A 71,802-nucleotide genomic window follows, 5' to 3' on the forward strand; every position below is an offset into this window, starting at 1 on the left:
ACTTCACAGACTGAGCCACCCATGTGCCCCAAATTCACCAATTTTAAATGTACAGTTTAACTTTGGTAATTGCATATAAGATGTAACCACCGCCACCATCAAGATCTGGAACGATCACACCACCTTAAAAAGTTTTTCCATCCCCCTTTGTCCAAGTGCAGTTTTGAGACACTTAATTCAGTATTATGGCATTCTCTAACATTGACTCTGGGTGATTTGGGGAAAGTCACTTTCCTTCTCTGGATGAGTTTCGGCTCTTGTAACATGACGAATGTAGGAGACTTATTTCTAGGGGCTCTTCCATTACTTTCAGGAAATGAGGGGGGGTGAGGGCGGGTATCTCAGCCTGCGTCCCCGTTCTTGATACAGCACACATAGGTGGCCGACCCTAGTGAGTAAAAGCTTGTGGTCGCATCAAACAAAATTTCCCATCCTCTCTTGTTAGTGTGTAAGGTTTTCCTTTTTTCTTTCTTTTCTTTTTCCTTTTCTTTTTTAATGTGCAATGTTTTCTAAGCATCAGTTTCCTGCTCTGCAATATTGCGCATATGAACAGGACCTCTTTGTGTGTGCACTGCTGTGACAATGAAGTGAGATGCGCTGGTACCCTTAAATATTGGTTGGTATTTTTATTATAGCACAACATAAACTCAGGGCATTCAACCAACTCCGCTACCACCCGTTTAAGGGGAGGATTCCCACAGACCCAAAAGGAAGCACAAAGTAAGCCCACCCATCTAAGCACCCGGGCAGCCCCAAGCCTGCCCGCCCACGTTCTCGACCTCAGAGAACCAAAAGGCACGCGTGCATGCGCTTCCAAAGAGCTTCACTAGAGGGGCACCTGGGTGGCTCAGTCAGTTAAGGTCTGCCTTCGGCTCAGGTCATGATCCCAGGTTTCTGGGATCTGAGCCCCCGTTGGGCTTCCCCGCTCAGCGGGGAGCCTGCTTCTCCCTCTCCCTCTGCTGCTCCCCCTGCTTGTGTTTTCTCCGTGTGTCTCTCTCTGTCGAATAAATAAATTTAAAAATCTTAAAAAAAAAAAAAAGAGCTTCACTAGAGGGCAGAATCGAGACCAGGAAGTTCTAACGCCTGTGGTACAGCTATGACGTAAAACGGCTCTGCTTTCTGGCAACCTGCTTCCGCCGTAAAGCGCCGTGGGCGACCCCGCTTGTGGGAGCTGACGAGACAGCTGCTTGGTGGGAAACGCGTCTTTTGAAGGTGGGCGACTTTGACGTTTTTGCTATGGGCAAACGCAGGAGCCGCAGCCAGAGCCAGCTGCTCACCACCCTGACTAAGAAGCAGAAGAAGCATCTTCGGGATTTCGGCGAGGAGCATCCCTTCTATGACAAGTATGGAGGGGCAGTGCCGGGGCCAGCGGTGCCCGTGGCTTTTCCCAACTTGGGCCCGCCGGTCTCCCTGGGCATCGGGGCAGGGCTGCTCCCCACTCTTCCCGCGCTCGGCTTGGGGGGGGGGTGCCGGTGGCATCCCGCCCGAGATGGGGTTTTTCGTGGGTCCTCTAGCTTTTGTTGAGCCCTTAGCTTTAAGTTAGACCGCACGCCCCCTGTGGGGGTGGGGTGCTGGTTTTTGCACCGTCAGAGGTTTTCTAAGATTGTTTTTGGTTTTTTGTGTGTTTTTAAAGAATTGGCTCGGCCCTCAGACATCGCTGTTCTAGCCAGTTACAATGAGGAAACCAGTGTATCGGTAATTGCGGGCTCCTCTCGAAGTGTCCAAACTCTCAGTTAGGGTCTTAGTGCTCACCCGCCACTCCACTTTGGGCCGCTTCATCAGCAATTAGGGGCATTATAATTAAGAAATGTGCTAGAAAAGGTCTTTTATTTGCTAAAGTGATACTTCTTTCCGATGAGAGCCAGTTAAGTCTGTCATGTGACCTTGTTAAACTTTTAATTTGTCAGTTATTATCAGTTTGTTAGGTTCTTAAAATCCCTGTCCAGGTGCATAATGTGGCTTTTACATGACTATACTTATGATGTATTTATAATAGTATACTGTGCTTTTTTCCTTTAAAGTTATCATTAGACTTTTTACTAATTGCTACATGCTAGTAGAGTTTAACATTACCTGTTTCTTCTCAGGGTTTCTGGAAAGGAGGCAAAACCACAGATTTATCAACTGGTAATGCTTTATGCCTTTTTTTTATAGTAGTTGGTTCTTGGTTGTTTAAGATTATATATAATGATAATAAAGCCTGGCTACATTTCCACTCCTTTTGATTTTAGATGTAAGCTATTATTTTAGTAATATTGCTTAGTGTTGAATGCAGATGTCTGTTATAATGCCATTGTGATAACTAGTATGGTAGCCAGAGTTTGAAACTCTCCTGAGAGACTAGCCTATTAGAACCTGTCAAGGAGGCTTACCAGAGGGCTCCTGGTGAATCCTAAAGGAGTATCTTGTTTACTTAACATAAAAGGAGCCGCAAACTGAACAAAGGTCCTAACTCATTACAACAAACTGAAAAAACCAATACATTCTTTTGTTGTATTGCAATTTTCTATTGCTCCTTTCAGCATGCCAAATATCTGACACATAGATTAGATCTCCTTATAATCTAAAGCTCTGTTTTTAGTCCACTTTCTTCCCATATAGAACATAAGCAGTTCAAAGAAGATGAAAAGATTCTAAAATCATAGCTAGACTAGCTTTTTTGGGTTTTGGGTTTTGTTTTGTTTTGTTTTTTTGAGAGAGAGAAAGAGCACATGCATGCATGGGGTAGGGAGGGGGAGAGAGAATTTTAAGCAGGCTCAACACCGAGCACAGAGCCCAAAGTGGGGCTGGATCCCATGACACTGAGATCATGACCTGAGCCAAGATCAAAAGTCAGACACTTAACTGACTGAGCCACTCAAGCATCCCACTATACTAGCTTTTTAAAATAACTTGGTTGCTGTGCATCATTGAATAGATAAGATTGCATATTTACAGAAAAGCTAATTTTTATTTATGCAAGTCGGAACCAGTTATATTTTTGGCCTAATGATAATCATAAGGTAGAAATAAGAATAATATGTTTGTTTTAAAATTTCCCTTTTTCCAGGGCGCCTGGGTGGCTCAGTCGGCTAAGTGTCTGTCTTTGGCTCAGGTCAGGATCCCGGGGTCCTGGAATCAAGCCCCATGTAGGGCTCCCTGCCCAGTGGGGAGTCTGCTTCTCCCTCTCCCCCTCCCACCACACATGCTCTCTCTTTCTCTCTCAAATAAATAAAATCTTTAAAAAGAAATAAAATAAAATTTCCCATTTTCCTTTTAGTCAGAGAGTTCAGATACTTCAGGTTCTGAAAGTGAAGCAGAGAGTGAACCAGAACAAGTTTCTGGGTACCACAAACTACTTGCCACATTAAGGAATGCTCCAGAAGAAGATGAGGAGGAGGAAGATGAAGAAGAGGAAGAAGACAGTGCCGTAGATGAGGCGGAAATAAACAGTGAAGATGGTGATAGTGACGTCAGTGTGGAGAAAGAGACAACAGGGGAGTTTACCAAAGTGCAGGAGAGTAAGTGTCTTTGGTGTGTGGGCTCATCATCTTCGTCAGGACAGATTGCCCCATGAGCACAGTGCCTTGTACTGTGTGAGTTGGATGAAAGCACATGGATCCAAAGCAGAGACTCTTAACCTTGTTGATTCAGTGATATCTTTGAGAATCTGTGAAAACACAGGACCCTATGGCCAGAAAAATGCAGAAGTAATATTTTTGCTTATGATTTCCAGGACTTCATCAGTCCTAGGTAAAGATCCCTTGATTCAGAGGAAAGAGAACATAATGCTGTTTTTGACAGTCTCAAAGAGATCACTGGCCTATCCTTAGAGAAACCAAGTTTAATGGAAGACAGACAAAATATACAAAAATTTTCAACAGCAGATTTGTATGGAATAGCTAGCTATAAGGCTTGAAGAGATTCCAGCTGGTTGCACATTGTCAGAGTAAATGAGGGGGCTTCAGAGAACAGATGAGATTGAAAGTTTAAAGGAACTATATCTCAGACTTCTAGGTGAATTTTTTCTTTTAACTTTAAAACTAACTTTATGGAGGTATGATTTACATGCAATAAAGTGTACCCGTTTTAAGTATACAATTAAATGAGTTTGACACATACATCTATGTTATTATCACTGAAATCAAGATTGAGAACATTTCCAATACTGCCAGAACGTGTCTTCCTGTCCTTCTGTAGTCAGTTTCCCTTCTCTGGCATGAGGCAACCACTGACCTGCTTTCTTTCACTAAAGATTAGTTTTGTCTGTTCTAGAAATTCATATAAATGGAAGCATACAGTATGTATCCTTTTGTGTCTGGCTCCTTTGGCTCCTCACGTTTTTTGTGACTGATCCATGTTGTTCATGTATTAGTAATTCATGACTTTGTATTGCTGGATTTGTATATCTCATTGTCAATATGTCTGAGTAACTTTTTATATCATACTGTAATGCCTGTTTTCCTTGCAGCTGTTTTTTCTCTATAAGGTGTCATACATCATTCTCAGTATTTTAATTCATCAGTTTTACAGGGATAAAAGTTCATTGCCTCAGACTTAGGGTTTGTTTTGTTTTGTTTGTTTTTTATTTCCTGTTTTGGATTTTTAGAAGTGAAAAGTTTGTGCTTTTTTTTATTATAAAAGTAGTATATACTTACCATAAAAATTTAAGAGGGTAGTGTAGTTAACCTGTATCTCCACCACCTTGGGATGAACACCTTTAACATTTTATATAACCTTCCATTACTTTTTATGGATATATGTGTGAGTAAAAGTGTGTGTGTGTATATGTGTATGTGCATAATGGGCTCATACACTTCTGTAACTTACTTTTTTCTTTGATCTTTTCCATGTGAGTAATCATGGATTCATATTAGCTTCTTTTTTTTTTCTTTTTTTAAAGATTTTATTTGTTTATTTGACAGAGAGAGACATAGCGAGAGAGGGAACACAAGGAGGGGGAGTGGGAGGGGGAGAAGCAGGCTTCCCACGGAGCAGGGAGCCTGATGTGGGGCTTGATCCAAGGACCCTGGGATCATGACCTGAGCCAAAGGCAGACGTTTAATGACTGAGCCACCCAGGCGCCCTCAAATTAGCTTCTTAATTACATGGTATTTCATTGTACATGATATGTGGTAATTTAATTAGTACTCCATTGATAGAAAAGGATGAAATCAATTTTTCCAGTTATTTCTTGTCATAATCATTAGTGCTGCTTTGAACATCCTTACATGTACATCTTAGTGTACTTTGTCTAGTTATCATCTTAAAATAAGTTTCTAGAAGTGGAAGTGGGTCAACCATCAGGCTTAATTTTGAAACTTGTCTTCCACCTGAATTTGCTTAAAAGTAAATAATAGCAATAAACTTCAGTGTTGATTTAGGCTAAGGAATTAAATTTTATTTGTCCATAGAAGTATAATTACATTTATGCATAAATAATTTTACAAAATGTTTCTCAAAATCACAGGTACGGTTTTACCAGCTGACCCTGAAGGAAAAGGTGGGGATGGGCTGCTTGGCACATCACAAGAATCCCTTGAGGAGTTTACAGATGCAAAACACGAGTCACTCTTCAGCCTGGAAACCAATTTTCTTGAAGAGGAAAGTGGAAGCACATGTTCTCTGAAAGTATCACAAGGTCAGAGCAGTGTGTGTTTGCATTCACCAGGTGCTTAGTATGGGGGCTTGTGCACTAATACGTGTTAAATCTCATTACTGGAATGAGCAGCAATAGAAACAGTTTAGAACGTATATCTAGAACTGGGCAGAAATACTTCTCAGAACTATTTTGTGGTTTTCAGTGGTTAGGCTGTGCTGGGAGTCAGGAGGCTATTTAGTAAGACAGACGGCCTAAGAGTGATAGTAGGGAAGGCCAGTTCCGCAAACTTCGTATTTCCACAGTTGGGGTTAGGGGAAGATTTCTGATTTTCTCCCAAAAAAGGGAAGGAAGAGAAAGGAGAAAAATATTTTGTATTTTTCTTTCTACCCTTCACTTGCTCTTTGTTATTGGAGTAGGAATTTCCAGATTTGTAAGACTCAGGATTGGCTAATTTCATTGGTCCTCATTACCACGGAGCACCTTTGAAGCCAAAAAGCGCCATTCTGTCTCCAATCTCTCTCAGCCTCTTGGTCATGCCTCTGTCCCAGTGGCAGTGACTTGGACAAGGCCTGCCTCTGTATGGTAGGTGTAGGCAGGTCTCTGCTCTCTCAGATCCACTTTCTCAGCCTGTACCTAGAGGCCAAGTCAGGTTGGTCTCATTCTGTATTCTGACTGCCATTTTTGGCCTCATTGCCCTTCTTCAACCCAGCTCTACCATTTTTTTTATTTTTTTTAAGATTTTATTTACTTATTTGACAGAGAGAGACAGCGAGAGAGGGAACACAAGCAGGGGGAGTGGGAGAGGGAGAAGCAGGCCTCCTGCTGAGCAGGGAGCCTGATGCGGGGCTCGATCCCAGGATCCTGGGACCATGACCTGAGCCGAAGGCAGATGCTTAACAACTGAGCCACTCAGGCGCCCCCACCCAGCTCTACTATTAATGAAGCTGAAATTTTAATTCTTACTTGACTCATTTGGTTCTGTTGGCTATTGTGCTGGAGAAAGAGAAGTAGCAGGTAGAATTTGGGCACTAACTCCATTCCAAACCATAAAAACTTTAATAACCTTGGAGGAGGGGCGCCTGGGCGGCTCAGTTGGTTAAGCGTCTGATTGTTGATTTCTGCTTAGGTCATGATCGCAGGTTGTGTGAGCCTGTTGCGGGCTCTGCTGCTGGGCGTGGAGCCTGCTTAAGATTCTCTCCTTCTTCCTCTGCCCCTCCCCACCACTCAACGCGCACTCTCTCCCTCCCTCCCCCTCTAAAAAATAAAAACCATGGAGGAGACATTACTTGATTATCCTAAAATTCCTCTGGTGGTTTTGCCTGTACAGATTTATCAGCACCTAGAATTCTTATGTCCATTGTTCACTCTTAGGTGTTTAGTACAAAGTGCACTGCATTTGAAGTTTTACCATTTGGATCGTTGCATAGGCCATTTAACTTTTCTCTGCTTCTTAATGATGGGACTGGAAGGGAGGGTTGGGTGGCCAGCTCAGAGGACTGAAAATAACCCCGAGTATAGGTACTACCATTTGGTTCATTAGTTCACCCCAGTTGAGTATTGAGCATTTCTGTGTGTCCTGCAGTACAAGAGAAATCAGGCATGGAACCTGCTCTCAGGGATGTTACAGTGTTGCGGTGGGTGGGTGGGGGCAGGTTGGGGTACTGTCTGGAGGATCCGAGGATAGCCTCTTAGTGGAACCAGCACTGCGCCTGGCAGAGTAGGCTGTAGGGAAATATTTATTGTGAGTCAGGAGATAACGCTAATCTGGTAGTATTTGGACATACAAAAATGAGGTGAAGGGAAGGATAGAATTTTTAATTGAAGGAAGGAAATCCACAGAGGCAGAAGAATTTGAGGGCCATATAATTCAAAAATTATATTGGAGATGTAGATTGGAGGTGTACATCCTAGAGTGCCCCAAATTTCAGACTGAGAAGTTTCTTCAAGGGTTTTGAGCTGAGAAGTAATGTGATTAGAGAAATGCTTTAGGAAAAAGAACCTGTTAGAAACTTTTGAGCTGGGAGATAGGATGGGGAAAGTAGATGGGAAAAAGGATGAGTTAACATTGTGAAAAGAGTGTGCCATTTAGAGGGAAGACCAAAAAATGCCTGCTGTTTCCTCCCAAGTTATCTGACATTCTTGATTTCTGAATTAGATCCATTTCTACAACATGTGAACAAAGAACTGAAGGAAAAAGAAATTCAGGCTGTTGCCACAAATCTCAAAACTATTCATCAGCTAAAAGTAAGTATTGCTTGGTCATCCCCGTCACAAACGAAGTGAAGCTCCAAGTAAAGCAAGGGTCTTGGGTTTCGGCAGTCTCCTTGAATGTATGATAGGCACCAGTGGTAGTTGAGTTGATAGGGGAGATAGCACATAGGAAGGCTGGAAGAGCCTCGTGGGGCACAGGTGTAGCCAGGAGAGGCCCTGGGAAACTGGAGTGTGGGAGCCAGGGAAGAATGGCTTCAAAGACAGGCACACCAGGGTTTAGACCAGCATCTGAGAGGTGCTGTTACAGGACCCAAGGCAAGTTAATCTACCTTTTTTTTTTTTATCTTGTTCTCATCTCTTAGAGGGGGGCAGTAATGCTTACCTCAAAATGAAGTAATTTAGTTTACTGACTGATACATAGAAAGTATTGAGTAAAACAGTAGCTACTGCTGCTGTTGGTTTGTTTGAAATACCTGAGATAGGTTCACAACTAAGTTACTCAGATGTGGAACAGTTTTTGCTTCTTTGTGTTTTTTGTTTTTTACCAGTGGATGCTGTTTTTAAGAGTTGGTCATCCTTTTTTAATTGAAATTTTTATTAAAATAATAATTATAGCTGCATTTTAAAGAAATAACACAAAGACATCCCTTATGCCCTTTGCCCAGTTTCCCCCAGTGGTAGCATCTTGGTGAAACCATGCTACAGTATCGGGGCCAGGAAATTGACATTGACACACCCTTCTGTCTTACTCAGCTTTCATCAGTTTTGCTCCTTCTCTTTTGTGTGTGTGTTTAGTTCTGTACTGTTTTATCAGGTGGAGGTTCCCCTTATTCACCCCAAAGTCATAATTCCCTGGAGATCCACCCCCAGTTCTTGGGGGCATATCAATAATCCATTTCTTTTTATTGCTGAGATCATCCTTTTTTTTTACCCCTTTGAGATCAGCAGTTTTGTTACAATGCAAAAATTCCCAAATTGGTATTTCACAAAAATATAGTGTATGATTTTAATAGCTATATCTTAAAAAAAATGTATTCCATGCCCAAGTAAATTTGGAAAACTTGAGGTTAAATACGGGAGAATAGAGCTCTTGTCATAGGACTCATCAGAACCTTTTGTATCTAATATACATTGTGACTCTCCCTGAGGGGGATTAGCTTTTGTGATGTTTACCAAAGTTATTTGACCATGGAGCCCTTTTTTTTCCTAGAATAAATTTTGATTTCCTAGAACATATTCCACAGAATAATTTGGGACACACTGACATAGTGAAGAGCTCAGGTTGTAGTCAGAAACCTTGGGCTCAAGCTCTCAGCTCTGTTCTCTCCTGGATCAAGTTTGTCTGAATCCTATAATCTCTCTGAACCTCTGCTTTCCTAAACTGTAAGATGAGCATTATAGTGTCCACCTTGCAGGTTGTTGGTGAGAATTAAATGAGGTGATCTGGCAAATCAGAGAGAGTTTGGTAAATTAGAAATTACTGTGTGAACACAATGTATTATAATGAATTTCTAACTTATGTCTTGATCTGTCTTTTCCCTAGTGGCCCATATTGGGCCAACTTGTCTTTTCATCCAAGTTTCAGAAGTTGGAGACATTTAAACCCTCAAAGGACATTGATTTAAAGTCGCTTCATCTCCAGAAGCCTCTGGAATCCACCTGGACCAAGACCAACAGCCAGTTCCTTTCTGGTCTCCCAAAATCAAGTGGCCCCTTCACATCCCTCCAGAAAGAGCTCTTCTTAATTATGAATTCTTACCGGGACCTCTTCTACCCAGAAAGGACTGCCCTGAAGAATGGGGAGGAGATCCGCCATGTGTACTGCCTACATGTAATAAATCATGTCCTCAAAGCCAATGCCCAGGTGCTTGGTAACAATAGCAGATGCCGCAGCCAGAAACTTGGGGTGGGTGACGATGATGACTTCAGAGACCAAGGGCTAACAAGGCCCAAGGTAAGTGGCAGCAGGAGAGCTTTGTCCTCCAGAAGGAGGCTGCAAGTCACTGCCATATAGGTGCCTGGCACTTGGCCGTACTCAGGTATTTTAATGATACGAATACTGGAATAATGAATGAGTCCAAGAGCGAGCATGTTAGATGGGCCAGGTAGTGCCAGAACAGTGCCGCAGACAACTCAGTGGACTGTTTCTAACCGTGGACTTAAGTGGAAATTCATGAGTCAGAGGTACCTCTGTGATAATTCTCTTTAAAGATAACCCTGAACATACATAAATGATAACTCCATTATAAATCTCTTTTTTTTGATTCTCAGAAATGAATGGAACCTTAGGAAGCCTTTTATCCAATCCCTAAATAATACAGCTATGGACAGACACCCAGATTCGTAGAGGGCCTTGCTAAAGAGCCCCCCGGGAAGGAGTAGCAGAGATGGAATTAGAGCCAAGGATTCTCTTTACTGAGCCACACCCATAAGTAAACCTTGGAAAACAGAAATTCCTATTTTTCCATTGTATAGTTACTATTGCTTAAAGTGATGATTACATTTATTTGGGCTTGTAAGCCTAAGTTCCAGTGGGTTTAGAGCTTTGGTAGAAAATGTCTTTTAATTGGGCCCACGTTATTCATGTTATGTGGCTTCATCTTGTGTCGTCCATTCCCCATTCCCCCTAAGCCTGTATCCCTCCATATTGAAGAATTCTTATCTTTTTAGATTGTTTCACTGAGTTTCATAGGATTCTAGGGTTTTGTACTCATGTGGCTCTTAGACATTTCTTGGTCCAGCCCCCTATGTGATAGCTGGGGAACCCGAAGCCTAGATACTTCGTGTTGTAGCTGGGACAGTAACTTGGCCCTCTTCAGTCATGGGCACTCAGTGCTACACTGTACTAGGCTGACTCACTGCACCCCTCCAGCTGTGCTGGTTCCCTTTCTGGAAAACTGTCTCAGCGTCTTGAACGTAATTTTAGAGTTATAGAAAAGAATGAGTCAGATTACCCATGAAGCACATTTAGAATTTGATGAATTGTGGGATCTGACAGAGGTTTTTTACATTGTTGATATTTACAGAAGGGTAGTTAGAAATTTATCATTGTTAAGCATATTCTATTTTCATTTTCACTAGTTGTAACTTTAAGCATTTTTGGAAATGTTTGGAAAACTGAGTCCTGCATTTCCCATTGAGATATGATCTTATTTCAGAAATGTTTTCTCATCATTTCTGAAAAGTGTACTAGGGAACATAATAGAAAAGTAGTGACGCACTAATCCTTTCTTTTCCTTACCAGCTTTATTTGTTCTCTACTTATTATATACCTAATTCATTTATTTTATTTTTAAAATTTTTTTCCTAATTCATTAATTTTTTCAGCATATATTTATTCCTTGGGGCTTATGCATAAAAATACTGTACTAAGTTCTGTGGGAGACAGAAATGAGAGTAACATTCCTATGTTTATATTGGATTTTTGCTAGTGGACACCTGTTAAAGGCATTGACCTAATCCTGAAAGATATTTCCACATTCTGGTTGAGAATTGCCTCCCGTAGGGCCATGAGATTAAAGTTCATAGGACACGGTGCTGTTGAGTACAGAAATTGCTATACGGTAGATATGAGAGGTGCTCAGCTTCTAGTACCGAGCCAGGTCCTTTGCAAAGGGGGTGACCGAGATACGAGCCCTTCCAGGGCCTGCCGCTCTACAGAGGGTTCTTAAGCTCCATGTCCTCAGCAGGCTGCCCTGCAATGGCTGGTCCTTCCCCCTGTGCCACCAAGGTTGCCATGGCTTTCTCCACAGGTGCTGATAGTGGTGCCCTTCCGGGAAGCTGCTCTGCGAGTGGTACAGCTCTTCATCAGCCTCCTTGAGGGTGACAGTAAGAAGAAAATAATTGTGAGCAACAAAAAGAGGTTTAAGGGAGAGTATGGCTCAGATCCTGAGGAAAGACCACCCAACCTGAAGAGGCCTGAGGATTACGAAGCTGTGTTTGTCGGTAACATCGATGACCACTTTCGGATCGGTAATTCCCTCTTGTCAGAACTCAAACCCTGAGGGACCTATGGTGTGAGGTTCACATGGCCGGAGGCTAAGAAGCCTGGAATTAGGCATTCTCTCAGTGGGGTGAAATGTCCTCCTACCAGGACCGGGGTGCATTTGAGACATGTCTGCCAGGGGAGAGAGTCTTCCTTGGGTAACGGGGTGGAGCACCTCTGAAGCTGTATGTAAAGATACATGCACATTTATGGCCGAAGTGTCTCGGCACACCCATAGCTAGTACTTGCTGCTACAGGGGGAGTTGGAAGTGACAGGGGCTGAGTGGGTCACTCTGGGGAGGCTGAATAAGCTGAGTGTCTATGCGTAATGGTAGACCTCCCTCCCACTGGCCATGTAGAGTGCCTACCCCAGAAGTACCTCCACTCACAACTTACTGACTGCCACTGAACTTGTGTCACATCTTTGCTTGTCTCTCATTCAACTCCCGTATACTTGGTTGGTTGTATATTGATAGAGTAAAATTCTTGGGAAAATGTCTTTTAGTCACATAAGCTCATTTGAAAAACATTTACTAAGCATCTTTTGTGTGCCAGCTACTGCTAAGAAGCTGAAGATATAGAAATAAAAGTTATGCTTCCTGCTGTTAAGGAAATCTGGCCTAATGGGAAAATAGTACAGAATGATAAGTGCTGATCAGAGGATGCAGTGGATATTCCGGGAGCGTTTAAAGCAATTTCTGTACTCAAAACAGGGATAGGGTAGTTAGGGAATGCATCCTAGTGGAGTTGCCATTTATAGAAAGTTGAGACCTGATTAAGATTTAGTCTGTTACAAAGAGCAGTGGTCAGAGTGGAGGAAAAGTGTTCACATAGGGAACTGCACATGCAGAGGCATCAGGGTGAATACGTCGAGCATGACCTAAGGTGTACATAGGCTTCAGCGTGGCTGGAGTGTCAGGTGTGGGGACGAGAGAGTAGATGTTTAGTTTTAAACATTGTGCAGGTGTCCTGCAAGCTGCTGATATATGTCAGTTTTAGGCTCAGGAAAGAGATGTGGACTGGAAATACAGATCTTTGTGGAGGTGGTGTTACAGCCGTGGTTAGTGAATAAATTTACTGATTTATTACCCATAAACTTATATAGGGTGTGAGTAGAACTTAGAGCCGAACCAGGGACTTGTGGAAGAGCTGTTTGGATCTGGAAAGGTAGGTATGGGCCGGCCAGGTCAGGGATAGAAGCAGAAATGAATGTTAAAGAAATGGAAACCACCAGTGAGGAAAAGAACATTTTGAGGAGGATGTGCTCAATATACTGCTTTATGTGTTTGTGAGTGTCCTTGAATTGGTGACCTTGGCAAGAGTCCTTTCAGTGGAGTCCTGAGATTCAGGCCAGATTGCAGTGCACTGAGGAGTGAGTGGGGAGACCACTCTGGAAAAGTTTGAGCCAAAAGGAAGAGAATGAGAGCTAGACAGGACCATAGAGGCAAGGGGAGGATGATTATTTTAGGAAGGAAAACAACTGGAGCACGGTCACGTGCTAAGGGGAAAGATGTGAAGGTACAGCATGCACGGTGAGCGGTTGGAAGCTAATGGCTTGGTGGGAACTAATGAATGGCTGTGTACTTGGCTGTTTTGTGTAGGAGTGGCAATACTTCAGAGAAGCATCCGACTCTATGCCCCCTTTTACTCCTCCGACATCCTCATTGCCTCCCCATTGGGCTTGAGGACCATCATTGGTGCAGAAGGAGAGAAGAAGAGAGATTTTGACTTTTTGTCTTCCATTGAGCTTCTCATCATTGATCAAGCTGACATCTACCTGATGCAGAACTGGGAGCATGTCCTGGTAATGGCCGTCATTCACATTTAGAATGACAACATTCACATTTAGAGAGAGAAGAAGCTCAGTAGTTTAAGTCTTAAAGGGTTATTAAGTCCAAATGAGTACTCAGTTTGGGAATGGAAATATTTCACATTTTCCAATTTGAAAAAGCCTTTTATCTCCTCTTCTACCCATAGGTTGGCAATAATTATGCAGAGAAGTAAAAATTTTTACCAGTATTTTCAAATCTCCAGAAAAGATTTCTTCCCCTTTAAGGTCACCTCTGCTAATAGACCACTTTAGTGTGGCTGGTTGGTAGATTGGTTCCTCCTGACCAGGAATGTCTTTACCTAATATAATTCCTCCTACAGTTTATGCTCATTTTCTTTTGTTTGGCCTTCAGTGGAAATGGGAAAACATTGCTCAAGATTTCTTAATGTATGATCTTGTCTTACAGAGAAAGGTAGGATGTCCTTATCCTCCTACTATAGCTTGTGGCTGTAATTTTTTCCTCCTTCCCCACACACTCTGCAGTGTTGTCCATTTTAGGATTGGACAAAATTGCTTTGGAACAGTCCTTATCACAGAACCATAGGTTTGTTTTTTTAAGGCATTTGAGAACTCATTTCTACAGTCCCAGGGCTTGTAGGGACCCAGGAAGATTGGGGCAAATAAAGGGGATACTTTAATTTATAAAGTATGGAATACATTTATAGTACTCATTATCCTTTAATATATATTTCAAAGTGAAAATATAATTAAAATAGAAAAGGCATGTTGATGGTTGAGTCATATTCTGTAATTTGAGGGAAAGGCATGTATAGTGGCTCTGGGGATATCCTGTTTTGAGAACCAGGTCACTGAAGAACAACAGCTCTATTTTCTTTTTTTTTTTTTAATTTTTTATTGTTATGTTAATCACCATATATTACATAATTTGTTTTGGTGTAGTGTTCCATGATTCATTGTTTGTTCATAACACCCAGTGCTCCATGCAGAATGTGCCCTCCTCAATACCCATCACCAGGCTAACCCATCCCCCCACCCTCCTCCCCTCCAGAAACCTCAGTTTGTTTTTCAGAGTCCATCATCTCTCCTGGTTCGTCTCCCCCTCTGACTTACTCCCCTTCATTCTTCCTCTCCTGCTATCTTCTTCTTTTTCTTTTTTCTTAAAATACGTTGCATTATTTGTTTCAGAAGTACAGATCTGTGATTCAACAGTCTTACACAATTCACAGTGCTCATGGTAGCACATATCTTCCCCAATGTCCATCACCCAGCCACCCCATCCCTCCCACCCCCGACCACTCCAGCAACCCTCAGTTTGTTCCTGAGATTAAGAATTCCTCATATCAGTGAGGTCATATGATACATGTCTTTCTCTGATTGACTTATTTCACTCAGCATAACACCCTCCAGTTCCATCCACGTCGCTGCAAATGGCAAGGTCTCATTCCTTTTGATGGCTGCATAATATTCCATTGTGTATATATACCACATCTTCTTTATCCATTCATCTGTCGATGGACATCTTGGCTCTTTCCACAGTTTGGCTATTGTGGACATTGCTGCTATAAACATTGGGGTGCACGTACCCCTTCGGGTCCCTACATTTGTATCTTTGGGGTAAATACCCAGTAGTAACAGCTCTATTTTCCATGTCATTTCCTTTCTTATCCAAGTCTGGGACTGAGGAACCGCTAGAGTGACCGGGGTGGCATTTCAGAAGTTCCTTTCAAAGGAATATTCTTGGAGGTACTATTTTGATTCTTTTTGAAAGGTCCAAGAGGTAGCCAGTTTTAGGTTACCTTCCTGTTGGGGGTGTTCACCTAAGTGGGCAATTCACACCCATCTGAGCCTTGATTTTCTGGTGGAATTTGGAATTTGGCTGTACATACTCCATGGGGTTAGTAAGATGACAGACTTGTAAAATGCTTAGCAATGCCCAACAGGTACATCCTCAATAAAAATTAATACTAGTGTTATTTCTGCTCAAAGCATTTGATGAACCATATGAACCTACTGCCTTTGGATTCTCATGGGGTGGACTTCTCTCGAGTAAGGATGTGGAACCTCAATAATTGGTCCAAGTACTATCGCCAGACCCTGCTTTTTGGGGCCCTACAGGATGCCCAGATCAACTCCGTGTTCAACAAGTACTGCGTCAATCTGCAAGGCCAGGTGGGCTCCTCCTCGTTTCTGTGGATCTTCATGAAGCATTGTGTACTGTTTGGGTCATGAGGCTTAAGGCGAGGATGGCTCACTTCCTAATGTTCTCATTGACTCCTGGCAGGTGGCTGTGAGGAACGTCCCAATGACAGGCTCCATCAGCCATGTCCTGGTGCAGCTTCCACATGTCTTCCAGAGGATGGAAGCTGAAAACCTAGCTTCGGTGATTGATGCCAGGTACCTATCCCTCCCTAGTCTCTAGTCCCTGGGGATCACAGAGAGGGATTTAGCTTCAGGATATGGATTTAGAATTGGATTCTGTGTTGATTTTGCTGATTACTGTTTACCAAATGATAGGAGATCATTGAACCCGGTCGTCACTGACAGAGGAGGAAACTGAGGCCCAGAGAGGTCCTAGTTCTCCTAGCTAGTTAGTGGCAGCATTGGTACTGTAAATCAGGGATTCTTCCCATGAGATTGTGGCATTTCTTAATTACATTACACTGCTTAATGCTGCTAAGTGTTCCATGCCAACAACTTAATTATAAGCCCTTCAGGGCAAGAACTAATGCCCAGAAGCAAACACTGCAACCTTTAAATAATCAACTATAAGCTCTTCACCTTTTGCCTCCTGCAAATACAAGGGTTCCAGTATTTCTAATTCTCTCTGCATTTTCCCTGTCTCTTCATTGTGTTTCATCGGGAGACCCATGGTAGGAGAAAGATGCTTTGCGTATGAGAGGTGTTCAGTAATTATTTGTTGGTTAATTGACCACAGAATGAATGAATGAATGAATGAATGGTGTGCTTATCTACTTCTAGAATAATTCTCTGGGATACACTGACATCACATCTGGTTTTTTACAGTGAATTGAGTTAGCACTTTTTTTTTTTTTATCCTTACATAATCTCTTTGTGATGATGTAAACCAGATTGGCCTCTTTGAGGGAGGTAGAAAGAGACTGTGACTTGCCCAGGGTAACCCAGTTAGTGGTGACATTGTGGGCCAATCTCTAAATCATTGACTTTGCCCTTTGCTTTTTCAAATCAGGTTTAACTTTTTTGTGAACAAGATTTTGCCTCAGTATCGTGATGCCGTCATGTCTCACACGCTCATCTATGTCCCCTCCTACTTTGACTTTGTGCGCCTCCGGAATTACTTCAAGAAGGAAGAACTGAATTTCACCCACATCTGCGAGTACACCCAGAAGTCTGGTATCTCCAGGGCCAGACATTTCTTCCTTCAAGGAGAGAAACAGTTCTTGCTCCTCACAGAGCGCTTCCATTTCTACAAAAGGTAAAGTAGTGCTGGGTTTAGAGTGTCCTCTCAGGAGGGGAAGATGCAGTGCAAATTATGGCCTGCTTCTGAGTGTGTGGCAGTCTTTGCAGTGCTATAAGGTCCTGTTTCACTTTACTTTCTGTGGAGAAGCCAGAGGGTTTTGGAACTCTTCTTGGTTGGTTGGTCTCTTCCCAAAATGGGTATTGTTGGAAAAGGTAGAGACAAGTGAGTGACTGTAGTGTAATCTGTGTGCAGATCTGGAGTGGGTCCACACTTGGAATACTTCCTGTAGTTGTGGTTGTACACCTCAAGAAAGACATTACTCAGTTGAACGCTTTGAGGTAGCACAACTGAAGTGAATCTCGGAAGGAGAGGGAACTGTCATGGAAGCACAGACAAAATAGCAGAGGCTATGTGGTCTGTGGAATTGGAGGCTGAGCACACGGTCAGTGTTCAGAGAGTTAAGGTGTGTTTTGAGGAGGTGCACACACACTTCCTCACAAGGAGACCAGGACTGAGGGGCCCCTTGTTTGTGGGAGGCAAAAGGGGAGGGGCTTAGAGTTGATTATTTAGTGATTTCAGTATTTGCTTAGCTTCCCCATTATGTGATTTTTGACAAATTGTATTTGCTTTTTAGAAAAAATTCTAATTAGAGCATTAGTAATATTGAGCCTTCTGTTACTATTTGCAGCCACTTGTGCCCCCAGAAGTGTCAGGTATTTTATTGTTTTGCCAAGTCTGTCTCTGCTGTCAAATGAAAAAGCCCTTTTTAAACCCTTATCTATAGAGAGATGGAAATTGCATCCTATTATCTTTTCCTTCCTGATGTGCAATAATGTTCAGTGAATTGATGTTTTTGCCTTTACTGTTTAACTCTCAGTCATATATACTACTGAGGGGCACGTTTTCTCAGAGAACCCCAAACACAGAAGCCAGAATCTTTCAGGCTTTGGAGCATATTCGATGATGCATGTTGGCATTGCTTTGCCTTTTAGTTTATGCTTATGTTAGGATGTGCTCCATAGACATGCTTTTGTTACCAAGATGGGGAGGGAGGAATCCAGCAGCCTGCCATAGCAGAGGAGGCTGACATGACATGACCTCTTTGGGTATTCTGCTGACTGGGTGATCTGAGAATGGAGAGATGAGAAATGGCTGCACTTGTGTTCCCTGGGCTCCCTTTTTGGCCATCTACACAGGGCTGCTTGGCCAAAGAGTATTAATGCCTGCTTGTTGGCATCATTATTTGCTTTGTTCCAGTAAGTTGTTGTTTTCATTCATATTGGAAAGTGATATTTTGGGGGAGTTTGCACTCAGCAGATCTTAAGAGCCCTTCGTTTTCCATTATCTTGACACATGAAAGCAAGCCTTTTAAGTGAAGTGGATGGATTGGAAAACGTCCCAGTGTGATTGTTTATAGCAAGTATGAATTAGGCTGGGATGAAGACTGTTCTCAAAGAGCAGCTTTTCAAGGAGAGGGCATGATGTCTCAAGTAGGCATGACAGTCCCCTGTCTTACACCACTGTATTTACCAAACTCTTTTGCCCCCAAATCACAATAAAGACAAACCTAGCATGTATCACTTACTTTATACCCTGGGCCAGGTTAATTGGTATATTCTGTGTTTAAGATGAATAGAAATAATGTGCTTCAGTGTTCTGCGACTGCTAATTATCTCAAGGTTTCCAACTATAGATTTTTTTGCTTGAGAGGTCACCAAGGTGATGAGAGGTGCTTTTATCTGCAATGCTTTTGTGATTTGATTTGACCTTGGGAGAGGTACATGTATGTTAAACTTTAGTATCCAACTCTGAAATTCGTTATTTATATTCTCTGTGGAAGTCGGCAGTGTTAGAAATACCACTGCTCATTTGCAAGCTGGCAAAATATTTTCAACCTGAAGATTAGTCGTGTTTTGTGGGTTTGGGGGATGAAACCAGTAGAATTAGGATTGGACAGGCCTTTGGTCATGATGGCCTGCCTGAGGATGGGATGCTTCACAGCTCTTTCCCTGAGCATGTCGCTGGGTTGCTACAGCAGGAGGATTCTCAACCAGGGTGCAAGTCAGAAACTCTGGAGGTGGGATTTATGGGGTTGGGAAAGGCTGCTGGTGTGTTCCTGAGTACCCCCGGCCCTACATGAGAATCCCAGTTCTGAAAGTAGCAGACCATCTTTATAGACAGTGTGGAGGAGCTAGCCTTTCACATCAGCTGTAGGTGCCTCCTTTATCTTTCACAGTTGGCAGGTGAGCTAGACCTCTGGCATGTCCTTTGTCCTTAGTTTAAGGACATCCAGTACACACATATACACACACACACACAGACTTTTTTTTTTTTAAAGATACTAAATTGGGATCACACTGTACTTACGGGATTTTTTTTCTTTTATATGTTTTAAGTGCTTATTGAAAAACAATTTTAATATGTTAACACTTTGGCATACATATGTGTATATCATAGGTCCATTTTTAAGTTGGTATATATAGCTCTGTCACATCCTCCCTTCCCCCAACTTTTTATTTGGAAAGATTTCATTTCAAAGGAAATTGTAAGACTAATAGTGAACATCTATAACTCCTTGGACTTCACCAGCTTTTAGCATTTTGCCACATTTGCATTCACCCCTGTTCTCTTTCTTTCCTTCTCTCTGTCCATTCACATGTTATTTTTCCTCCTGTGAAGCATTTGTAAATAAACTGCAGGAGGCTTAATGATGCTAAACCCCTAACTCTTTCAGCGTGTAGTTCCTAACTTTTATCTAACCACAATACCATTATCATACCACTTGTTATTACTACAGTAATATCATCTGATATGTAGTCTGTATTCAGATTTTCCTAGTTGTCCCTACATTGACCATTATAGCTGTTTCATCCCCTAATCCAGGATTCAGTTAAGAATCATACATTACGTTTGGTTAATGTTTCTTTAGTCTATCTTAGTAGTTCTCAGCTGGGGGCAGTTTTCCTGGAGACATTTTTGGTTGTCAAGACTAGAGGGTTATTCTAGTGATCTAGTGGTTTTAATGGGTTGAGGTGAGGATGCTTCTAGATATCCTGGAGTGCACAGGATAGCCCCACAACAGAGAATTATCTGGCTCAATATGTCATTAATGCCAAGGTTAAGAAACCTTGACCTAGAATAATTCTCTTGCTTTTTTTTCTTTGACTTTTTTTTTTTTTTAATGAATTCAATCCAGTTTCCTTTAGAATGTTCCAGGGTCTGGATTGTCTAATTATTTTTTTTTTTATTATTTAGATTAGTGGTTCCCAAACTTTGCCGTACATTAGAATCCCCTTGGGGAGCTTTTAAAGATCCAAATACCCAGGTCATATCCCAATGCCAATTAAATCCCTGTGTCTGGGGCTGGGGACGAAGCATGGATACTTCATACATGCAAACAGGTGATTCAAAGTACAGCCAAGTTGGGAATCACTGACTTAAATATCTTTGGTAAGAACTCTACATAGAGGATATTATATACTTTCCACTGCATCTTGTCACATAATGTCAGTTTATATCATATTTGGAGATGCTAAATGTAATCATTTGGTCAAGGTGGTCTGCTAGGGCGCCTGGGTGGCTCAGGTCACTAAGCGTCTGCCTTCAGCTCAGGTCATGATCCCAGGGTCCTGGGGTTGAGCCCCACATTGGGCTCCCTGCTTGGCGGCAAGCCTGCTTCTCCCTCTCCCACTCTCCCTGCTTGTGTTCCCTCTCTCGCTGTGTCTCTCTGTGTCAAATAAATAACTAAAATCTTAAAAAAAAAAAAAGTGGGTCTTCTAGATCTCTCCATTGTAAAGGTACCTTTTCTATTTAATTAAGTAATCTATGAGGTGTGTATTGCATCCTTTTTTAATGGCTACATAGTGTCATGTTGTATGGATATATAATTAGCCCAGTTTCCTTTTAATGGTATATAGATTTTTTAAAAAATTGTTCTATTATATGCAACAGGGCCAAGAACATCCATATGCATAGTTGATGGCATAGTTGCTTACTTATTTCATTAGGATAAATATGGAGAGGAAAACCTCTTAGCTCAAAATCTGTACACAATGAAAAATTTATTATACATTGTTCCTTATTTGCTCTCTACTATCTTCCCTATATCTTGTCTCCCCCTCCCCAAAATACACACACCTGATAATTTGTACTCCATTGGCCTATTTCTGCAAAACCCCACTTGTTGCCAGTGACTTGATAGCCAAAATGGTACATCAGTGTTTTAATGTCTTGTTCTTGCATTTTTGTTTTTTTATAACTGTCTGTTGAATGTAGAGGGTGAGATGAGTAGTACTTACACCCAGGCACACCTCTTACTCTGTCAGGCCACTAGTGTTGGAGTTGTGAATCTAGTCAGGATTTGGTTATTTTTGTGGCTAACCTTCCACTCTTCACAGACTTCAAATTCTCTAGCACACAGTGGCTTAGTGTGGGGCCTGGGGTGCCAGAGGGTCTTTTCTGTGTCCTGATTGTCTCTCTGCTTTCACCAAGCCCTGTTCTCCTGTGCCGGGGTAGGGGGTCTCTCCCCACTCTAGCCCCTCCCCCAGTAGCAGGCTGTTCTTGCTTGTTACTCCCTGTGAGGCTTGAGGTAGGGTTGGGGTTCTCTTGGTGCAGGTTGGTTTTAGGCAAGCCCTGTTCGTTCTGGGCTGTGGAGGTGGGGCCTTCTCAGCATTCCTGTAGCACACTCCATGGCAGCCGAACCCTACCTGGTATCTGTAAGGGGTCTTGGCAGGAAAGAGTTTCCTGCTTCTCCCACGGTGGTGGCAGACCTCTGCTTATGTCAGTGCAGGATCTTGGGCTGAGTGGATTTCGTGCTCTTTCCCCAGGGACAGTCTGCTGTTGCTTTCTACTCGGTATAAGTCTTGTGATGGGGAAGGGTGGGGTGGAGTTTTACTGCTCCCAGATGACTTGCTTTATTTACCCCCCCCGCAACAGTTGACCTTTGCCCCTCTCTCATCAATTTCAGGGTTTTGCTTCATATAGATAGGGGTCTGGGAAGTGAGTGGTTTCACCAAAGGGGTCCCTCTCAGGTCTTCTGCCTTGCCTCCCATCTTTCTCCAGGACTCCTAAAGGAGGCCTGTGGAAAAGAATTCGTGAGTGAGTGTGAGCTAAAGGAGCACCCACAAATCTCAGGGATTCTGAACTGTCACATAGGCCCACACTTGCCCTTTAAGAATTTGTTAAAAGTGTAGCTGTTTTCTTGCTACCCACTTTCTTGGCAGCTGCCGTCTTCCTCCTGTGCTCCTTCAAGAGTGAAGTAGTTCTTGTTTCCTGTCTCTCTACAAAGGGCTTTGTCACTTCAGAGTTCAGTCAGTGGTGGGCTGGCTCTTGAGATCTGGTTGTGTGTCTCTTCCCAACTCCTGAGCTCAGTAACATGACATTGGTAGCTTGAAATTGTCCATGGTGGGAATATTTACACCACAGAAATTGGCAGTTGCTTCAAATCAGCACCCACTCTTCCTCAGTGAGAAGCAGTTATTAAGCATACACCAGCGCACCATTGAATCACCTCACTTGGTTGCCTTGTGACATCAGCTGTCTAGGCCCAAGAAAAGGAATGCTTTTGTTAGTTATCTGGCTTTTTCTTGGTATTGTGGAAGCAGTATTCTCTTGAGTTTACTGTATACTAAGCAGAAGAAGAACTCTATGTTTATGTTTGTTTATTTTGATAACTAGTGAGGTAGAACAGTTTCTTCAAGTCATTAGCCGTTAGAATGTCTTCTTTATGATAAGGTTAAGGGTGAACCAAGTAGTAGATTGCAGTTATAGTTTGGAAGACGAGGATTGTTACAGAGGTCAGGATGATCCATGAGATAAGAAGACAAGGAAAGCTTATTCTCTGTGAATAAAATAAAATTCCCAAGGGAGTCTAACATCAGTATAGGAGAGAGCTTTAATAGGAAAAATCAGAACCTTGTCAACTGTAAAATCTTTTGTTATGGGGCCCCAGAGGGAATAATTGACCTCGACCCGAACCATACGGTGAGTCCCTAGGGTCTCCACCCCCCACCACCAACCACTGTGTCGCACAGCAGCAGGGAAAGAAGTGCATACGCTGTTGAAATTAATTGCTTTTCCATAATGCTTAATGGGTCCTCAGGCAGGATTTTGTAAATGGATGAACTTGGGACATCTGCCATGGAGGTAGCATGTCTACAGAGTGACAAGAAAAGATTGATGGGAACACATTTACAGTTTTTGCAGTTTATCTCATACACTGGGTCTGACCTCCTCTCCATTGTAGAACATTCTGTTTTGCCTGATTATATTAAGGGTAATGTTAAGTTGTTAAGTGTTTGCTTTTTAAGTTTTCTGTGACAGATCTTCAGTCCTAGTCTACCTCAGTCTACCCAGAGTAGACTCAAGAAATGATAAAATTTATTTTATCATGATCTTAAGCCAAACATTAGGAATTCCAACGTGTTGTCACAAAATAAGTCCTTCCAACCCAAGTTAAAATAACCTTTCGTCTGTTGGTTGTGTGTGTGTTACCCTCCTCCTTGGGCGTGCAGCGGCAGGAGTGAGCTCTGCCCCTGTCAAACTTTTAGGTAGCTTTTCCATACATTTTCTCAAGTAGATATAGCCTCTCTTTCCCCTTCTAATAGGTATACCATTAAAGGGATCAGGAACCTGATTTTCTATGAACTGCCAACGTACCCACACTTCTACAGTGAAGTCTGTAACATGCTGAGCGCCACCAGCAGAGGAGAGGAAGCCACCTGGACTTGCACTGTCCTCTACTCTAAGTATGATGCCCAGAGGCTGGCTGCTGTGGTTGGTGTGGAGTGTGCTGCACAGATGCTACAGTCCAAGAAGAATGTCCACCTCTTCATCACTGGAGAGAGATGAGAATTTGTTGGGCAGGGAATGGTGTTGGCGGGATGCATAATGCTTGCTTCTGTGCCCTTGGACCCAGGTCTGATCACTTATATGAGAGAAGGACTGCTACAAGGAAGGAGCACCAGGCAGCATCATACTGGATAATTCTTTTCAGGTCATGTGTCCCCGAAAAGTTAAATGTAAACCAGATTTGGTCACGTCTTTCAGAGGTTAGGAGGGAGCTGATAGAATTCCGAGAGGTTAACGTGTCTACAGAGGGAAAAACTTCTACTTGAAACTCTTTGTAAGCCATAAATTCTTTTGTTATTTTATTCTCTAATTTATTACACTTGGTAAATTCTTTCAGATTTGCCTATTTCTGTTTGATGCTTTCTTAAAGTAAGGCATATGTGTCATTGCTTGAGAACTGGTTATGAGAAATTGGAATACTTCTTGCTACTGAATATCATAATTTTGGATCACAGGTTTTGCAAAAACTATTACTTTTCTTCAGCCAAACTTTTTTTAAACCTTAAACATTCTATTTTTATTCAACCTAGAAGAGTACATTCACTGATCTTTCTTTAATTCATAATAGTAAATGTTTTATTTAAAATTTACACTTAAAATCACATTATTTAAAATAACAATCTCTACTCTGTTTCAAGAATTTTGTGAAACTCTTGGTGTTGAAATAGCCATCTTTAATATCACTGTCTTCATTATTACTGTAGTCATTTTGTAAGTCGTATAACAGCTAAAATGACAGGAAAGTTGCACTTTTAAAAACATTTTTATCTTAAAATATTCCCATAAAAATTACAAGTACCGAACCTAAACCATTTGAGAATAAGTTGCTAACGTGATGGGCCTTATCACTCATAGAAGTTACCCCTGAATTTAGTGTGTATTGCCTATAAACAAGGACCTGTTTCTGTGTAACCAAAAAAACAAATATCAAATCTAGACATTGCCATTCATACCTATTGCCATCTAATCCTCGTACCCTATTTGCCAGATGTCCCGGTAATGTCCCCTATAGCAAAAGGATACAGTTTAGAATTACATACTGCCTTTAATTGTCACATCTCTGTAGTGTCCTTTATTCTGGAAGAGTACCCCAGCTTTTCACTGGCCTTCTTGACTTTGACACTTTTGCAGATATCAGGTTGTTTATTTTTGGATAATGTTTCCCTTTGATAGGTTTAGTTTATGCATCGTTGGCGGGAACACTGATGTACTGCTGTGTCCTCCTCACTGCATCTCCTCAGGTGGCACATACTCTCCCCTGCCCCAACACTGATGATGTTAACTGACCACTGGTTTTTCTTTTGTTTTTGCTTAATTTTTTTTTTTTAAGATTTTATTTATTTATTTGAGAGAGAATGAGAGATAGAGAGCACGAGAGGGAAGAGGGTCAGAGGGTCAGAGGGAGAAGCAGACTCCCTGCCGGGCAGGGAGCCCGATGTGGGACTCGATCCCGGGACTCCAGGATCATGACCTGAGCCGAAGGCAGTCGCTTAACCAACTGAGCCACCCAGGCGCCCTTAATTTTTTTTTTTTAAGGTTTTATTTTTAAGTAATCTCTACATCCAGTGTGGGACTCGAACTCACAGCCCCAATATCAAGAGGCGCACATTCTACTGACCGAGCCAGTCACTTGTTTAAGGCAGTGTTTTGCCAGGCTTTTCCAGTACGGAGTTCCTCTTTTCCTCTTTATTAATTTATGTCAGTATGGACTTGTAGTTTCACCTTCTATTCAGTGGATTATAATCCATTACAATTGGTGTGGACATGTATACACACACAGCATCTAAATTTTATTTCTGGATCCATGTACTGAAAACCATGAATTCACACCACACCTCTGATTCCAGTCTGACATCAAGGATACCTTCTAGTTTTCTCCCTCTCTGTAGTTGTAACTCCTGAGATAGTGAGACATGTGGCTCCCATTATCCTCAATGGAACAACCCATAATTGGTACAGATTTTCTTTTACTTGGACACACTTAAAATTGCTTATCAAAAAAAAGTAAAATCATTTTTGGGGTAGTCTTTCTGCTGAATATTTAAATAGGCATTTTTATTCCTCTCTTTACTCAGCATGGAACTATTCATTCCATATACAGCTGGGTTCCTAAAGTTCTGAAAATTGAGGTGACAGTCAAGTTGGCCGAACCTGTGCTACAAAGAACTCTTCATATTCATAGAGTATCCTGTGGTTATTGGCCTACTTGTGCTCTTGTTTACCATAGAGCCTGTAGATGATGAGAAAAATGAGTTCACTTGCCTAGTTCAGAGATAGGAGGAAGAAGGGGACCCCCTCTTCTGTTTCCATGTTCATTACCCTGTGCATCGTAGCTGATTTCATCACTTGCATTATCACTGTTCACAAGACTCCCAGATCTCCAACTTCTCTGGATCTCTACACATATGTGAACCTGGATTTCAAGTCCATGATGGAATCTACATTGTTATTTAGCATCCCTAGTGATTTCAGTGCTGGCATGTAGCCAGCCAACTGCTTCTCGCCTGTAAGAACACTGAGGATTTCAAGTGTGTGAACAAAGTACTGCTTTTGTTCCTGGCTCAGCACCTGCAAAAGAAGGTAAGTCTCAGCAGTTGGCCCTGGCTCCTGAGTTGATTGCAAAAAGTTGATTCTCCGAATGGTTTCATTAAAAGGATGCCTTAACATCAGGTCTCTCACATAAAATAAGGGAGAGAAGAGAGTCTATTGGACTATGGATAATAATGCCTGAGCTGGAATTACATACTATCTTGATTATTTTTTTAAAGATTTTATTTATTTATTTGTCAGAGAGAGAGAGCAAGCAAACACAAACAGGGGCAGCAGGCAGAGGGAGAAGCAGGCTTCCTGCTGAGCAAGGAGCCCGATGGTGGGACTCGATCCCAGGACCCTGGGATCATGTCCTGAGCCGAAGGCTTAACTGACTGAGCCACCCAGGTGTCCCTATCTTGATGTTTCTTAGCAAGGCTCATTTGCAGCAAGCAAGTGCCTATCTGGTGCCTATAGCAAATTGATAAAAGAGGGGCACCTGGGTGGCTCTGTCGGTTAAGTGGCTGCCTTTGGCTTGGGTCATGATCTTGGGGTCCTGGGATCGAGCCCCACTTAGGGCTAACTCCTCCGTGGGGAGTCTACTTCTCCGTCTGTCCCTTCCCTGTCCCCCACTTGTGCTCTCTCTCTCTCTCAAATAAGTAAATAAAAATCTTTTAAAAAATTGATAAAAGAATGGTCTTAATCCTGGGAAGAGGTGGACTTACAAGGTCGGGAAAGGAACTTACCCAGAAAATAAGACTTAAAGTTTTCCTTCCCCATAGTAATAAGAACTAGCTTAGCACTTTTTTTTTTTTTTGAGGGGAAAAAAAGCTATGAATCATGAATGCTTCATACAGCTGGCTGCACCATGTGCAATATTCAAAAAACAAGAACTAGCTAATCATAGAGAACCAGCAGCTAAACAGCCCTCTGCTGGCTCCCAAAGGGCTTATAATTGGTGCAGATGGCCCCGGCGGGATGGGGAGTGTGTCCCTGCTGACTCCTTGTACTCCAGAGGGCCAGAAGGGGCTCATGAAGGCTCTTGGCCCTGATTGTGCCCTCGTGGGAACAAGGAGCCAGGCTGCTGAGGGTGGAGGGGGAAGGCAGGTGGTGTGGGAGCCTGCTGGCTGCCTTCTGCCCAGCCTTCCCAAGGCCACATCAGCAGATCTGGGTCGCAGAGTTTAGATTTGATGAGTCGAGGGCCTCAAGATGAGAGAAGGCCTGGGGTGAGAGAACCGGAGTTGGAAGTTCTTTATAATCATCTGAAGAGCTTCACTGTGGAACCTGCAGGTGGCTGTGAGGTGCCAGCCCCTTGCCGAAGAGGAGAGGGATGGCAATGCATCGACTTCATCTTTCAGGGAGCATCCTCCGAGGGGGCGCGGCCTTCACAGCTAGCCTGCCCCTCCTTCCACCCCCGTCCTTCCAGTCTCTTCCCCAATTTCTCTGTCTTCAAAGACTTACGGTAGTGATCTTTATTATCAGTTTTCTACTCCAAACTTCTCATTTAAAACTTTTCTGGAAGCCTAGCTAAATAGAATTCTAAACAAATTGCAGTCAGCTTTTCATTAGCGTCAGTAAATTGGGAGTACATACACAGATAATCCAAAATTGATGTAATCTGTGGAAGGCGGAAGAGAGGAGAGCTCTCTCCTTCCCTCTGGACCCGTCCACTCCCACCCTCGTGAACCTCACCACATTCGGCTGACAGAGGAAAGTGTGTTTCTGTCTAAAAGCTTAACAGTTCTTCCTCCTGTACCATTTGCTCTAGTCAGAGTTGCAATAAAATTCTCGGCATTCTCTGTCCTGTTTCTGAAACTGAACACGTGGTTCTGTCTCCTCATCAAGTTTGCTTTGTTTCTGTTTCCCTTCTGTGAGGACTCTGCTTTCTTCAGATGTGGGAAGGAGTCGCCTCTGCTCACCTCTCTGGCCACAACGCCATTATTTCTGTGGGAGGCAAGGGCATGAGAACAGAGCCCCAGGCTGGCCCTCTCAAAAGCGAGGGTCCTGTGCTCCACAAAGGAGTCAGGGCTTGTTGGCCCCACAAAGAGAAACCCGCCCGCTGCTGGGACAGACAGCTGCACTTGCTTGTCCTCATGACAGCCCCTCGCATCAGGCGAGGGATGACACATTCCAGGGCTGCTCCTGGCCACGCGGGCGTGGTTTTCAGTCTTGGGCCCCTGCAGCTGGCTGTGACCAGGTGGGACCGAGCTGCGGCTGACAGGGAAGGAAGGCAGTTTGCCGCTTGGCTGACTTGGAAGCTGCCCTGAATTCCTGCCCATCTGTTCTCCCAACTGAGCCAGGGCCAACGCTGTCTACCTCTTGCCAGCCCAGGGAGTGACATGTAGACCAGTGTCCTGCAGTCCTCGTCCTGCCTGCCCTCTGCAGTCTCCAGTGGGGCTCCCTGCAGAGCGATGGCCCTGGGCCCACAGCTGGTGTTTGCCCGCAGATGCTTCTGCTTTTTGCGTTCTCCGTCATTTTTCAAAGCCGGTCCTGAGTGGCATGCTGAGACTGATGTCACCACTGACCTACCGGGGCTCAGCATGGGTCCCCCTGCCCCTTTTCAGCCTTCTCCTCTTTATAAAATAGGGAAGAATCCCGCTGTGCCGACAGAGGGGCATGAGGGGAAGTGGAAGAGGCTGCTGTTTGCTCTGTAGTCCCCTTCTCCTTCCTAGTAACAGGACTCTGAATTTTACTGGGGTGACAGAGTGCCCAGCTAAAACCATTTCCCAGTCCCCCTTGCAGGTGTGGCCAGGGAGACGAGCACTCACCATTGCTCATTTGAGGAAAGCTCTTTTTTTTTTTTAAGATTTTTATTTATTTGGGGCACCTGGGTGGCTCATTCGTTAAGCGTCTGCCTTCGGCTCCGGTTGTGGTCCCGGGGTCCTGGGATCGAGCCCTGCGTCGGGCTCCCTGCTCAGCGGGAAGCCTGCTTCTCCCTCTCCCATTCCCTGCTTGTGTTCCCTCTCTCGCTGTGTCTCTGTCAAATAAATAAATAAAATCTTTAAAAAAATGTTTATTTATTAGAGCATGAGCAGGGGGAGGGGCAGAGGGAGAGGGAGAAGCAGGCTCCCTGCTAAGCAGGAAAGCCCACGGGGTGGGGGGGAGGGGGGAGGCTCAATGCCAAGACCCTGGGATCATGACCTGAGCCAAAAGCAGATGCTTAACCGACTGAGCCACCCAGGCCCCCCGTGAGGAGAGCTCTTTGAGAGTGAGAGGAACGCCCCTTTGCCTCTTACTCTTCCCTTTTTCCTACCTGGAACACAGAAGTGATGGCTGAAGCTCTTGAGGGTGGCATTTTGCCCCGAAGATGGTGGAGCAGAAAGAGAGTGGCCTAGTTCTCTGGTCACATTCTGGAGGTGCCATACCAGTCCTACGTGGCCTCTCTTTGCTCTTTTAGGTGAAAACCTAAATCCCTAATTTGTTTAAGCCTCTGAGGCCAGGCCTCTATTATTAGCAATTCCTAACTGATACAGAGGACAAAAATGGGATCACAGAGTCCTGAAGTCCAGAGACTTTGCCCCTTCTTTTTTCTGTTCTCTGCAGGATCCAGCGTAGGGGCTGTACTTCAGGGTCAATGCCTGGCCATTGATGACAGTGGGGAGCGAGCACTGATGTACCGTCCCCTGCAGTCCACACTGGATCCATAAGAAGGAGGGAGGACAAGGGTCTTTTCATACCATTTAATGGAAACTGTAGCAGAAAAATAATTGGCAAGAAAACAGACTTTAACTCTCTGAAAGCTGGTGACCACCTGCCTTTTATCTGTTCTGCTGTGTTTCAAGGTACAATTAGGTAACGAATCCAGATCCCCAGTTGGTTGGGAACTCAGAGGTCTTGTGATCCAGACTGCCACTTGACCAGTGTGTCATCTCTCGATCTCTGAGAGGCAGTCTCCAGCCTCTATGTGAATGCTTTCAAGGAAGAGGTACTTCTCACTGTAGTTTTTCTAATCACCTCCAGTGAAAAAACACAAGAGTTTGTGAAGCTTCCATCTATCAGTCCTAGTTCAGTTTCCGCGTTACACAGTACAAGCCTTTCTTCCACTTGTTAATCCTCTATTTGAAGACATCTACCATGTCCTCTCCGAGACTTCGTAGTTCCAAATCATTCTTTGTTCCTTCGATAATTTTTCTTTTCTTTTTTTCCTGAAAAGTGTAGTACTTTTGGTCTTACTAAAAAACAACCCCTGTGCATTCAGCAAAAATAGGTAAAACAGTGTAAAACAATACAAAATCAAAACTATACCTACTTGGTGATAACTTATTAATACCTTGGTATGTTTCCTCCTAGATTGTTTTCTGCATGAATAATCATAACCAGCAGTTTCTATAAAGGGACATTTGCATTAAAAGGGGGTTTTGTTTGTAATCTGCTTAGCACGGTGCCTGGCACATTATACTACAAGGTCACATTTTTTTTGGAGCACTTACTATGTGCCAAAACTCTTCTAAGCTCTTTTTGTGTATTAAATCAGTTAATTCTCATACACCTGTTTGAAGTATAGGCACCATTATTTTCCCTGTTGTTGTTTTTTAAAGATTTTATTTATTTGACAGCGAGAGAGAGAGAGAGTGCAAGCGGGGGGAGCGGCAGGCAGAGGGAGAGGGAGAAGCAGTCTCCCACTGAGCAGAGAGATGACGTTGGACTCGATCCCAGAACCCTGGGATCATGACCCGAGCCAAAGGCAGGCGCTTAACCTACTGAGCCACCCAGGCGTCCCTTCCCTTTTGTTTTGTGAAGGAATTTGGAGTTTGGAGATGTGAAGTGACTTGCTTAGTCAGTAACACAGCTAGGATCTGAACCCAGGTAGTGTGATCCCAAAACTTACATTGTTTTTCACTACAGATCTTCCCTGACTTAGAATGGGGTTGTATCCAGGTAAACCCATCATAAGTTGAAAATACTGTAAATTGAAAATGCATTTAGTACACCTAACCTACCATAGCCTAGCCTATCTTAAATATGCTCAGAACACTTATATTAGCCTACAGTTGGCAAAATCACCTGACAGAAAGCCTATTTTATAATAAAGTGCTGGATGTCTCATGTAACTGAATACTGTACCGAAGAGCAGCATGGTTGTGTGGGTACAGAATGGTCCATAAGTGTATGGGCTGTTTACCCTTCTGATCGTGTGGCTGCCACCACCCAGTGTCATGACTAGGTATCCTACCATCAATCAGTAGTTCAGGAAAAGATCAAAATTCAAAATTAGAAGTATGGTTTTTACTGAACATGTATGGCTTTCACACCCATAGTAACTGAAAAATTGTAAGTCAGACCACTGTATGTCAGGGACTGTCCGTAGATAATTACTTCTCTAAAATGAAAAGCAAGCAACAAATAGTAGCCATAATTATTACTCTTCTTAAAGGGAGATCTGGTGAATTGTTGAGTTCTTAAAAGGACTGAGAGGATTATAATATTTTCTTGGGGGGAGGTTATTATAAACAAACACTAATTGTTTTGTATGCCATCCTTCTGGATCGCATGACATTCTAAAAGGGAGTTTATGCTTCTGGAAAGCTTAATGTCTCATATAGCAGAGGATTATTGAAGGCGTATTTTTAACTTCTTTGCTGCTCTCTTTCTTCTTGGTCCACCAAGCTTTACACAGAGAAATTAAATTTTTAATATCAGGCCAAATAAAAATTAAGATATATTTTCTTGAAACACACACCTATATGGAAAAGTGGCCTAACAGTGGTTAAAATCATGGGCATGGTAGCAAAGCTGCCTGGGTTTAAATCTTTGCTTTGCTACTTTTTTTTTTTTAAGTAGGCTCCACACTCGGCATGGAGTCCAATATGGGGCTTGAACTCACAACCCTGAGATCAAGACCTGAGCTGAGATCAAGAGTTGGACGCTTAACTGACTGAGCCACCCAGGCACCCCTGTTTTGCTACTTTATAGCTGTGTGATATTTGGGCAGATTCTTTCAATTCTTTGTGCCTCAGTTGCCAGTCTATAAAATGGGCGTGATAATAGTAATACCTTTCTCTAGAGTTGTTAAAATAGCTAAGTTACTTAATCCATGCTGGACACTTAGAACACTGGCACATGATACTCAGTCTTGTATTAAAGACCTTCCCTTCCACATTACAAAGCTAAACAAAAACAAAGGAAAATCGTGGGGCATCAACTGTTATTTTAGATTATTCTTGCTTATAAGACTCATTCTTTTCAAGTAAATGAAGAAGAGATTTTGAGAGAGAATGCTTCAGAAGATAGCTGTGGGGATTTTACTCTAATTTTCAGCTCCTAAGGATGAAGCAGCTTGAATTTTTAGGAGTTCTGAACACCAGAGGGCGCTGTAAACAAGGGCAGTAGCAGCTCTTCCTCATCCCTCTGGCTGCCTCTACGCTGCTGCGGTCCTGCACTGTGAGCTGGAGACCCAGGGACCCAGGTCTGTCTGTCGGTCTGTCTTTCTTTCTTTCTTTCTTTCTTCTTCTTCTTCTTCTTCTTCTTCTTCTCCTTCTTCTTCTCCTTCTCCTTCTCCTTCTCCTCCTCCTCCTCCTCCTCCTCCTCCTTCTCCTTCTTCTTCAAGATTTTATTTATTTATTTGACAGAGAGAGGGAGAGAGAGAGCACAAGCAGGGGGATTGGCGGGCAGAGGGAGAGGGAGAAGTGGGCTCTGGGCTGAGCAGGGAGCCCAATGCGGGGCTCGATCCCAGGACCCTGGCTCCCCTTTACCACGCTCTGGCAACACCTTTTCAGCAGTGAAAAGACTGGCCATAGATTCAGAATTCTGGGTGCCTGTCTGAACCCTCATCTAAGAGGGGCCAGAGTGTGCGTCACAGAGAGGGAAGTTTTCCCTGCTGCGTACCTCCCTGGCCTGTTGTCCATCCACCTCTCCCAGGCCCAACTTGTCCCTCACTTCCTTCCTGACACTGTCCATTACAGCACCTGTGCCAGGGCAGATGTCTTCTTAACACTTCCTCCTCTTTCTTTGGTCTTCTCAGGAACAGTATTGCCCAGGTCAAATGACATCAGGAGGCCCTGGGAAAAGCTAAGTGAATTTATATTGACTGAACACCTACTATGGGCCAAGAACTGTCCTGGGTGCCTTACCTACACCATCTCATGACAAACTTAAAGCTAGTATTTATCACCGTTTTGAGGGGGCGAACAGATGCTCAGACAGTTTAGGTAGTTCTCCCAAAGTTAAACAGTAATTTAAACAGCCAAAGCCACGTGTGTTTTTTCTGTCATCCCCATGTGATTGGCTCCAGGCAGGAGAGAAGTCAGGACCAACTGCTGGAATGGAGAGGAATCTGCACAGGGATTTCTCCCTTTCCGTCTGGCCAGGTCTGGTCTGGTTTATCAGTGCAGTGCCTCCTGAGCATGAGTTCTCCCCTCCACTTCCCTTCCCACAGTTTTACTTCATTTATTACCCTTTTCCTGGTATAGTACAGACTTTGGAACCTGATGGCCTAGGCTTTAATCCAAGCCTTGCTTTTTTCTGGGTGTAGGATCTTTGGAAAGATGCTTACATTTGTCTCACCTCAGTTTCCTTATTTGCAAAGTGCAGATAATGATGTCTTTTTGGGGGAGTGATATTGTTAAGGATGAAATGAAACCACATACATATTTGTGGAGCTTGTAGAATTCCTCTTCTCCCTTTCATTTGGACTGCCCATGGATTCGTTCGTTCTACAAATATGCACGCATGCCCACAATGTGCCAGGAATGCTTCCGGGCACTTAGGACACAGCAACAAGTGGGACAGACATGCTGCCTGCACTCAGAGAGTTAGATTCATGGGGGAGGCAGGAAGTAAACAATTAGAAGCTACATAAGAATATAACTGCAGATGGTACTTAATGCTGGAAGAAAATAAAGCAAGAGTAGAGATCTTTGACCAACCTGTTTCCTTTGCCTGGAATGCCCAATCCCCACTTCTACCCCTGTTGAACTCTTACTCATCTTTCAAGGCCCCCTTTAAATGATCATCTTTGTGAAATCACAGTTTGCTATCACACTTAATCATGGCTTCCTGTAGACTTTCCCACCGGTTGTCTAAATCTATCTGTGAGGCTGAGGACAACCACTTTCTCTTGCTCGTTGTTGCATTTTCCAAACCATTGTCCATCAGGAAAGCTGCTTGGTTACTCTGAAGAGGAAAACTGACACCATCACCCCAAGCAACTACCTGATATGCCAGTTCCCAAGTGGCAAATCCTCAGGGTGAGCACTGAGAGAGTGAGGGGACAGGGGGCAGGCATCCTGGAACCTCTGCAGGGGGCCAAAGGAGCAAGCTTCCAAACAACAGAATGAAACATCACACCGTGTGTGTGTGTGTGTGTGTGTGTGTGTGTGTGTGTGTGTGTGTGTGTGTGTGTGTGTGTGTCTTACAGGTAGCAATGAAGGCAGGTAGGAGGGGAAAAGCTACATTTTCTAGCAGGCCCAGAAGGCTTCCTGCAGGAGGCTGGATTTCTAGCAGCCACTGGAATGAAGGCATTGTCCATCAAAGGCACACGGGGGCTGAGCGAGTCCGCAGGCCCTCCCTGCTCCTGGTGCGCCCCACTGCCACCTGCATCACTCCCTGCTCCGGCACCACGATGGCAGGCTCACACTTTTTATTTAGATACTCAGAGTCTGAATGCGGCTTCTCTCTGGGATCCTAATCATTTCTCAGAAAGTAGCCACTCTGCACCTGGAACTGGAGTTTCTGACTTTTCCCGCTATCCATCTCCACACAGGGTGCAGAGGTGTTGGCAGGAGGGGGGATGGATGTGTAGAAGCTGTCACAGGGTTGTTCCCAGTCACTGTGGGCGGGCAGGGAGAGTTCTCAGTTTTGCTCTGTTATGAAACCTGAGGCAAAGACTAAATCTAATTGTGCTGACTTAGCTCCCCTGGTGGGCGGAGGGGGAAGCTTGAGGCTCTTGGGTGTGGAAAGGAATGTCACCCAGCAGCCGTCCTTCATAGCTGCCTTTTGTCCCCCACAGGAATCTGAACTTAGAGGAAATGCCGGCTGAATCCTATGCTAGCTCCTTCCATGACAGAATTCCTGCTGTACCATGATTAAAATATGGCTCTGTGAGTGAAAGGAGTGTGGTAGTTTCCTTATGCTCATCAAAACAAAGCCGGGCGATGCTAATTTATGTTCTGTTTTTATTGCTATAGATGTTCCTGCAAATTCCCACCAAGTTAACCAGTCCTTTATGTTCCCCTTCCTTGGGGATCTTTTGAGGGAGGGTGAAGCAACCTTTTCCAGGAAGAGAACGTTGATGACTATTGCTGGAGGTGGAGGGTTATTGAGGCCAGGGTTGGAGGAGAAGAGGCAGAGGCAGCCAAAGGGGAAGAATTCTGAGGGCTTGTTTCTTCCAGACTGGAAAGGGTATTGCAAAGACACCCCCACCACTCCCCACCCCCCACAACCACCACCATGCCAAGCCTAGTATGAAAGCAATGCAACTGCCCCCTTTAAGAGTTCACACAAGTCTGGGAAATGAGAAGGTCAACAGACCAGAGTAACTGAAGACCAGATCAGAAGGCCTTCCCCTAAATATTGTAGACTATAAGACCCCCAGGATCTTTGCACAAATCTGGAAAGGGGTGCCCTACCTGTGACTGAGATTGAGTTTCTAGTCAACTAAGGAGGGATGAGGTTCAGGGCAGATTAAATCTGTTGTAGAGAAATAAAATGAAATATTATGTTGCTTATACTCCTAAATTTTATGGAACAGGATGTATATTGGAATTAGAATATTGGTACAGCGCCCCACACACTCATCCTAGGAGTAAACAATAGGGCAGAACTGGGAAGCAAAACCCCAAGCAGGACTCGAGTAGCTTTATTCTCAGCTTTCTAAAGGGAAGGAGGGCCTGAGTTGGAGGAGAAAGTGGGACAACATTCTGGAATGGGGAGCGTATTAGTTCGCTAGGGCTGCCATAACAAAGCATCATGGACTAGGTCACTTAAACAGAAATTTATTTTCAATTCCGGAACCTGAAAGTCCAAGATGGTGTCAGCAGAGTTGGTTTCTTCTGAGGCCTCTCTCCTTGGCTTGCAGATGGCATCCTTCCCTCTGTGTCCTCACATGGTCTTTCCTCTGTGTCTGTCTGTGTTCTTATCTCTTCTCACAAAGACATAAATCATAATGGGTTAGGGCCTGCCCTAATGACCTCATTTTACTTTAATTACTTCTTTAAAGGCCCTATCTCCGAATTAATTACATTCTGAAGTACTGGGGGTTAGGACTTCACCATATGGATTTGGGGGTGGGGAAGCTACAATTCAGCCCATAGCAGGTAGCCATACTCCCTTTCTGCTCAGACCTTAATCCAAATATGGATTCACCAGTTTATTAGGAGGGAGCCACACCTCCAGGAGGAACTAACTTCTGGAGGAATAAATACTGGCTGCTGCAGATATGCTTACTAGAAAGGAAACTGAGAATCCATCTCTTTTCAACATTCACTGTTGTTACTTCCGGCACTGGGCTGTAAGACGAGGGTGCCACCCCATAAGTCAGCCCTGTTGGTCTCTACCCACCCATTCCCACTGGCTGTGGAGAGCTTGGGAGAAACATTCTGATGTTTTAGTTTTCCTAAATGTTTGTGGGGCATCTTTGCCAAAGGCTGCAAATATTTTGCTACATAAAAACACCCAAATCTCAGCAAGCAAATAGTCTTTAAAAAATACGTTAGACCATTAAGTAGGAAAAGCTGGCCCTAGAAGATTGGCCATAGGGTGGGGTTGCTGGTCCACATAATAATAATGGTCTCTGCCCAGGGGGCTCAAATGTATGGACGACATCTATGGCTCCTCAGCGGGCGGCTCAGGCTTCCCCTTGGGTTCTGATGATGGGGAGTCCCAGTAGATAAGGAGTGATTACCAGGAAGCATTCATTCTCCTGATTTCTCCCTACTCCAGGTGGGTAGGCAGTGGCTGCTTTCTCTCGTGCACCCTCTCCTATTGTACCCCACTCTCTGGATTCCCTTCCCTTGCCCATGGGGCATTCCGCCCTGTTAGTTTCCCCTAACCCTGCCTACACCTTTGTGAATAGACACCTTTAATTAATCTCTCCTTAACAACTCATTTAAACGTGCCATCTGTTCCTCTCTGGACCTTGAACTTTCCTACATGCTAGGCATGGTTATAAATCTTCTGGTTTTTGTTTTTGTTTTTGTTTTTTAAACACAGCTTTACTAAGATATAATGTATCTATCATACAATTCAGTCACTTAAAGTATACAATTCAATTTTTTTTAAGATTTTGTTTATTTACTTGATGAGAGAGAGAGAGGACAAGCGGGGGGAGTGGCAGAGGGAGAGGGAGAGGGAGAAGCGGGCTCCCCGCTGAGCAGGGAGCCCAATGCAGGGACTGGATCCCAGGACCCTGGAATCATGACCTTGATCATCAAGGCAAATGCTTAACCAACTGAGCCACCCAGGTGCCCCAATTCAATTGTTTTTAGAATATTCACAGATATGTGCAAATGTCACCACCGTCAATTTTAGAACATTTTCATCACTTCAAAAAGAAACCCCATTTCCTTTGGCTATCCACACCCTACCCTCACCGTGACCCTCAGCCCTAACCACCACTAATGTGTTTCCTATAGATTGCTTTATTCTGGGCATTGCACATGGACAAATTCATGTAGCACGTGGTCTTTTGCGACTGGCAATTATCAGTACTTCATTCCTTTTTGTGGCTAAATAATATTCTATGACATGGGTATATAGCCTTTTATTTATCCATTCGTCAATTGATCCATTCTACCTTTTGGCTGTTAGAATAGTGCTGCTGTGAATATTTAGGTACAAGTTTTTGTGTGGACATACGTTTTCCTTTCTCCTGGAGTGGAACTGCTGAGTCATCGGGAAACTATATTTAGGCATTCAAGAACTGCCAAAACAGCTGCACCATTTGGCATTTCTGCTGTAATGTAAGTGGAGGGTTCTGATTTCTTTACATCCTCCCCAACACTTGTTATTATCTGAATTTTTCATGCTAGCCATCCTAGCGGGCGTGAAGGGGTATCTCATCGTGGTTCAGATTTGCATTTCCTTCATGACTAATGGTGGCAAACATCTTTCAATGCACCGCTTGGCTTGTATATTTTCTTTTATGCTCACAGCTACTCCATGACCTGGGGGGTTGTTACCTCCATTTTACAGATGAGAAGACTAAGACACAGAGAGATGAAGTGGCTTACCTAAGGTTTACAGCCGAGGAGGGTTAGGCGAGAACATGAACTCTAGAGTTGGCTTCCATGCTCCTAAGTGCTATACCACCTGCCTTTGCACAAAACAAGAGGATTTGGGGGCTAGCAGAGCAATGAAGCAGAGTGGTCAAAGGACTTTTGAGAGAAGGAATATCTTCTACTCACTTTTATTTTATTATTTTTTAAATTTTAGGTTCTTATTTTAATTCCAGTTAGTTAACATACAGGGTCACATTAGTTTCAGGTGTACAATATAGTAACTCACTTCCATATATTACCTGCTACTCATCACAAGGAGTGTGCTCCTTAATCTCTGTCACCCAGTTTGCCCATCCCCCCGCCCACCTCCCCTCTGGTAACCATCAGTGTGTTCTCTGTAGTTAAGAGTCTGGGGGCGCCTGGGTGGCTCAGTTGTTAAGCACCTGCCTTCAACTCGGGTCATGACCCCAGAGTCCTGGGATCGAGCCCCGCATCGGGCTCCCTGCTCAGCGGGAAGCCTGCTTCTCCCTCTCCGTCTGCCGCTCCCCCCGCTTATGTTCCCTCTTTCGCTGTGTCTCTCTCTGTCAAATAAATAGATAAAATCTTTTTTTAAAAAATAGTCTGTTTCTTGGTTTGTCTCTCTCTGTCTTATTTTTTCCCCATTGCTTGTTTGTTTTGTCTCTTAAATTCCACATATGGATAAAATCATATGGTATTTGTCTTTCTCTGACTGACTTATTTTGCTTAACTTTATACCCTCCAGGTACATCCATGTTGTGGCAAATGGCAAGAGTCATTCTTTTTTATGGCTGAATAATATATATATATATACACACATACCACATCTTCTTTATCCATTCATCAGTGATGGACGCTTGGGCTGCTTCCGTATCTTGGCTATTGTAAATAATGCTGCTATAAACATTGGGGTGCATGTATCTCTTCGAATTAGAATTCTTGTATTCTTTGGTCAAATACCCAGTAGCGCAATTGCTAGATCATAAGGTAGTTCTATTTTTGACCTTTTGAAGAACCTCTGTAATGTTTTCCACAGTGGCTGCATCTGTTTGCATTCCTACCAACAGTGAATGAGGGTTCCTTTTTCTCCACATCCTCGTCAACACCTGGTGTTTCTTGTGTTGTTGGTTTTAACCGTTCTGACAGGTGTGAAGTGATATCTCATTGTAGTTTTGATTTGCATTTCCCTGATGGTAAGTGATGCTGAGCATCTTTTCATGTGTCTGTTGGCCATCTGTATGTCTTCTTTGGAGAAATGTCTATTCATGTCTTCTGCCTATTTTTTAGTTGGATTATTTGTTTTTTGGGTGTTGAGTTTTAAAAGTTATTTATATATTTTGGATACTAACCCGTTATTGGATATGTCATTTGCAAATATCTTCTCCCATTCTGTCGGTTGTCTTTTAGTTTTGTTGACTGTTTCCTTTGCTGTGCAGTTTTTTATTTTGATGTAGTCCCAGTAGTTCATTTTTGCTTTTGTTTCTCTGGCCTCAGGAGACCTATCTAGAAAGAAGTTGCTACGGCTGATGTCAAAGAAGTTACTGCCTGTGCTCTCCTCTAGGAGTTTTATGATTTCAGGTCTCACATTTAGGTCTTTAATCCATTTTGAGTTTATTTTTGTATATGGTGTAAGATAGTGGTCCAGTTTCATTCTTTTGCATGTAGCTGTCCAGTTTTCCCAACACCGTTTCTACTATTCAATTTTAAGTTGTTTATGTTGCTGCATATAAATCTCTTTCATCTCCATGTTTGAATGGTCATTTTGTGGAAAGGGTTCAAGTTCTTCCATGCTTGGGTTAAAGCCAGGATGAAAAGAAAGGAACAGACATAAGATATAGGGCAGCGAACAAGAACTCAGGGGCAAAACGTTGGTGCCAGGGCAGAACAAGATCATGTCGATCCCCTAATAATTCACAGAAATTTGGAAGAGGGATCTAGCTTTTGAATAATCCAGACAGTTCAAACAAACCTTATCTGGATCTGAAGGGGCTGGGAGACCCCAGCTGGGTTTCATCTGTGAAGTAGTTTCACAGAAGTGTGGCCAGACTTCTCTGCCCCTCCTCTCTGCTCTACCCAACTCAGTTCTTAGCCTCTTATCCAAACAAGCACGTGGGTGCCAAAGCCCTGTCGGTCCCCCTTCTCTCTTTCTATTAACACTGTATCCCCTTGGCCTTTTTCCTCTGACCTTGAAGAGGCTGTAAAATCGGCATCATTCTCCCAAATATTCCTCAAAGATGGGCCTGTTTAGGAGCTTTCGCCCCTCAAACTCATCCCAGGAATCTTCTTCCTTTTACTCTGGGTGCTCCCCCCACGCACACATGCGCGCACATAACACACGTGCACGTGCACAAACACCCATGTACCCCCATGCACACACACTCCTGGTTCATGGTCATACTGCCTGATGCTTCACTCTGATGTGAGAAAACAAGGTAACAAGAAGGAAGGAATGAGTCTGTGTATCAAGTATATTTTCTGAATTTCCATTCTGCATCCCCAACATCTGTCTGCTCATTTATCAAGAGGAGCGGTGAGAGTTTAGGAATGATGGACAGTCCTCTGAGGAAGCAATGCCAGAAGCATGAGCAGAAATGCTGAACAAGATGCTGGCTGGAGGGGGAATCAATCTCCCAGGCCGATTAGTTTGGGTGAGCGCCAAGAGAGGCAGAAACTTGTTATAGCCACAGTCATCTTTTTTGCTACCTTTCCTTCTAGATCCTAGAATAAAACCAGGTAAGCTAACTGGTCTGACCATACCATGGCAATGTCTCAACACAGATGACTATTATTAAAAAATGCATGTGATTCATCTCCCCAGGTGACCTGGAAGATATGTTAGGATGGGGGCTGTGACCTTTCTTCTGTCATTCACGGACTAACCAGTACAACGCTGGGCCCAAAAGGTCACCAAGCAACTTGCTCAAGTGAGCTGGCTTCGAAGTAGAAATGAAAGGAACTTTCATTTTTTAAAACAGAAACTCTAATCTGTCAGCCGAGAAATGAAAGCCAGATGAGTCCAGTTTGTTATGGTGCATGGAAAATAAGATGGCTAACTGCAGACAGGGAATCCCACAGCGAATTTTAGAAGAGGGGTTTCTGTAAAATGTTAGAAACATGATTCTCACACAGACGTAGAGTCAAAGATTTATTCAATTCATTAGTGAGGGAACCAGCAGGATGCCGAAGCCAAATCAAGGGAGAATACAAGAGACTGTTTTCTATGATCGCTGAGAGAAAGGATGTGAAAGGAGGTTCGTGAAGTTAGATAACACTGGTTAACATCCTCCACAGTGATAAGATCAGACCCTTTGGGGGTTATGTTTGCTATTGGTTGGAATTCATTTGCATTTCTACTGAATAAACGTCATCTGCAACTTTGGGTGTTCTCAAGTTAACATCTAAGTTCCCAGAGGCCTGGCTCTCAGCATTAGTAATTAGTAAATCCCAGTTCCTCCCCTGGAGCGTTGGGTGATCCTCAGGTGGGCTCGTCAGACAGTGGGATGGCAAGACATCAAACGGCACACACAATAATTTTGGTCTTATTTCCAAGTTTTGGATGATTTTTTTTTAAGATTTCATTTATTTACTTGACAGCACAAGCAGGGGGAGCGGCAGGGAGAGGGAGAAGCAGGCTCCCCGCTGAGCAGGGAGCCCAACGGGGGCTCAGATCCCAGAACCCTGGGATCATGACCCGAGCCGAAGGCAGACGCTTAATGACTGAGCCACCCAGGCGCCCCTTGGATGATTTTTCTTAAGACACAGCCTCACTCTTTGTGAGACACCATTTGCCGGTAAATAAGTCACCATGCAGGATCACGTGTAAGCCCAGCAAATGGCTGTCAGAAGAAGTTCTCTCATCCAAACCACACACCCCACTTGCTTTTCCTCCCTGCACTCTTTTGCCATTTTTAACCTTCCTCCGTGTACTTGAGTTGTGCGGCAATAACCACCTACGTGGAATGAATACTTACCTCTCTGACTTATTTTAAGCCCTCGATTTACAAGCCAGTATTTCCTAGCACGAATGTGAATCGCGGTTGTTAAGCAAGCATTTGTTTTCTTTTGGTGTTGTCCCTTACAGACCAAGAGCCATTTCTCTGGACCCCACTCAAGTTCAGGTTGGCCGTGCCAAAGCCATCCACTACGGCGGCTGTATTTATAGGCCAGCAGTGTCTGACAGGGAGGGAATTGCTTGTTGAATGACTTGGAGCACATCCCTGACCTATTGAACCAGGGTTAATAAACTTAGCAATAGAGCTTTGGAGGCTTATCCGTCCACCTCTGAGGGTATGGCTGGGGGCGAGCCCAGACTCACCTCAATGGCACTGTCAAACTGGCAGAGGTCATTGCTACCTGCCATTCCAGCTGGGGATAACAAGCAAACAGCATTTCTATAGTCGAGCCTCATTTGCTACTATGAGTCTTCCAGCCCCCTCAGTGTCCTCTCTGCTGGTTCCAGGGGACCCCAATGAGCATTTCACGTGGGTATATAGAATAGTCTTCTGGCTTATCACTAGCATCTGTCCTTTATCTCCAGTCCTGCCCCAGCTTGCTGGGCTGAGTTCTATTAGAAAGGTCCCATGTGCCCATGCGGCCCCCCGGAGCAACCACAGACCACCACGCATTGTGCCAAAGCCACCAGCACCAGGGCCCCAAGTCCCCTATGCTGTCTTATACCCTCCGTGCCTCTGCCAGAACTCACTGAGTCTTCATCCTTTCCCTATTGCAGCCCTTCCTCTCTAGGACTCAGGCACTTACTACCTGGAGGGAGGACTGCCTACATTTCTCTGCTCCTCTCCCATGACCTCAGATCTGTGCCACTCTACCCTTTGCTCCTTAAGTGAACTCCTTCCTGGAGGCTCACAGGAAAGGCCCCTTAGGAGGCCCATGCCATGATTCTCCAAAAATGCCCCAGGACGCCTGAATGCAAGGGGAACAAAGCTTAAGTCCCAGGCTGAGACCCTGTCACTCCTTCAAAGGGACATGCGTGGAAAAACGGGATGTTACCCATCAGCTCTGACAGAAAGCTCACGAATATGGACTTGGCAAAGCAGAGGATCAAAGGGGACGGTTTCCTGGCTCTTCTGGATCAGATCTTCAGACTGAGCTTTTGTTATTCAGGTGAAGAAAGAATGGGATACTCAAGAAGAGAAGCAGGACCGTGGAGACCCAGTGTACCATCTCAGCTATATCATTAATGAGTCTGAGCAAGTCACTTCCTTTTCCTGGCCTCACTTTCTTTACATATAAAATCAGAGTGGTGCTGTTAGACCAGGGGTCAGCAAACCTCTTCTGTCAAGGGCCAGAGAGTAAATAATTTAGGCTCTGTGGATCACATGGTCTGTATCACAACTACTCAACTCTACAGTTGTAGTGTGAAAGCAGCCATATAAAATACGTCACTGTGTTCCGATAAAGCTTGATTTATAAAAACAGGTGGTGGACTGGATTTGACCCACAAACCGTAGTTTGTGAACCCCAGGTCTAGGTGATCTCCAAAGTCCCATAAAGTCCCAATAATTCCCTTAGGTTAGAAGTGAATTTCTTTGATAGCACACATACAGTACATTTAAATATAAAATCCCAAATATAATAACTCCAATAGTTTAGTCATTATTTTAGATAACACCTTTCCTTCTCTCTTCTCCAGGGATACATTTAATTTCAGCATCTATTGAGAGCCTAGAAGGTGCCAGGTGGTGCCCATACTGTTGGGGAATTTAACAATACACATGACTAAATCATACACCTCAAGTATTCACAGTGTAATGAAAGAGGCATGCAAGTAATTACATAATTACAAAAATATTACAATAACTGCGTAATTGTGCTATAATCGATGATCAAGACTTAAGTTCCATTACATCCCCATTTCAGGTGCAAGAGAGCACCAGCATCAAGGACACTGCAGGGTAACATGTGTAGGAGATACAGAACACTGGGTGAGCCATCTGAAAGTGCATTTCCGTGAGGAGTGATGGCTGTGACCACTCAGAGAAGTTCTGACTCTGTCAGACTGGGACCGGTCTGCAGAGCGATGCCGTGACAGATTGCCCTTGAGGATGGGAGGGTGGCCATTTGTAGTAAAGTCAGACCTTTGTTCCAGTGCAAAGAAGTGAGGAGTAGCTTGTGGAGCAGAACTGGTGAAGAGAGCATTGGTTCTGGAATGTGGCATGGGACATTCCATGTGAACAGGAAACACCAGGGAGAGCCATGCTGTAATGTTCACACGGCATGGCCCCCAGCTCCACAAAGCTTTGTATTTCTTGTTCTATTTCTTTTTTTCAGGAAGATGAAGAGATGGGTAGAGGAGATGCTTTGACCACCAGCAAGTCATTGTGCCTAGATTTTGGTCTTTGACATTTTTATTTCTAAAATCTCATCACAACTTGATATATCCTTTCCATAAAACCCGAGGTAAACGTGAAATTCCTTTGACAATGTGGCTAGATGGATTGAAAGGCTTAACGCAGCCAGATCTTGAAGAGCTACATGGATGGGAGGAGCAACAATGCAGTTAATTCAAAACACTCTCAACCCATTTCTAGTTGACTTGGGGACGTAGTACAGTTTTGCAAGAGCAAATTTATATTTTTCATATTTTGTGGAATCACAGAAGCTTAGAATTTTACCAGACCCCTTCATTTTACAGATGCTGTGAAAGTTTAGAGAAGGGACATTAAGAACTTGCTTAAGGTTACATAGTTCATGGGAGAACCCAAATTAGAACCCAGGTCTTCTGATGCCAAAGTTAAAACTCTATGAACCACAGTAAGGACTGCATTTTACACCGTGACTCAGTGTGTATGCAAGAGCACAGCTACAATTATAGACTGGCCGTTTCTGTTCTTTGCTCTTCTATTCAATTCTATCCTTTGCTGGTCCTGGCCCACTCAATTGACTTCACAACCCACGAAAAGATTTCAGCTCAGCTCAGTTTGTGATAAACACTGCTTTAGGAGACCGTGTTACTCATCTGCCGTCATAACCGTACACCCCCCAAATGGAAAGGAATGCTTTCTTACAACAGTGTGAACAAATATTTCCCTTTGAAAGATTACATTTCTGTGCCATTTTTCATGAAAGAATTTGTAGCTATTTATTTGGTTTTCTTGGGCAAAAAAAAAATTTAAATATGCATCAAGGGAGTCACCAATCTGTCAAGTATTTTCAAACCATGTTCAAAACTCCCTTTTGCCATGAATTCTTTCCAGTCTAAACTCATTGAGCTCTGATCCTCTTAACATTGATATGTATTTTTGCAATATATTCCGTCACTAATCCTAAACCTCATCCTTACGCCTTTCCTTCTAGGAAAATTGAGAAAAAAATTCCCATTGGTGCCTGCGGGACTCTTGCCGTGATAGTCCCAAATCTAGGAGTGGGAATGGAAGCTCATATGTATGGTGTAGAATGACATGCCATCCATACAGATCAAAATTCTGTCTATCTGAGTGCTAAAAATAAGAATGCAAGTACAAAATCAAGCTGCTCCAGAATGGGACCCGGGCTTTTAAAAAATATACATAATTAGATTTCCAGTGCAATTTTAGAAACTTTACAGCCTCTGAACAGCACAGCCCCGTCTGGATTCAGCCTCCCACTAACCCTCCACCACAAGCACCCTTCAGAGTTCTACACTCCCAGCAAGGATACCTTTTAAATTCATTTTGTTTTCTCAGCCTCTGGGGCTGCAGGAAGTCATGGCTAGGGGCAAGGAGCAGAAGGGAGAGCACAGGAAGCGAAAGGTTTTAGAAATCCTTGTACCGAAGACTCAGGCTACAAAGTGAAGTATCACAGTCTGAGACCGTGGGTGGACTCACAGAAGACCTTAAAAAATGGCCCTCAGGCCTGATCTGTCTCCTTTCCCCGCTTCAACAGTTCTTTCCTAGTGCGGTTTCAGTTTCCTCCTTTTCCAAGAGGCAGCCGCAGAAAGAAGGGAGCCAGGAAGGCAGAGGCCAAATGGTCTTCTCAGTGGCTGCCCCAGCCATGCTCTGACAACTGAGCAGATAGGAAAATGGCTCCTGATTAAATAACTTCATAAAAAAGAGAGCGTTTTCCATCTGAATGCACTCCACAGTGCTCATGTTGGGTAATTTGTTGTTCTAATAAGCCAGAGAGGTTGAATTCCAAGGTTGTAGTGGTTGATAGTCCACAGAAACAGGGACCATGTTTTGGCACTGCCCTCACCCTGGGGAGGGTACCGAGGCAAACTGATAAATGACAGTTCCTCATAAGAAGGCTGCTCACTGGAGACCTGTAGGTTCAGGATCATTCGGTGCCACCAGGACAAAACAAAAACAAAAACCAGAAAAAGCTCCTTTGCCATTTGGTAACTGAAAAATAAGCAGGAGAGGGCTTCCTTTTTGCAGATCTGGCTGTGATGAGGAAGGAGGGCACTCCTTCCATCCTATTTAGTCAGAAGCATGGAATTTCTCCACCTTCATTCAGCTCCATGGTTTAGGACAGTTGGAGGGGCAATGCCGCCCAATTTGAGACTGTGGGCTCTGAAAGTAGACCAAGTGTCCGTTCTGGTCCTAACACCTCCCACAGCTGAGTGACCTTGGACAAACTGTGGCGATATGTCTAAGCCTCATTTTTCTCATCTGTCAAAAGACAATAAAAATACCTACCTCTTGGGGTGCTGGTGAAGAGTAAAGAAGATCGTATGTGTAGAGTACATAGTGTCTGGCAATAGAAAACACTCATGAAACAGTAGAGAGAGAGAGAAAGTGTTTTCTACTTTATAGATGAGGAAACAGAGGATTGGAGAGATTAAGTAGCCTGACCAAGGTCATCAAACCAGTGAAGGGTAAAGTCAGGAGTCTCTTTGACCCTAAATCCAGCAACGCAGCTCCATTGTTGGTACAGATGGAAGCAAGCATTTAAATGCATATAATTTTGGGACACCTGGGTGGCTCAGTCGGTTAAGCATCCGACCCTTGATTTCAGCTGGGGTCCTGGTCTCGGGGCCTTGGGGTCGAGTCCCATTTCAGGCTCTGTGTTCAGCAGAGAGTGTGCTTGAGATTCTTGGCTCTCCGTCTCTCTCTGCCCCTCCCACTGCTCTCACGTGCGTGCTCTCTTTCTCAAATATATAAATAAATCTTTAAAAAAAATAAACTCAGGGCACCTGGGTGGCTCAGTCGGTTAAGCGTCTGCCTTTGGCTCAGATCATGATCCCAGGATCCTGGGATGGAGAGAGCCTGCTTTTGCCTCTCCCTCTGCTTGCTGCTCCCCCTGCTTGTGCTCTTTCTCCCTCTGTGTCAAATAAGTAAGTAAAATCTTAAAAAAAAAAATGAATGCATACAATTTTATTGGCTGTGGACTGAGCAAAACCATTTCTTTTTTTAATTTTTTTAAAAGATTTTTATTTATTTATTGAGAGAGAGAATGGTAGAGAGAGAGCATGAGAGGGGGGAGGGCCAGAAGGAGAAGCAGACTCCCTGCTGAGCGGGGAGCCCGATGCGGGACTCGATCCTGGGACTCCAGGATCATGACCTGAGCCAAAGGCAGTCACTTAACCAACTGAGCCACCCAGGCATCCTGAGCAAAACCATTTCTGATATACTTGTCTAGGACAAGCCAATCACAGAGTATACAGATTATACTCCCTAAGGTATATCTTGGCAAAAATGATGCCAATTCCCTTTGGTTCTTGGGCTGATCTTGTTCAAGGATTCCATTGCTCAGAGTGCCTGAGTCCCTTTGTCTCTGAATTCCAGAACATTTGTCTCTTGGGTTTCCTGTAGCCAGCTTCCTGCTAGCTACTTTAGTATCTAAAAAAGATTCTTCTCTTATTTCCTGAGACCCAAAAGAAAATTGGTGGTCCTGGCTCCCTGCCTTCTGACTTCCACTTCTCTCTCAAGTTTGCATTTTAGTTTGGTTTCAGTGGAAAATTCCACTGCAGCCTTCTATGGATGAATGCATCCTTGTTAATTATATTGATTCTACAGAGATCAATTTTTATAACTCTAACAGGGTTAGTCCCTGAGTTCCTGTGATTGTTAGATGATCATGGCCCCATTCCTCTGGGTACAGGGGTCCCTCAGGGAGGCTAACTGATGGAGGCCAGTCATCTGTCATGAGTCATTTCTATCATGCTGGGAAATAGAAATGTATGGCTTTGATCAATATCTTTCCTTAGGGCTCAGCATCTCTGGCTCCGTTTTTTCCCTTTCTACTGGAATAAATTCCTCCTTGCCATTGTTTCTCTAAGGGCCTTGACTGCAAGAGAAACTGGAAACTGTACCGCAGTTGGGGCTGTGTTTAGTTCCCTTTCTCTTCACTCTGATTTCCTTGCTCTCTTCTTCCCTCCTCTCTTCCCTCCTTTCCCCCTTGTCTCGCCTGTCCCTTCACTTCGGTTGCTCTCTTATCTTCTCCCTCCCACCTCCCTCCTCCTAGCCTCCCTCCACCTGACTCCCCTCCTCCTACCCTCTCTCTGTGTTGAATTCTCAATTAAAATACATGTTGATTAGGTACCCAACTGATCAGCCTAAGTAACTGGGTACCCAAAATGAGATGGTCTCTGCCCTCAAGGAACCTACAGCTCACAACCTAGGAGAAACTTCCTGTATGGCCCTTTTTCCAATTTATATCGAGGACTGAAAAATCTAGGTATTATTTAGGGTTAGTAAAGATTCTCTTACAAGAAGTCAAAAACACTGTGAGGGTTGTGTGTGGATTAATGGTTCACACTTAGTATGAATTAACTCAATAGAATTGCTTTCTTGCTCCTACATTAAGGAGCTGTTAAGCAGCTGCCCTAAAAGAATAAAGATTCTGGTTGGAAAAGTGGAAGTAGGGAATTTGGGATCATAAAAAAATTTTGGAGGTTGGCAGCTTCAGGAAAGCACTCTAAAAAGCTTAAGGATACTGTTCATCAAGATAGAGATTCTTTTCACCCAAGGTTTGTCAGACATCTCTGTGACCCAGAGTTATGATTTAGGCCAAGGCCAAATCAGAGAATTTGAAGGGATTATAATTTTTATTTCTTCTGCTATAAAAATCTTTGAGCCTACTCTGAGCAACAATAGTGGAACTTATTTACTGGCCAGCTTCTCCAGCTAGCCTGTAAGCTCCACGAGATTAGGACACTACCTATGTTATCCCTAACTGTCCTCACTGCCCAAAACAATGCCTAGTCTACATATGGTAGGTGCTCAATAGATATTTATTGAATGAATGAATGAATGAATGAATGGAGTGACAGGAGAATACCAACGTTATAGGGGTACAAAGGGGGAGAAAATAACATCAGGTTGAAAGATTTGGTTTAGAGAGAGCTTCGCGGAGAAGGTTTCAACAAAGAGTTAGTGGACTGTTTGCCTGGAGCTCAAGGACAACTGGGGAGGAAAATAACTGCTGAGAAAGATAGGGAACATAACCAGCTGGGACAATAACACTCGACGAGAATGACCACTCTCACAATTAACCCTTTCTTGAACACAGTGGAAAGTACAGTCAGATCTGTGCATCTGTGGGTTGGTAGGATGATTTTACCTACTTTCTGACCAGTCTGGGAATTGTCAGGAAGATGGAGGTGGCTTCAGGGCAAGAAGGGCCCTGCCAGGGCCCCTGCCTGGTAGGTCCCATCATGCTTCACAGGACAAAGCCGCTCACTGAAGTCTCCATTGGTCACTGGAACTCTCACAGAGGATGACAGGTACTATCTTTCTGAAGGTTGTCATTCCTTGAGCCCAGGAACCCTCCCTAAATTTGTTCTATGGGGTTGTGCCTACCCAGAATGAGGGACGGGGTGGCCATGCAGTTCTTTCAGGAAAGTCTTCGCAACCCAGGAGGGCGTAGGTGTGGGTGGGGATGATTCAGCCCCAAGGCAGGGAGGAGACCAAATGTCCTTCAGGGAGCCCATTTAGCCTGAGAATCCTGGATTATCAAGGGCAAGTGGCTGCATAATGATGACCTATTTTTCAGCTCCCTGAGTGATGGCAGGTGTGGTTAATGCAGCAGTCTTTCATCTTCTGCTTTGTATCACCTCCCCCCCACCACCTAAACCTAGAGATTATTCCTTCCTTCCCGGTGTCCTTTCTTTTTCTTTGTCTGAAAAATAACGAGATGTCATGAGTCTGCCATACATCACCGTATCAGTAGCAAGTGGTGACTTCTGATTAGTGGGATACTGCGGGAGCAGCAGGAGGGACCATGGCAACAGCACTGGCTGCCCAACCCGGCAGCCCTGTCGTCCCTCAGAGACCGGCGTTCTGTCTGTGTCAACAAGAATTTGTCTGGGGATTATTCATGTAGCTGGACATAATGAATTCAGCTGTTTGCTAGAGCAGCAAATGGGTTTTTTGCCAGTGATATTAGGATCAAGCTGAGTAATAGGATGTGTCCATACCAGAGTAATGTCCATTTATTAGCTTCTGTGGGAACACACACATTAAGGAAATCACATTTTGCATGGCTCTGTAGCTAAGGGAGCTGCTTGTTAAAAATTTCCACTCAAGCAACCTCGAGCTAAGGATTTGTATTCCAAAGAGCTGAACCTATTTCTCCAAAAGTATTTACTTGAGAAGTAGAAAAATCCCACAAGCACAATGAGCACAAATGACTCTGCCTTATATAAAAATCTCTATGGGAAAGTTAACCTTAGTTGAGGGGAAAGGCTATAGGTCTGCGGAGAGGGCAACCCAGGGCAAATGGCTGACATGCTGTCTTTCAACATAATGCCAACTGGCTTTTTTTAACAGTGACCTAGAGTTGACTTTAATTGCCTGTAAGGTTACCCTTGGAGCAAGAAGAGCCATCTAGGCCATTGGGAGAAGTAGCTGCCTACTGGACTGCAGGGACCGGGAGAAGGTTCTTTCAGTCCTCCTCAGACATCTCTCTTTTGCTTCACTGATGACTAAAATCCCGCCATTTCAGGTTCATTCCTTGGCTTGAGCTTTGTCCTTGCCCAAAGATATCACTAGGAAATGCCACACGTTAGGCCTCTTGGAATTGTACAGTGCAAAACTGGTAGGCTATGGGAGGACCTGGTGGAGAGGAGATTATAGGCAAGGTAGAGAGAGGGTAAGTAGTAGTAGTTCCAGAAAGGTAAGAAAAAGTGGATTTGAAGACAAGTTTTGCCTATTTTGAGGCTTGCAAAAGAAAATTTAGTTAAGTAGAAGTCCCGATCTCTGTCGTTGGGGAGCTTACAAGTCTAGGACACTTTGTAAGGTACATCTCATGTAGCCTAGACATCAGGTCTCCACAGAGCCAATGTGTTAGGCTTCAAAATGTCTTCCTGGTATATTTTTCTCCAGCTGGGAAGGAAAAAGGAGAAATGAAGAGAAGATTATCAGGTAAGACAAACCCACCTCTTCTTTCCCAACACAGAGGTCCTGAGGCAGTCTTGGGGGAGGGGATATGAATGATTCCCTGTTCCTCCATGAGCCTATCAAGCCATGTCTACCACAGGAGGAAGCCCCCTTGGCAGCAACTGGGCCTTTGAAGCAGTCAGTTTTGTGTGATCTCATGAAATTATCCAAATTCCCTGGAAGACAATAAGGCAATTCCTTCAGCTCAGAAAACAAAGAGGTCTACTGCCAGGCAAGCACTTCCCTCAGCCCAGCTCCAGTGGCCCTGGTCCCCTTCTGTCATTTCCCAGATGCTCCTTCAGAGACCAGCTTGCCCTCCTTCGCCTTCACAGATGTCCCTTTGCTTATTCAACTTCTTATACCTCTTTTCTCCTCAAGACTAAGTTCTGAGTTGTTTAGTAGCTCATCAGCTACCATCTCCTTTGCTATCCTCAAAAACAAACCCAGAGGCCTTTTGTTTGTTTAACCAGTTGCCACGAGGAAGAAACAGCCAGGATGCAAGGATGTTACAAACATGGGATGAACACCAAAGCCCCAGAATTTTACTCCATGCTTCTGGTCACAGTCCCACACCCCTGTCCCCAGCTTATCCTCCCTGTTACTGCTCAGCCCTTGGCCCCCTTTTCTTCTTAGATCTGGACAATCACACGATGCCACTTCATCAGCCATCTTTAGCTGGACTTTCCAAGTCTCCATCTCTGGAATCAACTCTTTCTCTGAGCGTGAAATCCCCACATCCAACTGCAAGATCAGCAGTCTCACTTCAGTGTTCCCCATCTGGGACCACTCAGCATGTCCCAAACAGAATTCCTTAAGACTTCCCCCAGAGTCTGCTCTCCTACCTGAATTATTTTGTATTGGCTTCAGCAGCCACCCTATCACTTAAACCCCAAACCTGGGAAACTTCTCAGACAGCTTCTTCTCCTTCTTCCCCATACCCCCATATCTACCCACAAAATCTTACCCCTTCTTACCATCTCTGTTCCCGACTTCTCCCTTCTTCTCTACTATTGCTCCCTATTCCCACCCCAGTTAGGCCCTCATCATTTTTCTCTCGCATTTTCCAAAAGCAAGAGTTGTCCTTGATCCGTCTTTTTTGGCAATATTACCACAGAATGGTTCCCAGAAGGCAGATATGATCATGTTATCCTCCTGATTAAAATCCTCAGCATACAGGGGCGCCTGGCTGGCTCAGTTGGAAGAGCATGCAACTCTTGATCTTGGGGTCATGAGTACAAGCCCCACATTGGTTGTAGAGATTACATAAACAAACAAACAAACAAACTTGAAAAATAAAAGTAAAATCCTCAGCACACAATCCAAGCTTCTTAGGATGGCCCGTGAGGTAGGCAACAAAGTGTCTCTGCTTAACACTGCAATTTTATCTCTGCTAAAGACACCTCCTTGCCTCATCCCGCTTCCCCCTTTTGCCATTTTCCAGGCCAACCATGTGTCTTCATGCTTTTTCTGCCTTATTCATGGTGTGCCCTTTGCCACTCATTGACCCCATTGTTACTAAGTCATTTTTTTTTACAAGAGGACCTCCCTTCCTAGCAGGTAGGTCTGAAGTTAGGGCAGAACAATAATTGTGATGTAGCTGGCCAAGAACTCAGGGCAATTCAACTACCTTCTCCATCTAAGGTCCATTATGGTGGCTTGACATCATGACAGTGGACTGACCCTGTATTGCTAGTATAAATGGAAATACACTTTATTTTTTTTAAGATTTTATTTAATTTGAGAGAGAGAGAGAGAATGAGAGATAGAAAGCATGAGAGGGAAGAGGGTCAGAGGGAGAAGCAGACTCCCTGCTGAGCAGGAAGCCCGATGTGGGACTCGATCCCGGGACTCCAGGATCATGACGTGAGCCAAAGGCAGTCGCTTAACCAACTGAGCCACCCAGGCGCCCGGAAATACACTTTAACTGAGCTAATATGAAGAGCTTAAATAGATAAGGAAGCAATCTCTGGAGTCAAAACACTTGGGTTCTAATGCTCATCATTTAACCCTTAGTTTCCTCATCTTTAAAATGGGAACAGTAATAATACTTATCTCAGAAGGTTGTTGTGAGAGTAAAGAAATTAATACAAGTAAAGATCTTAGATCTTAGAACAGTGCCTGGCAGAGAGTAAGTGCTTGCTAAATCTAAGCTGTTGATGTTGTTACTAGCAGCAGCAGGAGTAGTATTTATAGAATTCCATGTTCCTTATCAAATCATCAGAAGGATTTTACCACCATCACCGTTGGAAAGAGTGTGGGAAGACTGTGTGACTCAGCAGTTATGTTTGCTTTCCCAGTGGTGGCAGAAACTGACTGACAGGTACTCCAGTGCCAATGAAAACACACAACCCATTCCTCCTCCCCCCAACCTGCTTTATATTTGATAAAGGGAAATCCTGGCCTGGTAAACCTGATACTGGGTAAAAGCACTTCTTGCCTCTCTTTAGGCTTAAGCCACCAGAGCCTTCCACAGTTCGGCCAGAATCCATGGTACTGCCAATCACTCCATGGCCCTGCATCCCTGTGGGCTATAGTTTCTTTCTTTTCTTTCTTTCTTTCTTTCTTTCTCTTTCTTTCTTTCTTTCTTTCTTTCTTTCTTTCTTTCTTTCTTTCTTTCTTTCTTTCTTTCTTTCTTTCTTTCTTTCTTTCTTTCTTTCTTTCTTCCTTCTCTTCCTTCCTTCCTTCCTTCCTTCTTTCTTTCTTTCTTTCTTTCTTTCTTTCTTTCTTCTCTTTCTTTCTTTCTTTCTCTCTCTTTCTCTCTCTTTCTCTCTTTCTCTCTTTCTCTCTTTCTCCCTTTCTCCCTTTCTCCCTTTCTTTCTTTTCTTTCTTTCTTTCTTTTATTCTGGCAGAGGGAGAGGGAGAAAGAACCTCAAGCAGACGCTATACTGAGCATGAAGCCCAACAAGGGGCTTGATCTCATCACCCTGAGATCACCACTTGAGCCAAAACCAAGAGTTGGATGCTCAACCGAAAGCCACCCAGGCGCCCCTGGGGGCCACAGTTTCTAAAGCTCCCCCACCTCCACGATCTCATGTGCTTCTCACAGTGACCCATCCCCACCTGCAGACAGACTCTGTCGCACACCTCTGGAAAGGCATTCCATTGCCATTTGGATGGACACTCATTAAACAGCTTTATTTTTTTAAGATTTTATTTATTTATTTGACACAGAGAGAGACACAGTGAGAGAGGGAACACAAGCAGGGGGTAGTGGGAGAGGGAGAAGCAGGCTTCTCGCTGAGCAGGGAGCCTGATGTGGGGCTCGATCCCAGTACCCTGGGATCATCATGACCTGAGCCAAAGGCAGACGCTTAATGACTGAGCCACCAGATGCCCTAAACAGCTTTTTTTTAATTGAAAATAATTGCTTTGGTGATTTTGTGTAGACACAACTGGAGGAAGAGACCATGGGCAGAGAGGCTTAACTCAAACCAGTGGCAGGGAACACACCTGGGAATTTGGCCTGGCTTTATAAGAAAAGCCATAGTTTTCCGTGGAATAGAAAGAATTGTAACAAGGGGCGCCTGAGTGGCTCAGTCGTTAAGCGTCTGCTTTTGGCTTGGGTCATGGTCCTGGGGTCCTGGGATCAAGCCCCGCATTGGGCTCCCTGCTCTGCAGGAGGCCAGCTTCTCCCTCTCCTACTCCCCCTGCTTGTGTTCCCTTTCTCACTGTGTCTCTCTCTGTCAAATAAATAAAATCTTAAAAGAAAGAAAGAAAGAAAGAAAGAATCGTAACAAGTAGAAAAAGGAAGGAAGGGAGCTAATGAGATATCTCTTTGCTCGCGGATAAAATGGGTTGCTCACCCAGTGGTCTGCAGTGGCTACACAGCATCTTTCACACTTCAGTGACAACAAAATGCCTTGGAGATCAGGCAACAATGATGAAACCCGAGAACAAATGAACAAAAACCCAATAGCAGCCAAATAGTACTGCCATCTATTAACAAATTATTATCAGCTGAGGAGGTCTTTAATGAGATTTTAACAAAAGAAATCTAGCCGCGTTCCTCTGGGGCAAAGAGATTTTATTATGATGTGAATGATGAAGCGGGCGAGGGGCCCTCCCTCAGAGCTTCCAGAAGGAGGGAATGTGTGAGCCCTGTGTCCTAGCTCTCTGAGGGCTCTGACTCCCTCTCCAAATGAAAAGCTCTTGGAGAAAAGGATCCACACGACATACTGTTTCACAGGAAGTTTCAATTTGGTGCCCAGCCCGGTGAGCAAAGCTAATCTTTTTAGGAAAGTTGTTCTAGGCCTGTGTGTTGCGATTCCAACACTTCATTATGCCTTTGGTTCTCCTCAAGTGCATCATGACATTCTCCAGAGTTTCGTAAGTCAGAGGGAATAGAACATTCATTTGGAAGAACAATGAGGCGGGCTAGAGTCGGACCTTGTAGAACCACAGGGGTTTCAGAAGAGAAGGCGTTCTGAGTCTCATGGTTCAAGAGAGGAAAGAGAAAAGAGGCTGCACAGAGTAGGTCAGAGGGAGGGAGGAAAAAGTGCAATTCTGGGAAGTCAGCGCTCTCTGCCCAGATGCACTGAACCACTTGCATGGAGTGGATTTTTCTTTTTTACTTCTTACTTTCTTTTTACTTCATTTATCCACTAAATGCAAACTTACAGGCAGTCAGGAATATCAGGGAGAGGGGTCACGGATCCTGAAGGAAACTGAGGAACAGACAGAGTGATGGAATGATGCCTGGACTATTAAATAGTGCCATTCCTTAGGAAAGGGCCACTGGCACAGAGAAGGATGGTGAAGAAAGGGTGAGTATGTGGTCTTCCTCTCACAAAGATTCTTTTCTGATCAACCTTGAGTCAGGCTCCTGGACCTTCTCCTTAGGCCCATCTGTGCACTTCCTGGTAACATTCCGTTTTAGCAAGAACCCCTGACCCTTGATAGCTGATCGGGTTTCTCATCCCCCAGCATCCCCCAGGTGATGTCCATGGACTTTCTTCGGCAGGAATCCTGTTAGGTTGTTTGGCCAGAATCCCCCAGCTCCTGATGTTTCTGTTAGTAATTTTCCATCCACCTACCCCAACCCTGTTCCTAAATTCCCACTTGCCTCTGCTATATTTGGAATTGAGCCTGGTTCTATACTGAGGTCTCTTTTCACTTTTTGTAAAGATCCTGAATAAACTCTGTCTGGGCCACTTTAACTACTGTTCAGCTCTGGTTTTCTTCGGTGCCTGATGATGAGTGGTCCCTCGGCAGCCGGGGCCCGACGTAAGACAATGTCACCTTTTGTGGCAGAATCCCAACCAGAATGGCCGAGGACTTTGCTGGTTATACTCCCGTTGGGACCAATGGCAGACAATGGCTGTTAAAATATTTAGTGTTGGATAATATATGATGAATGAGCAAGGAGTATAGTAGCACTTCCCTTAATGGCTCACACTGTAGGAAAGAAATTTAATAGAATTGAGGATGAACTTTAAAATGACATGGAAGATAAATCTCAGGGCCATACATCTTTGGGATAGATAGCTCATTTTGTTAGATTATAGTGCTATTATTGCTATTGGCTAACATTTATTAAGCATTTACTAAGTGCCAGGTATATTTTAAGTGTTTTATACATGTTAACTCAATACTTCCCATACCGTCTGTGATGATGGGTCAGTATGTTTTTTAATTTCCTATCTGTCATGGACAAATGCTTTTGTAAAAGTCAATAAAAATTAATTACTAGAAAAGTTAAATTTTTATTTTTATTTTTTAAAATGTTTTATTTATTTATTTGAGAGAGAGAGAGTGAGAGAGAGAGCATGAGAGGAGAGAGGGTCAGAGGGAGAAGCAGACTCCCCGCTGAGCAGGGAGCCCAATGTGGGGCTCGATCCTGGGACTCCAGGATCATGACCTGAGCCAAAGGCAGTCGCTTAACCAACTGAGCCACCCAGGTGCCTGAAAAGTTAAATTTTTAAAAAAAGCAAAATTCAAGGTTAGGTGTTTGGTTTTTTGTTTTTTTATTTTTGTTTTGTTTTTTGTTTTGTTTTTACTGTTAGGCTTAACAGTTTTAAAATGACTCTAGCAAATGGCTATAAAAGCTTCTCAATGCTTATTCTTTTTTTTAAAGATTTTATTTATTTATTTGACAGAGAGAGACACAGAAAGAGAAGGAACACAAGCAGGGGGAGTGGGAGAGGGAGAAGCAGGCTTCCCTCTGAGCAGGGAGCCCGAAGCAGGGCTCGATCCCAGGACTCTGGGATCATGACCTGAGCTGAAGGCCGATGCTTAACGACTGAGCCACCCAGGTGGCCCCTAAATGCTTATTCTTAATTGCTTTACTTGTCTCCCCATGGACCAGTAACAAACCTTCACAGCCTGGCACCCATCTACAGATCAGATATTGAGGAGTTGTATTACCTCATTTAGCCCTCAGAAAAAAATCCTATGATGCAGTTACTGCCTCCATTCTGCAGATTAGGAAACTGAGGCACAAAGCAGGTATCTTACTAATGAGGCCAAATGAGATCCTTTAGCAGTCAATTAGCTTTGCAACAGAAACATCTCTATTTTAGGACCATAGAAGTACAGCCCATCTAGTCCTGGTAAATCATTAGTAGCTTAAGAAAAGCCAGCCTTAATGAGAAAGTATGGAATTTTATAATCTAGGCCTCTGTTGGGAAAACTGTTAAAGAAATAGGCCAAACATCTTAGGAGTGTCATCTTTGCTATATTGAGTAATACGGTGAAGTGTTTAAGAGTGGGCTTAGGAGCGAGGCTGCCTGTGTTTTTTCCTGGCTTGCCTATGTACTTGCTGTGTAAACTTCTTAGTTCTTACCTAAATGGATGGGAGGAATAACTGTTAATATATATAAAGTACTTAGAGAAATACTTAGCACCTAGTAAGTGCTCAATAAATATTAGCTATTATTTTTGGTTTTGAAAAACAATCCACTGGAAAAATCTTGGGACTCTCTGAATGCCTCGATCTACAATGGCCTGACTTTGGACTGAACAGTCAGTCCTCCTTGCCTTAAACTAAAGCTCCTGGTAGAACCTGACAGTGCTGTGGTGGTCACTGCCAAACTTAAGGGACAGAGTGGGGTTTCTCTACCTTGGCGCTACTGACATATGGGGGCTCTTGTGTGTGCTGTAGGCTAGCAGCATCCTGGCCTCGCCCCATTAGATGCCCGTGTCCCCTCCTTCCAGTTGTGACAACCAAAAATGTCTTCAGCCATTGCCAAATGTCCCCTGGGAGGAAAAATTTCCCCCATTTGAGAACCACTGGTACAAAGGAAAGAGAATATTAATAATAGTCCTGTATAGGGGCGCCTGGGTGGCTCAGTGGTTTACGGGTCCAACTCTTGATTTTGGTTCCAGTCATGATCTCAGGGTTGTGGGATGGAGCCCCAAGTCAGGCTCTAGGCTCAGCGGGGAGTCTGCTTGAGACTCTCTCCTTCTGCCCCTCCCCCTGCTTATGTGCACTCTCTCTCTCTCTCTCAAATAAATAAAATCTTTAAAAAAACATAATAGTTCTGTATATTTTTATAGCTTTTCATTTTAAAATGTTTTTAACTCAGTTGTGAAAAAGAAAAAGATGGAAAAGATGAAAAGATTAGGAGAGAGGAAGGAAGGAAGGAAGGAGGGAAGTAGGGAGGGAGGGCAGAGAGGAAAGGAGGGAAGGAAGGAAGGAGGAAAGGAAGTGATGGAAGGGAGGGAAGGAAGGAAGGAGGGAGGGAAGGAGGGAGGGAAAGAAGGAGGGAAGGAAGGAGGGAAGGAGGGAGGGAAGGAAGGAAGGAAAGAAGCAAGGGAAGGAAGTGAGGGAAGGAAGGAAGGAGGGAGAGAAGGAAGGAAGGAAGGAGGGGGGAAGGGAGGGAAGGCCTGAAGGAGGGAGGAAGGGAGGGAGGGGAAGCACAGAGCACAAAGAAAAGAAGAAAGGGCAGGACTCAGAAAATGAAGGGACAGCGGGACAGGTGTGTGTCTGCGGGATCTCCCACTGGGGCATCTACATCTGCATGTCCTGCCAGCCCCTCAAACTCAACATGTTCAGATCTGAACTCAGCAGGTCTCCCCCCAGACATGTGCCTTCTTTGTTGTACTGGTTTCTGTTAGTGACCTCACCATCCACCCCATCAGCCCAGTCTAGAAATGTGTGTCCTCTTGAAAGGATGCCTCCTACGAGCCCTCCCCCTTCTCCAACACTGGATTTGTTCTCAGGTTTGCTGATTCTATGTCTGCTAGCTCTCTGGGGGTGAAGGAGTCACATATTCCATTCATCTGATGTGAGCTGACCTCTCGCTGTGTTTCCCTTGTCTCATGTCTCAGTCATGGGGCGGGGACCCAGCACTCCTCCTCCTTCGCCACGCTGCCTCCTGGATCATGGTGCTGTCCCTCACCTGCACCCAGTGTTCCCGTCCATTTGAGCCCACCACCCTGACCCTCTTGCTACTGCCCCATTCCCAGCCAGCCCTCAGCACTGCCCACCTAGTATGCCGGGAGGGCCTTCTCCTTGGACTGGCTGGCTCCAGGCCCTCCCCAGGCCCATTACTGTACACACCAATGTCAAATTCCTGTCCTAACAGCACTCGACACAGGGATCAAGTCACTCTTAAATCCCTCACCATTCCCTATCACAAAATCTAAACTTCTTGGCCTACCACCAAATGTCACCCTCTCTCCCTCCTCCCCACTACCTAGCCACCCCCCCTCCCCCGCCTATCTTCCTAATCTTCATTCTACATTTTGCTTCTTGTCCCTTTTCAAACTAAAATGCAGTTTCTTGTCTACACCCTGTGTTTTCCCCTCTCTGCCCTTTGCTGCAGCTACTCATCTCCCTGGGATTCCCTTCCGAAATCGGCACACATCCTATTTCTACCCAGCCTTCAAGACCTGTTTCGCCTAATTTCCTTCATGAAGTCAAATCTCATCTTCTTGGTAAATGTGTATTTGATCTCTCTCCTCTGAACTCCTGTAACACTTTATTTACATCTATAAATCTATAAATCTATACATCTATACATCTATAAATCATAATCTATATGATTTATATACATCGATACATCTATAAATCTATAAATCAAATCTATAAATACATCTATACATCTATAAATGTATGGCATTTATATCTTTCCACCTTGTATCGTAAATATCTGTGTACTTAATTTATTTCCCCCAGTAAACTGGAGGCTCCTTAAAGACCCAATATGTACAGATTGATTCATCATTGTATCTTTCATGGGGCCTAGTGCAATAAATATTTATCTGGCATATATAGGCCACATAAATGACATTAACTGTCTACTTATTTATCCTTTGTAGGACCTCTATTTATTTATCAAACTAAATTTGACAGTGGTTAGAAAAAACCTAGCATACCAGAGCAGCATAGCAGCGAAGAGAGTCCCTATGACAAGAGAGATTCATAAAAGAAGCACGTGTAAATCAGGAGTGTGTCATATGAACAGTTGCACGTGTGTGTGGGCATGGGCGTGTGTGTGCACAAGCATGCGTGCACGGTAGGGCTTTGAAAGCATGCAGGACTGGTTTCCAACCCTAGCGCTAACACTTGATAGCTATGTGACCTTGGATAACTTCTTTTGCATATCTAACTTCATTTCCGTGCTTACAAAATAGAGATTAAACATACTTTATAATGTTATTAAGAGGATCATTTATTCATTTCATCAATGAGCATTTTACTGAGTCTGCACTATTTGCCAGTTCCTGGGAGAAACAAAATAATATCCATATATTTGCCAGCGGGCCTGGCACATTAAATATTTTAGTAAGTTTAGTATTTAACATTAGAGTAATTAGAGAAGTATTGGAGCTACACTCTTGCACATACGTGTGCATAGGGATAGAGAAAGCTATAGGTCCCAACTAAGAATCTTTGTTTTAAAATATGGACAGAGGGATATACAGTTTCATTTCTTTAGCGAGAATTTTTTCTTTCCCCATTAATTTGAATATGTTTTTTCTGCTTTATTCTCTTAGTATCCATACCTACAGAAAAATCAAGAGTCATTAGTAATGCCATTTGTCGAGTGCCTACTATTTGATACCATTTTTTTTTTAAGTAGGCTCCACACCCAACTTGGAACACAACACAGGGCTTGAACTCACAACCCTGAGATCGAGACCTGAGCTCACCATTAAGAGTCAGGAGCTTAGCCAACTAAGTCACTCAGGTGCCCCTATTTGCTATCACTCCCCCAACAACTCTCTAAGGAAGACAGCTGATTTGCATTTTATGAGTGAAGAAACAGAGAGGGTAGTAGCTTTGAAGGGGCACACAGCCTGTGAATAGTGGGGTCCACCTCCAAATACCACACTTTCCTCCTGCTTAGGGTTCTGCTGGTGAGGTGTCCTAAATACTAGGCCAGGGTGAGGAACCATGATTGGCACTATCAATTTCCCAGAAGTTCTGTCATTACTCCTCCTGGGTTCTCAGAAATTTTGAAACAACGTTGGTTTCAAATCCTGTCTAAAGAGAAAACAACCTTTTTTTTGGAGGAAGAGTTCATATTACTCTCCCTACGTTCTCACCTGCTTAGAGGAGGTGACGTCTGCCACCTGTTCGCATCTTTACTATCTGCTAGTTCCTCCCCAGTGAGGAAAAAATGATTAATTCCTGACTTTTCATAGGGAGCAGGGTTATTGGCCTCAAAAACAGGAATAGACCCAGCAGGTCATCTGGCATAGGCTTCCACATCTTTCTTCCTCCTGGGTGAAGGAGAGCCCATTGCATTTCCCTTGTCCACGCAATACAGAGAACTGGGTTTACCCTGCTCATCATGGTGTGTGTGATCTCTAGTGTTCAACCCCGTAGCAGTTTGTTGAGGGGTGCCCTTCAGACCCAAACCCCCACCCCACCCCCTGGGATGGCTTGTCCCAAGGCCCAGATTCCAGCGTGGAAGTGAGAGGCCCCCACTTTGATATCAGTTCTCAGCAGATTTCTCTTTTCTAAGTTGTACCATAGATCCATACCCTTGCCAAGCCACTAATAAAATCAATGTTTTTGTTTCCTTTTGCCTAGCGGTTCATATATATAAACATATATATATATATATATATATATATATATATATATAAAATGGCCAGAATCCAGAAGGAGAAAGAGGGTCATTTTAGGGGCGGAACCACTGGCTCCATTACTAGGTCAGGGGCTTTCTGCATCGCTTTCTGCTTCTTTGTTCTACATCAAAGCTAACCTTATTTTCATAGCTCAGCTAACCTGCAGGACGCTTCAGTGATTTTAAGCCACATACACAAATACTGTCGAACAACCTGCAAAAGAAGGCCTGTCACTGGAAACTTATTCATTTTACAGTTGACAAAGAGTAAGAGATGGTAATACTTGCTTAAGGGCCCAGAATTCAAAACTAAAAACTGCTTATTCTAATTTTGTCAGAAATAGCTCATACACATTAACCAAGTTAATTCTGACAAAAGTCCGCCTAGGCAGCTTTCCTTATATTTCTACTTACCATCTTAAAAATAATGTTTTAGCCCCAGCCCCACCACCGAAGTCCTGCAACTCAGACAAAGTCTTCTTCTGGGCCTCAATTTCCTCATCTGAATAGTGGGTATTCCGATCCAGACCATTTCTGACACCCTTCCTTCTCCCACATTCTACTTACAGTCAGAAGTTAGTATTTGGGCCTGGGTTGCCTTCAGGGTGTATTGTGGGTTATGAGAGGTTTTGGGGAAGGAGTGAGTCTAGAGGAAAAATCTAATAAATAAAAAGGGAGAAACTTGCCAGATGCAAAGTGGGAGTTTATTCCAGGCATATTAAATTATCATGAAACATATCCATCTACATTTATTAAGAACAGGAAACTCATCTCTGCTTGCCTAAAGCCCTCATTTCCAAAGCATTAACAAATTATTCATTTCCTTCATAATTTTGTTAGTCCTTGGGGTATTTAACACCAGGAGTTTGACCATATTATCACTTAACCTCATAACATGTGATAAAGACAATACTAAATATTTTACACAAATGAGAGTGGATATGGCTTATGGATCTTCATTAATTTCTTTTGCTTTTGGCATAATAGCTTAATACTTTACCATAGACCTTTTTTCAGCCCAAACAGAACAGATATGTCTCAGATTTGCAGTATTTTCATAGATAAATACCACTGATCACATAACAAAAAAATTCTTTCATGCAAATGTGTGTCAAAGATTATCAAAATGAGAAAGTTTTCCTTCCTCAGCCCCTTAAAAAACAAGATTTGAAAGCAGGCCATATCACTATTTAGCTGTATACTCTGTATTGGTCTTCTAACCTTGCTGTATAACATACTACCACAAGCAGCCACTCAAAGCAACAATCCAGTTATTAGCTCCTACTTCTGTAGGTCAGAAGTCTGTGTGAGCTCTACAGGGTTTTCCACACAACAAGGCCAAAATCAAGGGTTGACCAGTTGGCTTTTGTCTGGGAGACCTGGGGAAGAATCTGCTTCTAAGCTTGTTTAGGTTGTTGGCAGAAATTGGTTCTCATGATTGCAAGACTGAAGTCCAATTTTCCTTGCTGGCTATTGGTGAGGGGAAGCTCTTGGGTCCTTAATGTTGTCCACATCCTTGACACATGGACCTTTCCTTCTTCAAGCCAGCAATGGTATGTCAAATCCTCTTTATGTTCTGAATCTCTGATTTCTTCTTTTGCAGCTAGCTAGACAAAACTCTCTGCTTTTAAAGGGTTCATCTATTGGGTCAGACCCACAGGTATAACCTTCATATGTCAAGGTCAACTGACTTGCGATTTTAATTACATATGCAAAATTCTTTCTTAGCACTACCTAGTGTTTGAATGAATAACCAGGAGGCGAGAATCTTGAGGAGCCCTTTTTAGAATTTTGTCTACCACATACTCTAACACAATTAAGCAAGTTACCTAACCTCCACAGACCTGAGGTTTTTTAGAATCCTACTCTGATAGCTTTGATGACTAGACCTGCCAAGAAATTATACTTACTATAACTTTATAGCACCAGCCAATTAAAAACAAAAGAAAACAACAACAACAAAAAAACTGCCAACAAACAAAAAACTCTCTCAGATTGAGTCTACAAGATATTCAAACATACGAATGAAAAAGAATCAGATTTAATTATTATTAGTTTAGCTCACTGCTATTTCCCCAGCCCTTACAACAGCATCTGGCACAAAGTAGGTCCTCATTAAATATAGTGTTTGCTGAATGAATGCATATAATGCACTCATCAGAGCCCTTTAGTTAAGTGCTTACTGCACACAATACATTTGTGCTAAGTTCAGTGACTCATAAAGCTACATCTTCTCCTATGATGATTAATTTTATGTGTCAACTTACCCAAGCTTCAGTGCCTAGTTGTTTGGTCAAACACTGGTCTAAAAGGTTGCTGAAAGTGAAAGTATTTTTTTTAGATGTGATTGACATTTGAGTCAGGAAACATTGAGAAAGCAGATTACTCTCCATGATGTGGGTGGGTCTCATCTAATCAGTTGAAGACCTTAAGAGACAAGACTGAAGTCCCAGAAGGAAGACAAAGTGCTGTTGCCAGGCTGCCTTCAGACTCAAGACTACAACATAAAGAGAGAGAGAAAGAGACTGAAATATCAACTCTGTAGAGTTTGCCTGGCAGAGTTTAGACTTGCTAGCCCAACAAATTGCATGAGCCAATTCTTTAAAATAAATCTCTTTCTGTGTATCTATATACCGATATTGATATCTGTATCTACACACACATATATCCTATTGGTTCTATTTCTTTGGAGAATGCTAATAACACCACCTTTAAGAGGTTAGAATCACATTGGGAAGATTAAAATGTGTACAAAGGAAAACAATGAATAGCAGGTGATTACTCATAAATGGGGAGGAATAAACTGTCTTGGATTAAATGAAGATGGGTGATCAAAGGAGACTTTATGAGCAAAGAGGGGTTTAATCTGGAGCTTAAAGAATAGATGAGAACAGGTAGAAAAGAGAAAGGAGGATGTTGCACATAAGCAGACCTGGGGAGATGGGCAGAGAGTGTTATGTTGTGTTTGTAAGGAAGAGAACAGCTCAGCTAAAGGGTAGGCTCTTGGCTCTCCAGCTTCATTCCACCTCGGAGCCACTGCACTCATCCCCCTTGCCCAGAAGGGCCTTGCCTTGGGTCTTCATATGCTGGAGCCTCTTGTCTCAGACATTGGCTCAGCTATAGTCTTTGCAGAGAGGCCTTCCCTGACCACCAGCTCAAACAGTGCCTCCTCCAAACCTGTCCTATTACCCTGATTTGCTTTCTCTACAGCACATACCAGTGTGTGGAATTATTCCTATTTTTTCCCCCTCAGTAGGACCATGCACCTAAGTCCCATGAGAACAGGATTCATTCACTCATGGGATTTGTTCACCTCTTCGTCTCCAACACCTTGAACAGTGAATAGTGTATATTGGGCACTCTCTCCGTAAACATGAACTGAATGAATAAATGTTGATTTTAGGACTCGGTATGTCCTTGCTGAGTCACTGAAAGCAGAAAAGAGATCAAGAAAAACAAAGAGGCCACTCACAAGGTACAACAGAGATACCTACAACCATCATGTCTGGTCCCAAAGACTTGCTCTTTGTCTTCTTTCCCTTTCTCTCCAAAGCAGCTGTCGCTCAGTTGCACTGCTGAGGTAACAGTCTTGCTGGATAAAGAGCCCCTCACTCAAATTCCCCACCATTTCAGTTTCAAACCAAACTGCTCTCCAGAGAGGAGACCTTGTGCTCCTCTCCTCAGATTTCCCACTTATCGGAGAAATGGCGGGCCGTCAAGATGAGCTCTCCACTTCCCTGGCCTCACTTCAGGCGCTGTCCTTTATCACCGACTGTGTTTGGTTTTTAGTTTTTTTTATTTTTTGTAAATAGAGTTTTATTTGGAACATAGCTGTGCCCATTCATTACCAGTCATTATGGCCACTTTCATACTGCAATAGCAGAGTTGAGAAGTTTTGACAGACTGTATCACCTGCAAAGCCCCAAGGGCTTACTATATGTTTACAGAAGAAGATTGTGAGAAAAAAAGTTGACAGAAACTTTGCAGAACAAGTTGGCAAAACTCTGAAGATTGATCAACAAAGGAGTTAAAGTTGGGGAGGTTTTTACTGCATTTATTTATCACCAACTCTTCATTTTTCCCTTTGCCTGACTAGAAGATATGTTCCATTTCCATTCAGAAGATTTCCTTCTTCCCTTGTTCTCCTCACACCTTCCTTGGTGACCTTTCCCTGCTTCCCACACCCTTCACGTGGCTGTCCAGGGATCCTCAGGAAGCCACATCTCACATGGCTTTCTTGCTCTAACATCTTCACTGGCTCCTCAAACTCAAATTCCTGAGTGTGGCATTCAGGGCCCTCCTGGTAAGCAAGGTCAGCTTTCTTCTTCAATCCTCTTTTTCCTGCCTCCCAGGCTTACACTGGTCTCAAGGCATAGAGGATATAAGTCATCACCTGCACTTTTAGCAGAGTGAAGCTGTTGGCCTGCAGCTGTGACCGGGGTATATGTGACCACAGGGAATCTGGCGTAAAGACATCTGGCCAGGCAAAGTCCACCACGTCAGTGTTACTGTGTTCCATGACCAGCTAAGCCACCTTGGAGGGAGTCTGAGGCCGTTGGCTTCTTCTGGTAAATTCTTCTTGGCCTTCTGTCCATTTGAGGGTGGGTGTGTGACAGCGTTACTGAGCATACAAAGCCTTTTGAACCAGGGATTTGGGATTTTGGAACTGTCAGTTATTTTATATCAGTCCGAGCCCCCTGTCCCCTGCATTAGCATGGGTGACTGGAAGCTGAATAAGTGTTAGAGTGGCACAAGGTGAGAAATTCATTCAACAAACATTGAGCAAATATTTAAGTACTTAATGTAGACTACAGAGAGTAGCAGAGTATGCCATTTTGGTGTATTAATTATATTGAGCTAGAGGAGCTTAAAAAAACAACAGACACGGGGCGCCTGGGTGGCTCAGTCGGGTAAGCGTCTGCCTTTGGCTCAGGTCATGATCCCGGGGTCCTGGGATGGAGCCCCGCATCGGGCTCCCTGCTCAGCGGAGAGTCTGCTTCTCCCTCTCTTCCTTGCTTGTGCTCTCTCTCACTCACTCTCTCTCTCAAATAAGTAAATAAAATCTTTAAAACAACAACGATGACAACAGACACAGGAAAAGAGCTCTCTGACTTCCCTTCCTGAAAGCAGGAAATCAAATGCCCCATGTGGAAGATGCCTTCCCTATACCAGAAGGAAAAGAACATTCTTATCACCAGAGATGGGGAGTTGAAGCCAAGAGAAATCTGTACAACAGAGCTTGTCAAAACCTTATCTTCCTGTAGCCTTCCCATATATTTTTGTTACTTTGCCATAATTGCTGCTCTTTGTTTAATCTAGTACATAGACATTTAGGCCTAACTGCTTTTTGGGTCTTCATTTTCCATATTCCATGTAGACATAAAAATAATAAAAGTTGTATGCCTTTCTCCCGTTCATCTGTCCTATATCAACCTAATTCTTAGGTCCAGCCAGAGACCCTAGAAAGGTATAGGCACCATTCTGCCTCCTCTACACCACGTTGAGATGCTCATCGTATAAGAGGGGAATAAAAACATGTATGTACTATTGTTTCAGAAAAAGAGCTGCTATAATAAAGCCCTGTGCAATATCATCCACAGGGAGTGAACAGAGAGATAATGCCTCTCTCACAGTCTAAAGAGGCCTGGCAAGGCTTCATGGAGGAGGTGCCAGAACACAGAGGGTATGAGTTTGAGGCAAGGTTAGAAAGGGAAATAGGTTTCCCAGATTTCAACTGTATTTGCAGTATAACTTGAGTAATATTTTAAAACTTCACCACAGAACACATTTTTTTTCAGTGCATTACTTTGGTCGTCCCAAAGGATCCCGGCATGCTTTTCTATTCCTTTGATCTAAGTGTCAACAGAAGTTTGCAAGCAACGGCTTGAAAGAACGGTTGTAGGGTATCAGGGTATGAGGAGGGAGTTTTGACTTTGAGGCTTCCAGGCTGTGCTGAACGTGGCAGTCTTGAAAGGTAGCTGCACTTTTGTTGAAACTTCGAGACAGAAGCAGAAGGAATCATGGCAAGGTGAATGGAAGGGAAGAGCCCAGGGCACACCTCATGCTAGAGAGTTGTGGGACTGGAGCCAGGGTCATTCAGGGAAGTTTTAAATAGCAGATCCATCGTGATGTTTTTGAAAAGAGCACATAATTCAACCGAGAGAGCCCATATGCTTATAAATTATAAGGTGATGATTAGCCACATAGACAAGGAGCTAGAGGAAAGGTGCCTTCTGTTAGAGATGGGCTGCAGAACTCCCATGTAACAAAATGCCTCCTGGTTCATTTGTAGGACTCAGGGCGAAGAGTAAGAACAAGAGCACAGCAGACATGGCATTCTGGGTCAAACCAATTTTGTTGCCAAAGGACAACACCAGGAGTAATGGCTCCTAAGATTATCACCTCAGGTGGTGGAGCTATCCTGTACATTCCTAACTTCTTCCTGTAAATGTCACCTTTAAAGTATTGAATCAAAAGAAGTAAGCATTTAACCCATTTGCAATAGCCTTCCCATATTGCTCTTCAAAAGGGCTGGCTGTGTTAATTCACCGTGCCTGCAACAATGTGCACGCACGCCAGACTGGCCACAGCCTCAACTGCACTTAGCAAAAGTAAGTTATTGAGTGAATAATTGATGGTTAAGTATATTGAAAACAGTACCTCAACAGTGGCTTAAGACGCACTTCTTTTTTTTTAACTTTTATTTTTTTAAATTTTTTAAAGATTTTATTTATTTATTTGACAGAGAGAGACACAGCGAGAGAGGGAACACAAGCAGGGGGAGTGGGAGAGGGAGAAGCAGGCTTGCCGCCGAGCTGGAAGCCCAATGCAGGACTCGATCCCAGGACCCCGGGACCATGACCTGAGCTGAAGGCAGATGCTTAACGACTGAGCCACCCAGGTGTCCCTTAAAACACACTTCTTTAATTACTGGAGTTATCTCCTTAGGCTGGCACAAAGCCCTAACAGGTTTTCAAGAGGAGACAAAGGCATTTCCATTTGAATAGGGTGCCTGTTTCATGATTTCTCCCTTTCCTTCATCCTCTAAAGGAATCAACACATCCAGTCACTGAGTTCTTTTTTTTTTTAATTCCAATTAGTTAACATATAGTGTAATATTCATGTCAGCTATACAATTTAGTGATTCAACGCTTCCATACAACACCTGGTGCTCATCACAGCCAGTGCCCTCCTTAGTCCCCATCATCTGTTTAACCCACCCCCCAACCCCCTCTCCTCTGGTAACCATCAGTGTGTTCTCTGTAGTTAAGAGTGTTTCTTGGTTCTCCTCTCTCTTTTTTTCCCTATGATAATTTGTCTTGTTGCTTAAATTCCACATATAAGTGAAATCATATGGTATTTTTCTTTCTCTGACTGACTCATTTTGCTTAGCAAAATTCTCTCTAGCTCTGTTCATGTCATTGCAAATGGCAAGATTTCATTTTTTTCATGGCTAAGTAATATCCTGTTGTGATATAGATAGATATAGTAATATTCTATTGTGATATATATATATCTATATATGGATATATATATCTCTCACATCTTTATCCATTCATCAGTCGATGGACATTTGGGCTGTTTCCATAATTTGGCTATTGTAGATAATGCTGGTATAAATACTGTGGTGCATGTAACCCTTCAAGTTAGTATTTTCATATTCTTTGGGTAAATACCTAGTAGTGCAATTGCTGGATCGTTGGGTAGTTCTATTTTTAAATTCTTGAGGAACCTCTATACTGTTTTCCAGAGTGGCTCATTGAGTTCTTTTTATTCCTTATTTCAAAGGGCTCCTACACACGTCTATCCCCCTTTTTTTTATTCCTACTGCTACCATCAGTACAATTCAGGTCTTTTAAAACTTAAATTCTGGGCTACCTCAAGTGTCTCCCACAGGTCTCCAGTCTTTCCCATGGTAATAATCATAACTCATTACTGAGCAGCTATTATGAGTTAGACTGCTAGGAATTTTATAGACTTTATCTCCCAAGGCAACCCCATAAGGCAGATACGATTAACTCCATTTTACAAATGAGGAAACTGAGACACAGAAAGTTAAGATAATCACCACACTTCACAACCACTAAGCAGGAGAGCAGAAGTTTGTTTTTTTCTTAAGATTTTATTTATTTACTTGAGATAGAGCAAGATCGAGAGAGTGAGAGCACAGAGGAAGAATGAGAGCACAGAGGGAGAGGGAGAAGCAGACTCCCCGCTGAGCAGGGAGCCCAACGCAGGGCTCGATCCCAGGATCCTGGGATATGACCTGAGCCAAAGGCGGATGCTTAACCGACTGAGCCACCCAGGCGCCCCAGAGGAGCAGAAGTTTTAACCTGAGTTTGATTCCAAACCCCATGTCCACATTGGGACACTTCTCTCAGAAGTCTTTAACCCATTGTATGCATTTCTGTACTTGTTACTAAGTCACCGTTTCTGAGGTCCAGACCTACCCTTTTATGCTCTGCTGTGTGGTGCTGGGGCTGGGAATTCTGCAAACCAGGAATTCTAGGTTGGCCGGCTAGCCCTGTATTGGGCTCGGTCAATAGGGCAGTAGAGGGAGAACCCAAGGCTGGATGAGGGAGGAGGGACTTTCTCCCTCCCCACCGGAAGTCCCTGTGAACACCAGCTTCGTGGTGCTTCTCCACCCCAGTAGCAGCAGATCCTTCCCATAACAGCAGCTAAATTCATCTGGCAGTTTTCCCAACACTTACAGAAAAAGTTTATCACATCCCCCTCAGAGACTCCAACATAAGCCAGCAAAGCACCCCTTTTGTGTCCCAGCCCCACAGAGGCCCTCTTCCCAGCTCAGAGGCCCAAAGCAGTGTCCCCTCCTCAAAGTCTGAGCTTCAGCTCCTCAGAGTGGCTCCTCTTCAGTTTCTAAGATTTAACGACCCCAACCTCTTGCATTT

General features: G+C 43.7%; 1 protein-coding gene across 1 annotated transcript; it reads left to right on the forward strand.

The window, feature by feature from the left end:
- Positions 1-1,102: 1,102 nt before the first annotated feature.
- On the forward strand, positions 1,103-24,193 carry UTP25 (UTP25 small subunit processome component). The gene is made up of 12 exons (XM_028125836.2): positions 1,103-1,343; positions 2,088-2,127; positions 3,260-3,500; positions 5,450-5,620; positions 7,737-7,825; positions 9,336-9,746; positions 11,545-11,764; positions 13,379-13,581; positions 15,556-15,738; positions 15,851-15,963; positions 16,778-17,023; positions 23,614-24,193. The coding sequence occupies exons 1-12, from the start codon at positions 1,237-1,239 to the stop codon at positions 23,855-23,857; spliced, it is 2,268 nt and encodes a 755-aa protein (XP_027981637.1). The 5' UTR covers positions 1,103-1,236; the 3' UTR covers positions 23,858-24,193.
- Positions 24,194-71,802: the final 47,609 nt, after the last annotated feature.

The sequence above is a fragment of the Eumetopias jubatus genome, unplaced genomic scaffold (genome assembly GCF_037043125.1).
Source record: "Eumetopias jubatus isolate StellerSeaLion01/CBP00866 unplaced genomic scaffold, mEumJub1_p1.0 scaffold_12, whole genome shotgun sequence".
Taxonomy (NCBI): domain Eukaryota; kingdom Metazoa; phylum Chordata; class Mammalia; order Carnivora; family Otariidae; genus Eumetopias; species Eumetopias jubatus.

Bases quoted from the DNA above. Each gene is read 5' to 3' on its own strand.
- UTP25 (XM_028125836.2), top strand. From the start codon at position 1,237: ATGGGCAAACGCAGGAGCCGCAGCCAGAGCCAGCTGCTCACCACCCTG. The intron at 15,964-16,777 runs GTACCTATCCCT...TTTTCAAATCAG, and splicing joins GCTTCGGTGATTGATGCCAG to GTTTAACTTTTTTGTGAACA. The intron at 17,024-23,613 runs GTAAAGTAGTGC...CCCTTCTAATAG, and splicing joins CGCTTCCATTTCTACAAAAG to GTATACCATTAAAGGGATCA.